General features: G+C 44.6%; 3 protein-coding genes across 12 annotated transcripts in view; 2 read left to right on the top strand and 1 right to left on the bottom strand.

The window, feature by feature from the left end:
• Nucleotides 1-11,847: 11,847 nt before the first annotated feature.
• Nucleotides 11,848-31,966, bottom strand: Cdc7 (cell division cycle 7). 6 transcript variants are annotated; one of them, XM_017599279.3, is made up of 12 exons: nt 31,460-31,924; nt 31,176-31,360; nt 26,584-26,667; nt 26,229-26,364; nt 23,278-23,371; nt 23,052-23,194; nt 22,095-22,344; nt 21,440-21,535; nt 20,496-20,671; nt 19,590-19,672; nt 17,567-17,716; nt 11,848-13,264 (listed from the first exon to the last, which is right to left on the bottom strand). In XM_017599279.3, exons 2-12 carry the CDS (start codon nt 31,270-31,272, stop codon nt 12,876-12,878), a joined length of 1,698 nt encoding a protein of 565 aa, XP_017454768.1. In that variant the 5' UTR covers nt 31,273-31,360; nt 31,460-31,924; the 3' UTR covers nt 11,848-12,875. The 6 variants fall into 6 exon arrangements, 5 of the variants coding, with proteins under 5 accessions (XP_017454768.1, XP_017454769.1, XP_063129390.1 ...); NM_001108352.1 differs by having other exon boundaries at nt 11,849-13,264; nt 31,863-31,966; XR_010057384.1 differs by having other exon boundaries at nt 13,127-13,264; nt 17,567-17,670; nt 31,460-31,839.
• A 348-nt stretch (nt 31,967-32,314) lies between these two features.
• On the top strand, nt 32,315-33,273 carry Tmem258l3 (transmembrane protein 258 like 3). The gene has a single exon (XM_039092632.2). It carries the CDS (start codon nt 32,432-32,434, stop codon nt 32,744-32,746), a length of 315 nt encoding a protein of 104 aa, XP_038948560.1. The 5' UTR covers nt 32,315-32,431; the 3' UTR covers nt 32,747-33,273.
• A 31,139-nt stretch (nt 33,274-64,412) lies between these two features.
• The window catches only part of Hfm1 (helicase for meiosis 1), a 106,465-nt gene continuing 99,114 nt past the window's right edge, over nt 64,413-71,763 (top strand). For 3 of the 5 annotated variants that reach the window (XM_017599385.3, XM_063273649.1, XM_008769948.4), the window contains exons 1-3: nt 64,413-64,964; nt 67,427-67,524; nt 71,554-71,666. In XM_017599385.3, the coding sequence (XP_017454874.1) occupies nt 67,454-67,524; nt 71,554-71,666 (184 nt within the window). In that variant the 5' untranslated portion in view covers nt 64,413-64,964; nt 67,427-67,453. The remainder of the gene's footprint in view (nt 64,965-67,426; nt 67,525-71,553; nt 71,667-71,763) is intronic. The other 2 variants (XM_063273650.1, NM_001412564.1) reach the window with 2 other exon arrangements.

The following is a 71,763-nucleotide window of genomic DNA, read 5'->3' on the forward strand; positions in this document are numbered from 1 at the left end:
TTAAGAAGCTATGTTCCTAAAGGACAAAGTACTAAGGCTTTCTGACCACAGACATTAAGCCGAAATGGTATGGGGTGCCTCTAACCACAGTGGGAATAGAAGGCTGGGAGACAGCTCAGTCTGCAGCCCATGCCCTGATCCCTAGAACCCATGGAAGAAAGGCTGAGTGTAAACCAGCCGTGGCAGCACAGACCTCTAATCCCAGGATTCAGACGGAGACAGAAACACACAGATCTCGGTGGGTTTGAAGTCAGCCTGGTCTACGGGGTGAGTTCTAGCCCAACCAGAGCCACATGGTAAAACCCTGCTCCCCCTGCCCTCAAATCAATAAATGCATTTCCATTTGCCAGGTGTGGTGGTGCACACCAGCACTCCCAGCACTTGGAAGGCAGAGGCAAGACCTTTGTGTTCAAGACCAGTCTGGTCTACAGAGAGCATTATAGGTCAGCCAACACTCTACAGTGATACTGTCTAAAAAGCAATAAATGGGTAAATAAATTGGTAATAGCACCAATAGAAAGATTGATTATAGATAGGTAAATAGACGACAGACAGACAGACAGATATAGTGAGTGCCTTGTAATCTCAGCACTGGGGAACAGAGACAAGCAGTTACCTTGCCAGTCATCCTAACCCACTCAGCCAATTCAAAGTCAATGACAGACCCTACCTCTAAAGGGGGGAAGGGAATGCCCCTGGAGGCCTAAGATTGTCTGACTTCTCCTTATACATGTACACGAGTATGTGCACAAAGAACAGGGAAAATGAAATTCTCCAAAATTTATACTCAGAGAAAACTAAAAAGGTAAAGGCCAACTTCATCATATGCTGGGAAATACACACACACACACACACACACATGAGTGCACATGCACACACATGCGTGCGCGCACACACACACGAGTGCACGTGCACATACACACGTGCACATGCACACACTCTCTCACACGCACACACATGCTTACACATGGAAGGGACGCAGTGTTCTCACTGCCATCTACTGCATGCATCCCAACTGCCAGTTCTAACATCTACCATCCCTTAAATGTGCCACAGAGCATCAGGCTTGAGGGTTCCCGAAATATTGCTAAGCCTCTATTGGACCAAAAGTACAAATGGTCTCTGAGGAGAGAAGTCACCACAGCATCCTTACATCATCACATATTATGAACACTACAGATGCCGACTAGGCAGAAACTTCTGAAAGTCCATGTGGACAAGGAGAAAGTTCTCCAGATTTCTCAATGGCAGGGCTAAGGCCAGAGTTCTTGGCTGATAACATTGCTATACAAGGAAAGTTTGCTGCAACGTTTCTCAGCTTAAGAGTGCAGGCCTGTGGCCACGCTCTTACAACATAGTTGGATTCATCTCACATTGTGGTGAGGAGAGAGTGGGAGGAATTTAAACATTCTTAGCTTTGCTTGGATTACCAAAACAATCCCTCTTTATTGAGTGCACCAAGGTGTATCTCGTGATCTGTCCGGGGCAAAAGGCAGGTTGGGATCTGATGGGGGAGGCAGTGGTTTTTGTCCCTTATTTCACAGGGGCTGGGGCAGAGGTTGGGGTGAAGATGTACAGAAAGGGGAGGCTGAAGAAGGGAATTAGGAAGGAAGCAGATGGCAGAGAGGAAAGACCCTGGGGATGCTTTGAACGTCCTTGCTGGAGTTTACCATGGAAATACAGTCAGCCATGCCACCGGCCACTAACAGGACGGTGGGCATATTGGAGGGAGAGAATGAGCCTGACAAACTTCAGGAGCAGCTTTCCTCCTTCCAGCTCCGAAGGTGGGGGCAGGGAAGCGGCCAGCATTTCTGCTCACACCCAAAGACTTAGAAAGATTTGCAAGGCGTCTCACTACCCTTAACACACAGCTTCGTTTCCAGAAGTCAGCTGTCTCTTAGCTTAATGATTGGCCTCCACTGCTGGGTTAGAGAGCTTAGAACCCTCTATTTAGAGGCCGAGAAGGACAGGCGTGCACGGGCATACACACACACATTTACAGTCAAACTGGACAGGGGTCCCTTGACCAGGTCCTTATAATCATCAAGGGCAGGACATCCGATATAATCTCGCACTCATTTACAAATGGGCTGTCCTAGACGGAAGAGCTGAGGATGTATCTTTTGAAGGGTTTCTCTTGGTCAAGTCTGTTGTGCTCAGCTTTGTTTGTTTCTCATAGCTAACGGTCTAGACCAACATGGGTGTGGGGCATATTTTATTTCACACAAACATCTTCCTACAGCTTCCATAAATTCCTGCTTTGCAGGTGATGTTTAACCTCCTACAAAATCTGTGATTAATCCTCCATTCAGTCACTGAAAATCTAAGCCAGCATCAAGCCTATTAGGCAACCCCTATTGCATCTTACCTGACTGAGCATATATTCTATGGTAGTATGCTGTGTACTTAGCCTCAGCGACACAAAGGCATGCACATTAGATACATACAGCCTGGTTATCCATCAGGCCACAGTCTTAGACAATAGACAGGAGGGACTGGTAATACAGACCTGAATGAAGTCCTTCTCCTATTGTGGGAGCAAAGCCATCCCTTCCTCTGGGGTTCTGTGTCTTGTGCCAAAGGAGAGACGATAAGTAAGCCAGGATGTTTGAGAAGGCAGTGTTTGAACAGGGCACAGTGTGTTCACAAGCGGGGGACTGGGCAGGAAAGGTGGTACCACTTTGGTGATACCCGAAGGATGAAGTCAGGTGCCGTGCCGTCTTACTGGCAGCCAGCCAGGCGCAGGCGGCTGAGGGGAAGTGCTACAAATAGGGATCTGCAAACGCCCAGAGAAGGAACAGAGGTGAGTAGAGCACGGTTAAACCACCAGGAGCTCGGTTCGCCTGTGAGAGCCCATGTTTTGTTTTTATGCCTTCCAAGTCTTACTGATACCCAAGCGTCCCAGGCAGCCGCCTCACGGAACATGCCGAAGGAACGTCTGCCATCTGGTGGCCAGAGGCGATGTCACAGCGCACAGCTCCAGGGTCATAGCATCCGGGTTCTGTTACTCAGTGAGTTAAGAAGTCTGATACAGCTGGCTCTGGTGGCCCACACCTACAACCTCTGCTCCAGGGAGGCAGAGAGAGGATCAGGAGTTCCAGGCCGGTTTCGGTTACGCGAGCTCCCGTGTAAACTTAAACGAACAACAAGGGGGCTTGGACAGTGAACCAGAAGTTGAGCTTGCTCTTGCAGAGGTCGTGGGTTTCATTCTCAGCATCCACATCCGAGCTCAAGCCATACTTAACTCCAGTTCCAGGTAGTCTGACACCTTCTGCAGGAAACTGGCGTGCACACAGTGAACAGGCATGCAGGCAAAATATCCATACATGTAAAATTTAAAAAGAAAAAAAAAGAAAGAAAAAAGAAAGAAAAAATCCAACTATAAACAGAATACCCTGATGTGCGTTATTCTTTTGTTATCATTGCTACTGATTTATTTTACTTTTAATTATGTGTTTGGGTATCTGCATGTGACTTCAGGTGCCCGTGGAGGTGCCTAGCGTGGGTGCTGGGAACTGAATTTGAATCCTCTGCAAAAGCATTGACTGTTCTTAACTGCTGAGCCACTCCCCTCTCCCCGCCAGCCCCTCAGATGTACTTCACAGAAAAGTTCAGGAAAAATATGCAGGAATGTTCTCAAGAAATACAATCACGTCTGAAAGAAGACATGGAGGAAGGGGAGGGGAGGGGAGAGGGGGCCCACTGCATCTCTGTTCTGATGCTGTATTTAGGGGCCACCTTTACCCCTCCAGACTGCAGGCACATAAACCCCGCTTTGCAGCTGAGACTCCTTTCGGTCTTGGCTCACCCCCCTTACTTCATGCTCCTCCAGTCAAAGTTTCTTTTACAGCTGATGAAGGGTAAGCAAGGAGGCACTAAAACGTTCCCTGGTTGTGCTGTTCATACTTTTAAATGTGAATATCTGAGGCCCCCACTCAATGCCCAGACGCTCAGAGATACCCCTCCCTCAGTCCCCAGCACAGAGGGACTTAGAAGCTCGTGTTCCGAGGGACGTACTTTTAAAATTAAGAAGCCGGAATGCATTTCTAACAACTTATATTGCTCCTGGTTGATGGATACAATTTTATAAATGCAATTTGGACACAGCAATGTTGGGCTTCTCAGAACAAACAAGTTTTGGGAACTGACGTGATACTTTTAGAATTGGAGCTATCTTTAACCCCCTACCCCACTCCACCCCCCGAAAAAAGAAACTCAAAAGCCTCCAGAAGTAGGGTCCTTCCTGCATGTATATGTCAAGCGGGGACATTTTTGCCTTTCTGTGGTATTTTATAGGCACTGGCATTTTTTTTTTAAATGCTGTGACATTTGACACATGAGCAAGAGCTGAAAAATGAGACTATAGGAGAATTATGAAAACTGTGCTCACTGGTCTCTTGCACAAGGCTTCGAAGGGTTACTGTGGATAAACTGTCCACCAGCTGTTTCTCCTCTGCTGAGGTCAATGTTCTGGGAACAAAGTGCCAGTGGCTTGGGGGGGAGAGATTAGTACCAAGATGGATGGGACCTCGGGGGAGCTGGGAGGCCTCAGGACAGACAGTTCACGACAGGCAAACAGTATAACCCTTTAGATGTCTAAGAATTAAAGAGACTATCTTTAGACTGGGATCGTTCTGGTGGGTCTTGGAAATCCCTTCACGGGGTCAAGTTCCCAGGCAACTCTAAAGTTTCGGCTGACGACTGGTGTCTCTTTAGTGGTAAGAAATGTAAAGAAATGAAAGTGTAGTCTCCTCCTCCAAGAGACCTATACTTCACTGCAGGTCCCCGAGGAAGTCACAGACGTCCCCGGGGAATAGAAACTTCGTAGTCCCTTTGGCCTATCCTGAACTGAAGCACCATGCTGGAGTCCTGCCTCCATTCCAGTTGCGTTTTTTATGAGTTGGGGATGGGGCTGCGGGGAGACTCTTAGAAAGTTATGCAGGAGCCTTTTCGTCTTTCTGTCCTTCTAGTTTCTTGTCTAAATCATTGGGTTGTCTGCAGAAAAGCTAGAGGCGATGCACACAAAGCGTGGATGTGTCCTTATAAAGCAAGCACTGTGAGCATGGTGGCACAGCCTGTAACCCCAGCCCTTGGAAAGAGGAGGCAGCTCAAGGGTATCCTTGGTTACATGGAAGACTAAAGGCCAACCTGGGCTACACGAGACTGTTTTAAAAACAAATCTAAGCAGAAAACAAAACAGACACTCTTGTTTGGAGAGGTTTCTGACTGATTGAGCAGATTATATGTATCAAACAATTTTAAAATGTCCATGAATTTGAAGGAGAGCAAGGAGGTGTATATGGGAGGTCTTGGAGAGAGGAAAAGGAAGGGAGAAATTAGGAAATTTTATTATAATCTCAAAAAATGAAAAATAATTTTTAGGAAATAAAGAGGTTAGTTTTCAGTCTGGTAATATTGCCAAGAACGTAAATAAATTAACAAGTGAACATTCTTTCATGTTGTTTGTCAAGCTTCTAACTCCACCTGCAGCAGGCACCTGTCTTCTCCATGTAACTCCACCTGCAGCAGGCACCTGCCTTCTCCATGTAACTCCACCTGCAGCAGGCACCTGTCTTCTCTGTGTAACTCCACCTGCAGCAGGCACCTGTCTTCTCCGTGTAACTCCACCTGCAGCAGGCACCTGTCTTCTCCGTGTAACTCCACCTGCAGCAGGCACCTGTCTTCTCCGTGTAACTCCACCTGCAGCAGGCACCTGTCTTCTCCGTGTAACTCCACCTGCAGCAGGCACCTGTCTTCTCCGTGTAACTCCACCTGCAGCAGGCACCTGTCTTCTCCGTGTAACTCCACCTGCAGCAGGCACCTGTCTTCTCTGTGTAACTCCACCTGTAGCAGGCACCTGTCTTCTCCATGTAACTCCACCTGCAGCAGGCACCTGTCTTCTCCATGTAACTCCACCTGCAGCAGGCACCTGTCTTCTCCGTGTAACTCCACCTGCAGCAGGCACCTGTCTTCTCCGTGTAACTCCACCTGCAGCAGGCACCTGTCTTCTCCGTGTAACTCCACCTGCAGCAGGCACCTGTCTTCTCCATGTAACTCCACCTGCAGCAGGCACCTGTCTTCTCCATGTAACTCCACCTGCAGCAGGCACCTGTCTTCTCCATGTAACTCCACCTGCAGCAGGCACCTGTCTTCTCTGTGTAACTCCACCTGCAGCAGGCACCTGCCTTCTCTGTGTAACTCCACCTGTAGCAGGCACCTGTCTTCTCTGTGTAACTCCACCTGCAGCAGGCACCTGTCTTCTCCGTGTTTGGGACAAATGAAGGGATGCTTTCTCAGCAGGAGGTGTAGAATGTTAGTGTTCTTAATTTTAACATAAACTTATGTTTCCTTTCTATGAATAAGCATCTGATATGAATATTTAATTATGGGATTTTTTTTTTAAATAAAATGAAAAAAGAAAGTGCTGTGGCTCAAGGGTTAAGGCAGTGGTGTCCATGACTGATATTCAGTTTCCAGAACTCAACTGCTGAAGATTGTCCTCTGTCACACACAGAACCATATAAGTAAATACATGCAAATAAATAAGTACATATAAAAATAATTATTTTTTAAAGGTAAGTATCGGACAGACCGCTCAGTAATTTAACAGTGTACTACATGCCTTTAATCCCAGCACTCGGGAGGCAGAGGCAGGTAGATCTCTCAATTTGAGGCCAGCCTGGTCCAAAGAGTAAACTCCAGGACAGCCAGGGCTATACAGAGAAACCCTGTCTTGAAAAAAAAACAAAAAACAAAAAACAAAAAAAAAAACAAAAAATAAAATTAAAAAAAAAAATGCGCCACTGGTCCAGAGGACCTGGGTTCATGACCAGCCCCCACGGTGAGTGGTCCTATAACTGCCTGCAGCTTCAGGCCCAGGGTTTCCAATGACCTCTCTTTGACTCTGCAGCTCACCCATGCTCTAGACACACACACAGAGGCTGGGTGAAGTGACACACTCCTTTAATCCCAGCACTGTGGAGGGAGAGTCAGGGACAGTCTCTAGGAGTTGGGGGCCAGTCTGGTCAAGAAAGTGAGTTTCAGAACATCCAGGGATATGTAGAAACCCTGTCTCAAAAACAAACAAACAAACAACTCTCCCCTACGCACACATATACACACAGGTACCAGTAAAACACCAGGCATTTATTTCACTCCTCTTAGAGAACAGTGTATGTTAAGGAAACATTGGTAATACTGACCACTCATACACCTCCACACACAGCATGACTAGTTTTGTTTTGTTTTTGTTGTTGTTTTGTTTTGTTTTTTATCTTTATTAACTTGAGTATTTCTTATTTACATTTCGATTGTTATTCCCCTTCCCGGTTTCTGGGCCAACATCCCCCAACCCCTCCCCCCTTTCTATATGGGCTTCCCCTCCCCATCCTCCCCCCATTACCACCCTCCCCCCAACAATCACGTTCACTGGGGACTCAGTCTTGGCAGGACCAAGGGCTTTCCCTTCCACTGGTGCTCTTACTAGGCTGTTCATTGCTACCTATGAGGTTGGAGCCCAGGGTCAGTCCATGTATAGTCTTTGGGTAGTGGCTTAGTCCCTGGAAGCTCTGGTTGGTTGGCATTGTTGTTCATATGGGGTCTCGAGCCCCTTCAAGCTCTTCCAGTCCTTTCTCTGATTCCTTCAATGGGGGTCTCGTTCTCAGTTCAGTGGTTTGCTGCTGGCATTCGCCTATGTATTTGCTGTATTCTGGCTGTGTCTCTCAGAAGAGATCTACATCCGGTTCCTGTCGGCCTGCACTTCTTTGCTTCATCCATCTTATCTAATTGGGTGGCTGTATATGTATGGGCCACATGTGGGGCAGGCTCTGAGTGGGTGTTCCTTCTGCCTCTGTTCTAAACTTTGCCTCCCTATTCCCTGCCAAGGGTATTCTTGTTCCCCTTTTAAAGAAGGAGTGAAGCATTAGAGTTTCATGTGTTCTGTGCATCTAGGGTAATTCAAGCATTTGGGCTAATAGCCACTTATCAATGAGTGCATGCCATGTGTGTTTTTCTGTGACTAGGTTACCTCACTCAGACTAGTTTTATTTTTTAAGCAGAACGTTTGGTTATAGGAAGATGGGAACCAGCAACACACCATGAGAAGTAAGGGAACCGCCTTTTAGTATATGGTGTCTAGAGCTGTGTGGAGGTGCTGGGGAAGGGGGTAGAGGGAAGGTCTGGGGAGCCATCTTGAAGACTGAGTTAAAGCCACGCACAGCATGGGGCGGTGGAGCCATCTAGCTGCTTGTAAGTCACTTCCTTGGTCTTGTCCAGTTGTCATCTCTACAGCACGTGCCGTAGTCTTCAGTGAATTCACAGAAGGAATCTACACTAAGGGCAAACACGTAATTAGAGGCACGCAGAAGCACAGCACAGTGACCTCGTGACGCAGTGAGCATGCGCACCACTTCAGATTAGAAAGAAGCCGACCAGCACAGCACAGTGACCTCGTGACGCAGTGATCATGCCCACCACTTCCGATTAGAAAGAAGCCAACCGGCAGTCCTTGCGCCTTCCAGTTTGTGCTCCTCACCCACAGCTTACGATATCTAGCGTGTACTCTTTGGTTCCGGGGTGTTCCATCTTCTCGGTTTCCTGCTAGTGACTGGCATTGTCTGATCTACCAACAGAGGACAAGGTTATTAATTTTCTATGTTCTTTCACGTGTTGGGATTAAATTTTCTTTTAAATACTATTAAATGTATGTGAGTACACTGCAGCTGTCTTCAGACACACCGGAAGATGGCATCCGATCCCATTACAGAGGGTTGTGAGCCACCATGTGGTTGCTGGGAATTAAACTCATAACCTCTTAACCACTGAGCCATCTCTCCAGCACGGGATTAAATTTCCTAGTGGAAGACTATTAAATTCTTGTTTTAATAATTTTTTATGTGTGAGAGATCTGCCTGCATGCCTGTAGGTGCACACGTGTTTCTGGTGTGCACCATACAGACAGAGGAGGTATTAGATCCCCTGGGACTGGAGTTAGGGATGGCTATAAACCATGCGTGTGATCCTGGGTCCTCTGCAAGGGCAACCAATGTTCTTACCCACTGAGCCATCTCTGTAGCCATCGTTTTTCTTAAAGCACTGCCTCAGTGGAGTCTGAGGTGGAATCTGCTGTGGCCAAGATCGGTGGTGTCACCCTGGAAAGGTTACTCTGCTCACAGGGCATGCTTAAAAAGAAGTGCAGAACCATCCCTGTCGTCGTTTTTACCTCACGAAGGTTAGGAAATACTTTTCAAACAGGTTTGACTGCTAATCATCCTTTTAAACTCTTTCCTGTCAGGTGTCAATGCCTAAAGCACTAAAAACAGAGTTCCAGGTCAATTTTACCTGTTTAACTAATTTTCCTTCCTCTGGAAACACAAGGTCATATCAAGCTAATGTTCCCACACACAGGGTCTGCAGCTTTCCTGGTCCCGTACAGATTGTCAGTCTGCATTTGCTAAGGACACATGCTTCCCTTGAGGCGTCTAGGGTCGTTCTGATGACGACCTCACTGTGTAGTGTCGTGCATCAGCTACTTCTGATGGCTCGTCCGGAACCGGCAGCCTACCCTTCAAGGAGAGGTGGCAGTTCAGACACACACACACACACGCACGCACGCACGCACGCACGCACGCACGCACGCACGCACTGACAAAGGCAGCAAACAGCCACGTCGACTTTAAGAAGACGGGAAAGTTCTTGAAACAAGACTTGACACAACTGTCTGGAGGAGAGCTCTTTAAAGACCACAGAGGACAAGCACCCGCATGGGTGGAAGCAACCCATCTGCAGACACGGGCAGACAGTTAGACCCGCCAAGTTTGGCCACTTTTTTTTTTTTTAAGACAAATAACTTTACAGTGACATGTCGGGTTGCAATTTCATAAACAACAGAAAATACTAAGACCTAAGCCTACAAGCTTTGTGGGTTTCAAGACCTTACGCAAGCAATCGTCTGACATCTGTAACACAAATTCATTCCTACAGTGCTGACACCAGAAACTAAGGGATTACTTGATGAGTTTTGTTAGAATTTTGAAACAAACTCAGTTGGATTCTTTAGGATAACAATCCTCGGGCCACTGTTTTCTATTTGGGTCTTTTAAGGAAAGATACTCTTCTCCTTATTAGGGAAAGCCTCATTAGAAAGGCTGAGGCACAGCCTGCCTCAAAACCACTACTTGTAGCTTATGTTAATAGTTCTAAACAAAGGCCTAGTAAACGAAAACCTCAGCCATCTCTAGTTTCAGCAGTAAGGGTTTTTAAAAAGCTAACCAGGAAGAGTTGTCAAACATTGCAGAAACTTTTAGAATTGGAGAACAACATGGTGCTTGGAGACAGTCTTGTTTATGAAACCCGGGCTACGCTTGAGGTCCTAAGTCCTGCGTTACTATGCCCAACATAACCTTCATCTTTCTCTAGAAATGCCTATTTTGCCTCATTATTGCAGGGAAGTATCTACCATTATAAAATGACTTAGGTAAAGCATTTGCCACTTAAGCTGGAGGAATTGAGTTCTGATCCTGAGGGCCCACATATAAAACTGGGATCTGTTGTGTCAGTACTGGGAAGGGAGAGGCAAGCAAATCCCTGGGGCTTGCCGGGCAGCCAGTGGCCTAGCTGTGTTGGTGAGCTCAAGGCTCAATGAGAGACCCTGTCACAGAAGTTAAAGCTGTTGAGGAAGACACCTGATGGCTCCTCCTACCCGACCCCTGTGTGTGTGTGTGTGTGTGTGTGTGTGTGTGTGTGTGTGTGTGTGTGTGAGAGAGAGAGAGAGAGAGAGAGAGAGAGAGAGAGAGAAACTGATACAAACGGATTCCTTATTAATTTCAATTAACATGGTGAGGACGTTTCCCCAAAACTGATGCAACATTCTCTAAAGGGACTAAAATTTCCTGAAAACCAACTTATAATACTGGCTAACTTTGTTAACATTACCTTTATCTTCAACTCCTGCATATCAATCAAGTCCTGACCGAAAGGATCTTAAAACAAGTGTGAATTCTAAATTTCCCGAGGCTGTTGCTGTCTTGGTAAATTCTTTTACCCTCTTCCTCTCCTGATAGTCAACTTCTGAGTCAACACTTGTAGCTGCATTAAGATTTCTGATACTGTGTGTGTGGGTGTACGGTGTGTGGGTGTACAGTGTGTGTGGGTGTACGGTGTGGGTGTACAGTGTGTGTGGGTGTACGGTGGGATTATACGGTGTGAGTGCATTGTATGTGTGGGTACAGTGTGGGGTGTATGGTGTGTATGGGTGTATGGTGTGTGTGGGTATACATTGTGTGTGGGTGTACTGTGTGTGGGTGTACTGTGTGTTGGTATATGGTGTGTGTGGGTGTACGGTGTGTGGGTGTACAGTGTGTGTGTACTGTGTATGGGGTATACGGTGTGTGTGGGTGTACAGTGTGTGGGTATACAGTGTGTGTGTGTGTACGGTGTGTGGGTATACAGTGTGTGTGGGTGTACGGTGTGTGCAGGTGTACAGTATATGTGGGTGTTCATCCTCCCTAGCTCAGCTCAGCCAGGTCTCTGCTTGAGCAGCTACTGTCCTGTGTAAGTGGAGGAGGGCCACTCAGTAGTCTCAGGGGGAGTCCAACTAATTTTAATTTATTTATAAACAAGGTCTCACTATAGCCCTCAATGGCCTGCCTTTGCCTGCTGAGAAGAAAGGTGTGCACCACCACATCTGGCTGAAAAAAACAAAACAAAAAAGGAAGTAAAAAGCTGTATTTTGTTCTCTTCCCCTCTTCTTTGGCTCTTCATGCTCCATGGTTCGAGTACCAGCAGACTATAAGCACAGGCCATGTGCGCCTGGCTGAAGTTATTATTCTTTAAATAAGGATTCTGACATAAGAGTCTAAAAGTTTTATTATTAAATACATATCCTGAAACACTGAAGTTTTAAAAAATTACAGCATAAGACAAAGCATGTATACACACAAATATACACGTCAAATAGATCCATGAGACACATTTATCTACCCACATTCACAGCAGTAACGTGAACACTCAGAGACCGCTCCCTATAGTCTGTGACCCCTGGGAAGCCTGGTACGCTATCCTTGACACAGAGTTTAGAACATAAGTAAAGCACAAATCGCTGTACCAAGCCTTTTGTGCTTTGTCACTTAGTGTCTTTTTCTCAACTACCTAAGACCCATTCCTCCTGACCAAATCAACTTAAACAGAAATGCAGATGCTCCTGGCAGACAGACAGACAGACAAGACAGACAGACACACACACACACATACACACACACACACCAGTAATGTTCCAGTTCTACACTCACTTTTCTTTGTGTCCATTACCTAATTAAGCAAATGAAGGTGGTGTGAGGAAAAAAAATACTATGAGAAAAAGAAGCATTTCTGTCTTATCAACCATACACACATTATTAGGCTCCAAATATAAATACTTGTAGCACTTAGTGAAGCATCCAGAAACTCTGTAGTAAGCACCGTGTAATTTACAATGACTATGTTAGGCAGTGACAAACATTTCTGCAATAATTGTTCACTTGCACACCTGTCCGCCACCAACAGCCAATTCCCACGTGCACACGGTGTAGAGCACACACTGCCTTGGAAACTGTTTTCACTCACTTCTCCCTGTCACATTGTTAGCTGTCTGACCTGGACCCCTATATCAGGCTAAGTGGGTTACTCCTGAGGCAGGGAAAACCAGGACACTAAGCCACAGAGTCAACTTGGTGGTTTCACTCCAAGATCTTGCTAAGGATCCCCCAGGATCTTCAGAATTCTTAATCTGTTTACAATCTGACAACTTACTCTTTCTACCCTGGACTCCGACACAAACAACCCGTGGTTATCTACCCCACATCACACCGCACGGCGACAACAGTGAGTGGGAAGCCACATCAGCACACATCTTTAAAGAACGGATGGACCAAGGCCGCTTCTGCTGTTATCCTGGAGGCTGGGTTTAAGTCCAGAAGTTTATCGAGCAGGTCATAGGCGTCATCAGGCACCGAGTCCCAGCCCTCTGGGTTGGCAGTTCGATCTCTGGGATGTCTCCGACCACCGCCGCTGCCCCTTTTATACAGGGAATCCTCCGAGTGCTGTGCCGGAGAGGCCGGTGCATGGGGCGCTTTATGGTCAGTGCTCTCCGAAGCAGCAGGGTGGTGGCCAGTATTCCCTGGAGGATCAACAGCAGACTTGGGATTGGCAGAGTCCGGACCCCGTAGTCTCTCACAGAGCGTCCTCAAGTCTTGTGCTGGGACTTCTTTGCTACACAAAATTGATTTGCCTTAAAGAAAGAAAATATTCAATATATCAGAAGCAATTCATGAAAACCAGGTAAGCCCAGCCATGTGCCATGACTGTTCCATTGTCTCTGAGAATGAGATAGGGAGCCGTGTGCCAGTCTCAGCTGTACTCGACCCACACAGTAGGAAGCCAGACAGCCAGCAGGGAGAGGAGGGGGAGCAGGGACTGCTGTGCTTGGCCAGGCTTTACCTGACTGCAGCTCCACCCTTCCTCCTCCCACCCCGCCACCTCGGGGGCTCATGTCTCTTAGGATGATGCCCCAGTGTGGCAGGATGTGCCTATCTAGCTTCTTGAGATATTTGTGAGGCCTGTGTTCCAAAAGCAGGACTGAATCTTTACTTTCACTGTCATAACTAATAAAACATGTCTGTCTCACCTATAAGTCTGTGAGCTCTTTGAAGATTAAGATATTTTGAACTCTTCAAACCTATACATTTCCCAGATGCAGTTAATGTCTGTTATCCTAGAACTCCAAAACCCCCTACTTACTTGAATAATCTAGATGCTGCTCTAGAACAACGTGTCCTAAATAAGAGCTAAACCCTCTTCATATCCTTCCTTCCTTCCTTGTTCAACACCATTCACTCTAGCAGCAAATACTTTTCTCAACTAGGATTTTAGCTCTGTGATGATAAATAGAGTCCGGTCCCCATCCCAGGCAGGGTTGTGAATCAACCAAAAATAAAAACGTCAGGCTGGGCTAGGTCGGTGCATAAAGCTCGTGTTACATCTGAGGATGAGTTCCAGTCCCCGCAGCCTACACAAATGCCTGCTGCGTGTGGGGAAGCACAGCTTTAACTATGGTGCTCAGAAGGCAGAGACAGGAGGCCCTCTGAGGAAGCCGGCTTGTACGACTAGCCGAATCAGCAAGCTATGCCCCAGTGAATAAGGAGAGCAAGGAGGAAGGCTCCTGAGCAACTTCAGGCCTCCACAAGCACGCACACAGGGGCACACTACACACATCTTAAAAAAAAAAAAAGTGTTTTTATTTATTTTTTTTCTTTTCTTTTTTTCAGAGCTGGGGACCGAACCCAGGGCCTTAAGCGCTCTACCACTGAGCTAAATCCCCAACCCAAAAACAGTGTTTTTTTGTTTTGTTTTGTTTTTTTTAAAGATTTATTTATTTATTTTATGTATATGAGTACACTGTAGCTGTCTTCAGACACACCAGAAGAGGGCATCAGATCTTATTACAGATGGTTGTGAGCCACCATGTGGTTGCTGGGATTTGAACTCAGGACCTCTGGGAGAGCAGTCAGTGCTCTTAACCACTGAGCCATCTCTCCAGCCCCCCAAAACAGTGTTTTTAAAATCACTGACATCATGGGGCTGGGGATTTACCTCAGTGGTAGAGCGCTTACCTAGGAAGCACAAGGCCCTGGGTTCGGTCCCCAGCTCCGAAAAAAAGAACCAAAAAAAATAAAATAAAATAAAATAAAATAAAATAAAATAAAATAAAATAAAATCACTGACATCAACTTTCTATCAAAGTGAGCAAGGTAAGGACAGAAACAGATAATCATATACTGTATACTTCCCTATATACAGGTAATCATATAGGGTATACTTCCTTATATGGAGGTAATCATATAGGGTATACTTCCTTATATACAGGTAATCATATAGGGTATACTTCCTTATATACAGGTATTCATATACTGTATACTTCCCTATATGCAGATAATCATATAGGGTATACGTCCTTATATACAGGTAATCATATACTGTATACTTCCCTATATGCAGGTAATCATATAGGGTACACTTCCCTATATGCAGGTAATCATATACTGTATACTTCCTTATATACAGGTAATCATATACTGTATACTTTCCTATTAGACATGTGGCTTAAACAGTGAGCTGCATACATAGATTCCTTGAAGGAACATGCAGCATGCCAATAAAGTAATCTGAGTAATAAAAGCTGCCTTCACGTTTTTTAATATAATTACCAGATGGGAAAGAGAGAGGTAGGCAGGACCGGAGAAAGCAATGGAGACAAACAAAGACAAACTAAGTCACGAGGGTGCAGATCAATCCACTTTTACTTTGAGAACTCTCTCTTCTTCTTTGCTAGAAAGTTCTAGCCAGAGGATGACAGCAGTACAGTTTATCCCTTAATTTATCAGCCTGCTCTGACATCAAGAGACAAAGTTCTGCAAGTCCCAGGCCATATATACACAGGGATTTTAGCACTTGACCAAGAGTGCATTTAAAGTTTTGAGGGAACAACTTAGCGAACACATTTGGCGAGGATATGTTGTGTAAGGCAGTTATTTCAGCTCCAACTTAAAGCTGTTAACTGGGAGGTGGGGAGTTGTAGGTGGCTGAGAACATATGTGAGCATGCTACATTCTTTGAGAACATATGTGAGCATGCTACATTCTTTGAGAACACATGTAAGCATGCTACATTCTTTGAAAACACATGTGAGCATGCTGCATTCTTTGAGAACATATGTGAGCATGCTGCATTCTTTGAGAACATATGTGAGCATGCTGCATTCTTTGAGAACATATGTAAGCATGCTGCATTCTTTGAGAACATGTAAGCATGCTGCATTCTTTGAGAACATATGTAAGCATGCTGCATTCTTTGAGAACATGTAAGCATGCTACATTCTTTGAAAACACATGTGAGCATGCTGCATTCTTTGAGAACACATGTGAGCATGCTGCATTCTTTGAGAACACATGTGAGCATGCTGCATTCTTTGAGAACACATGTGAGCATGCTGCATTCTTTGAGAACACATGTGAGCATGCTGCATTCTTTGAGAACATATGTGAGCATGCTGCATTCTTTGAGAACACATGTGAGCATGCTGCATTCTTTGAGAACATATGTAAGCATGCTGCATTCTTTGAGAACATATGTGAGCATGCTGCATTCTTTGAGAACACATGTGAGCATGCTGCATTCTTTGAGAACATATGTGAGCATGCTGCATTCTTTGAGAACACATGTGAGCATGCTGCATTCTTTGAGAACATAGGTGAGCATGCTGCATTCTTTGAGATGGAATACTAATTTCAAGACACCTATGTCACACCTCCCCTGCGTGCATCATTCAGCCTATTAACCTCAAACAAAGTGCTTACACTAGGTAACAGGCACACACTGCAGTCAGTGCTGCCCACACTTCCTGGTTATGAGCCTCTCCTGAAGTCTGCACACAGGGTCCTGGCACATCAGACCTTGGAGCTCCAAAGCAAGGGCATTTCACAGCCATTCTAAGCACAAGGAGTCCTAACAAGTATTCCCATTTTCTACATTGTATTTTCCATGAGTGAGTAGGGTAGGGGCCGATATATGCAGTTCTTAACACTCATTAGTTAGTTCTGATATGTATTCCTGGTTAAGAACTGCTGGCCCTGGGGCTGGGCACACAGTGGCTTAGTTACTGCTGGGGTAGGCCAACTGAGAGTCTGTCCACACCACCCACTGACTGAAGCACACCCAAACCTTTGGGAAGTAGCAACTATAATGCTACCTGGAGAACAGACACACACATCGTGGTCATTTGAGTTTGGGCTACCAGAGCGAGGCTGAAGTGACTCTCGGCACCCTGTAGACTGTGCCGCTGCAGTCTTAACCTGTGCTGCTAATATTTATGCTCATGAGCTGAGTGTGGTCCACACATCTGCAATACAGGCACTGCAGAGAAAGGCAGGAGGAGCCCTGTGTGCTCCAGATGGGCCACAGGTACAGTGAGACCCTGTCTCAAAACTAAAGAAATCCCTTGTCATGTGTGCATGCATGTGTGCACACATGACAGTATGCCATGATATTTCTTCTCGGCCACCCTGACCACACAGACACCAAGGGCTAGTAATACACATTTCTGTTACCTTCCTGCACAGAATCCTTACTTCAGGGCCAAGTACAATGCTTAATATACAACAGACTTAAACTTACTATAAAAATGTACAGAATAAAAGCTAATTACAATGGAAGACACAGATTACAAAGCTGACAAAGAAAAAGGAATGTAAAGTTCAGCCTTAAACACTAGTGTACACACACAGCACTCTGTAGTGTACAGACTGTCTACTCTTACACACCAGTCACTAGTGCTGTGTGTGCTGGCACACGGCACTCTACTGTAAACAATAACTGTTTAAACAAAGTAACTGTTTTCAAGCAAGTGAATGATTTCCTAAGGGTACATACATGAATACTGAGTAAGCTTACTTGTAAGGGGAATTTTGTAACATTTATTTAGCAATTTATAGGCGACAATCAAAAGCATCTGCTTGTTCTAGGATTTAAAACTTACCAAAAGCTTTAGCAGCCTGGATAGTTTCCCTGGATCCTCGAATTGTCATGATTTGGGCCAAAGCAGTTAAGTCATCGCTGGCCTTGTAAAACGGGTACCGCCCACTGAGCAAGGAAAGGAATATGACACCTGCAGACCACATGTCAATCGCTGTGACAGAAAACATACTTTAAAAACTAGCCCGAAGTTCTCAATGTATGATCACCTAAACCAGTAGCTGCAGGACTTGACTGAGAGCTAACAGCATCTGAGAAGCCCAAGTTAAGACACCCAGGCTCAATCCATCAGAACTCCCTCAAATACTTATGGAATAGATACTGAAGGTTCTTGGGAGACTCTAAAGTGCGACCACAACCCTAGCTCAACACTCTTTCTGCAGAGCAGTTTTCTCTCTTGAGCACGCTGCTGGATTAGAAATAGCTCATCATTAGAGAACTGAAAGTAAATGTACATTTTATAGGGTCAAAACAAATTCAACAAGAGCTATATGTGAAGAAGTCTGGATGTTCTTCAAGATGGTGACTTGGTAGATACATATCTTCCATTCAGTGAGACACACTGAGCATTGACAACAGCACAGCTACAAGCCTGGCTTTGAGCCCTAGCACCTGAGCAGAAACAAAGCCAGGCTGACCTGACCTTTCTCCTAACACCCTAGTGTTACGTGCTTGGAGTTCTCCTGGCCACTCAGCACTGCCCTCTCTTAGTTTCATTTGAATCACTGTCTGCTCAGTCAGAGCTGAGGCTCCTCAGAGTCCAATCTCTTCGCCATGCATTCTCCCGTCTACTTCCCTCCTTTACCCATGCTAGACTGTGTTTCTTCCCGGGCTCCTTCCCTGGGCTCCACACTGACCTCTTGCTCTGTAGGACAATCCATCTGGATGTGCCACAGATCTCAACCCAGCCACGGCTCAGTGCAGTTCTACCTCTGCTCTGACCAGGCTCTTGGTCATCCTGTCTTGTTTCTGGGCACACGCCCATGTCCCTCAAGCCAGTACTGTGAACATTCCGAGAGCTTTCCCTTCAGCCCACCATGAGTGTCCACACGCAGCACCTTCTTGGCTTGTCTGCCATCTGCTCACCTTCATTTTCATTCTTATTACAAACGTGTGCACCCAGGCCCTCCTCACCTCAGCTGGACCCCGGCAGGATACTAGCCTGCAGAATCTACTCTCCCTGCACTGGCCTCCTAGGACGCAGCCATTCTCTCTCCCCCTGAACAGCAGCTATGGCACACAGTCCCAGCAGTCACTCGGTGCACATCGAACGTCTCCTGACTCCCCTTTGTACTAACAACACTACTCATGGCCTCCCCCTCAGAGATGCTGTTTCTTGAGGCTCTTGGGCCCTGCTCAATGCCAATCTCTGACTGGATAGGCTTTCCTCAGGTGCCTTTTCTATCGCACGACCTTCCTTTCACAACCCTTGGGGTGACAGACGCTCCTCAATGCCCTAAGAGCGTCAGCACGTTTGACAGGTCATTTTGTGCTCATGAGCATGTGTGTCCTAACGAGAATGGGGACAGCTGTGCTCATTCTACAGCATGACAGCAAGGCAGGTGCACAGTGGAGCCAAGGACCCGCAGGAGCCGCTGCTCATTTAACTCAGAGTCTCCTAGGCTCTATAGCTTTTTGGACTCTAGTAACCTTTTACCCTTTTCAAAATATGTTAACTGCTATTATATTATTTTCATGGAAGAAAAAAAAGGAAAAAGAAAAACTCCACCTATACCACAGAGAATTTCCAAAGTACTAAGTAAACAGGTGAGCACTGCGATTCTAACCCTGACCAAAAACTAAAAGAAAAAAGAAAAAGACTGAATATACAGTGTCCCTGACAGCTGACAGCAAGAATTCTCTGTGAAATTATCTTTCAGATAGTCTGAACAAATATAATCTATAGGGTGGAGTGGGGTGGGGGTTATTTTTAAAAAGCAGCATTAAGATCAGAAGTTGCATAAAGAAACACATCGTCTGAGAAGCCCTCTGCAGGGTGAGAGCAGGGCCCTTCTCCAGCTCTGTACCTGTAGTCTGGTCAGGACACTTTGTCAGGACCTCTGGCGCTCTGAATCCTGGTGTGCCTGCCCTAGGGGCAACCTGCTGCCGCCTTAAGAGGAAGAAATAAGACAGCCAGTTATGCTGAAGTTGGACTTGGAAGACAGAGGCTAGCCTCGCCTACATAAATAGTTCTGGGACAGCCAGGGCTACTTAGAGACCCTGTTTCAAACACACACACACACACACACACACACACACACACACACACACACACACACAGAGAGAGAGAGAGAGAGAGAGAGAGAGAGAGAGAGAGAGAACAAAAATCCCTATGTAAGCTATTAATTTAGTTCACACAAAATCCTGTCCTGGTAGCAGTATAAATAAAATTCCTATAAGCAATGAAAACTTAATGTGATAAACATTTATTCCCCAACCTCCACACCCTGGCCTAATCCTTATGCCCTGGCCTTGTCCCAGACAGATTTCAACACAATTTCCAAGTATAAAAACAGATGGCAGATAATAAAAAACATAATAGAAAAATATAACTTGACAGGAATTCATATAAAAACTCTTGTTTGGAGTCCTGAGTTACTGATATACTCATTCACGTGTAGATTTTAGTTAATCAGGAAAGATCTGTGAAAACAACGTCTGAAGAGACGCATCCTTGTCCTGGTTACTGAGTGCAGGCAGGGTGGAGAGGGCAGAAACAATGCCATCTGCAAACAAAGGTCTCCAGGGGTCCTACCCATCCAGCTGCACTCAGCAACTGTGATTTCCAGAGAAAGTGGTTTCGCCCATTGAGTACGTGCCAAGCTGTCTGCTCACTGCACTGCCGTGACTAGGGCCTCTGTCACTCCCTCTCACTCACAAACCAGTATCCCAGTCATTTGCCATGACTCTCCAGCATGGCAGGAGCATGTTACCTCGACAGGCAAACGCTGCACACTCTATCTGTTCCATAGCAGTCGCACGTGAGGGCAGCTGGGCAGGACCTGGCAGAGTCCCTCATCGAGCTATTCACAGCCTTTGTAGAAACGGCCATCTTTTTTGTTGCTAGCTTTCTTGACATTATGTCCACAGTCTTCGATTGCTTGATGAGCTACAAAAGAAGTTGTGACACTCAACACGATGCCTTCCAGTGTGAGCACATTACAAGCAGCGTCAGAAGCATGAGCTTCACTCAGAACTGCTGAGGGTACTACCAGATTGCAAGTCTAAACACATTTTAAGGCCACTGAACATGGTTCTACATGGTTAATAACAGCACAACTAGGGAGGCTGAGGCAGGAGGATTCCAAGTTTGATGACAGTTTAAGCTATGTAAAAAAAAAACCCTGTGTCTCAAAAAAAAAAAATGTGTAAAAACTTTTTTGGGTTTTCTGACAAATAATATTAAAAATTACTATTATATTGGCAAACATTTAACACTGTAGTAGAACACTTCCCGATACAGCAGGAAACACTGTACCAGTACTAACAGTTACTAATCACTGAGGTCTGACTCCATGTCACAACCGTCGCCTGCAGTTACACTGCCCACACCAGCCTGCTGCTCATCACAGGTGCCTTCGCCAACTGGAAACCATCCGACCTGAGGGCACTGACTGTGGGAACTGGGAGGCCTGGGAGCTCACGTGGGAAGCCCAACCTTGTTCTGACTGTTCTCTAGAGAAAGAATGGTAATAGATAATCAAAATAAAAAACTCCACCCAAAGGAGTCTGTGAAAGACTGAAGACTGAATTCTGAGTAAACGTGTGAAGTAGCAGTGCCTCTGCCAAAGCCAAACAGGCGCTACCCCAGTGGACTCGCTGACTGAGCGGTCCGTGCGGCTGACTGACAGCTGGGCTAGGAAGCTACATTACTTACTTTCTCTGCAGGGCTCTCATGTGAAATGGAGCTGTGTATATTGAAATTTCTTTCTCCAAAAACAGAGCGCTGGACAGAAAGGCCTACAGACCCCTCCTACAATACCAACAGAGACAAGGAGAGTTAAGGGTTAGATCTGTAACACTTTCTGCCAGCTGTCCTCTGCCACAGTTTTGAAAGACTAAAGACATCCCAGGCACTCGGGCACAGAGAGGAGACACAGTCTAGGCAAAGCTCGGCACCCACACCACGTCACCACAGTGCACACCCACGACACTAAGAACTTTAAGGCCACCCGCACAGGCGCTTCATCTTCCTGGACAGCCAAAATGGAGACAGACATTTCAGAATTTCCCCTGTAATAATGCTCTTTAAAGAGAGAGGGGAGACATCTAATTTAAATTCTATAACATGAATTTTTGTTTTATCATATAATGTAATCTATAACTGCAAACCATAAGCTGATAGAGTAGAACATTTCAGTTTAAACAAAGGATATTGATTCAGTAACACTCAGTACTAACCAACTAAAACATGTAATGTAGGTTTGCAAAGGCTTCTTAACCCTAAGTGCTCTCCTAGTATTAGGTCTCCCTCTGTTGGTTGATGGGAAACATTCCTAAATCGTTCTTATTGAAAATGTAAAAGGTAGAACCTTTCCGTCTTTTCCTTGCTTAATGTGAATCTGTGCGTTTGCATAGGATCTTTTGACAGAAGTTTTTGTGGTGATGTGCTGATCCACATTTTTAGGTGCTGGGCGACTCAGTGGGCCCTTGTGTCCAATGACTCCATGACATTTGTTTCGTGAACAATCTTCCTGCTGAGCTTCAGACTGGACAAACTTGAGCAGCTCTATCTTTGTGTCACGGGTTCCTTGGGCCAAACCGAAGTCCACCAAGGCATACCTTAGAAGCAAATCGAGTATTATCACCCTCCTAGAGAGATTCAATCTTAATAACATTGTGATGTTGTCAAATCACATCCAAAACTATACTTCATTCTAGAACAATTAAGAATGTATAATATTCTTTAAAAAAAGAAAAACTAAAAATTCCCAAGAACTTAATAGCTAAGGCTGGACATTAAAGCTGTGTCCTTGAACCAACCGGCCGAGTGCTGTCTGCTGCTCCCTGGCCTGCACCAAGACGAGGCAGAAGAGGACTTAGCAGAAGAGGACTCAGCAGAGACAAACGACAGAACCCTGCCTTGTAGCAGGGAAGATGGCGCAACAGCAGAAAATTTCTAACTAAACAAGGGCCAGTGAATACTTTTAAGTCCTTACCATACCTAAGTATGATATTTATAAGGTCGTGTCCATATAGAATCAACAAAAATACTCATGTAATAACTTTGGTTTTCACACAGAAAATGGATTATGTGATCCAACATTCTCATTAAAACAAAAATAAAAACAAGGTCAAAGGTCAAAACAGGCCAGGCTCCAATTCCTTCCACCTAAGTTCGTCTCTCAGGATGCGCATCATGTTCCTAACACAATCTCACTTTCTTCATTCCATTCCCCCTCCCCAGTCACACTGAGAACACTGCGTCTCAGAGATGGGCTCCGCAGCGTGAACCCGATGCCAGCGCTTCCTGGACTCTTGGCACTCACTTTTTCAGGCGTCTATTGTATAAAAAGTTACTGGGCTTCACATCACGGTGAACAATGCCAAACTGGTGAATCCGCTTCAGAGCTACGAAAAGGTTGAACATATATTCTCGAACTTCTTGAAAGGAAAGAGAATTCAAAATGTCCTAAAAGAGAGTTATGAACCACATCACAAATTGTTTCAATTTAACCATTTAGCTGATTAAAGTTAAAAACGATTAAAACCTACCAGAAAAGACTCATGTTCCAGGTAGGGCATAGCAATCACCACATGGTCGTTCTTCCTGAAGCAGTACTTCACTCCCATGACATTGTCCTGCCCCCTGGTGGAAAATGCACATGAACCTTAGAGGGAAGGTCGAACGCACCGTAACTTTATGCCTTAAAAAGAATTAGTTGTGCAATGTACATGTACTCACTACTAGAAGACGCAAAATCACATTCATGAATATAAGCATTTAACTGACATATAAAAGATAAAATTTTCAAACTAAAATAGCACCAGCTACAAGGCCACTCTAACAATGCAAACATGAAATATCTGCAGATAACACGAGTTATCAGCAGATGCGATACGCCTAGTAACACCCCCTGACCATCTCCATGACCAGCCAAGCTTTGGTCTAAGCATTTTACACCTATTAATACTCAGCCTGACATCCTCAAACCTCTTCTGTCAGCCCAGAGAGCTATACGGAAGAGCAGAAAATTTAAGAGCCAGAGGGGATGGATGACTCCAAGAAAACAGACTCTTCCAGATATAATACTGAAACATGCATAAATTCACAGAAGCTGGGGCAGCACACACAAGTCCAAACCAGATGGGGTCCAGCACTGCGGGGTAAGATATGGGCTCCCACCCCTAACGAGGAGACTCTCCTGCAACTGGCACCTGCTTGCAAAGGAAATTAGCCTTCCCCAACGGAGTCTCACAGGTATACTAACCACATGCAACCAACCGAGTCTCCGGGGTACTGACCACAGGGAAGGCAGGCCCTACCCAGCAGCAGACGGCCAACACAACAGCACAACAACAAAGGCTTCACTCATTTTTATAGACACACATTGTTTTGTTTGGGTTTTGTTCTGTTTTGTTCTTAATAGTCTTTGCCCTGTGTGCTATGGTTTCTGACCGTGTGTGTGTGTGTGTGTGTGTGTGTGTGTGTGTGTGTGTGTGTGTGTGTGTGTGTATTTTGTGCGTTTATTTTGTTTTTTGAGACAGGGTCTCTCAATGTAGTTCTGGCTGTTCTGGAACTCACTGTATACCAGTCTGGTCTAGAACTCAGACACCTGTCTCTAACTCCCAACTCCTGAGATTAAAGGCGTATGTCACCATACCTGGTCTTCTTTTGCCTGTCTGTTTTCTAAAGGGAGAAAGGGTGTAGAGTGGGTACACAGAACAGTTCACAAAAGTATGGTGTAGGGGTTGGGGATTTAGCTCAGTGGTAGAGCACTTGCCTAGCAAATGCAAGGCCCTGGGTTCGGTCCTCAGCTCTGGGAGGGAAGTATGAGGGGTGGGAGGGGAAGGGGGGTGGGAGTTATGGTGTATATGCAGGAGTTTCCTCTAGACATACATCTTACTCAAAGTGCTGGACCTATGTGTAAAAGAAAGGATTTTACAAGGAAGGAACATGGATATCAATAAAGTAGGAAAACCAGACAAGGAAGCATCTAAAAGCACGAAGACCTCAGCCCTTTCCTTTTCCTGTTCACATAATGGAAACCAAACAAAACTAACAAAGTAACCTAAGGAGAAAGCGTCTACTCTGGTGCCCAGTTCCATCAAGGCTGCAGCACTGGGGCAGCGGTCACATCACATCCACACAGGGAGCAGAAACCTTCTCCTGTTTACATAGTCCAGGACCCCTCCAGGGAATGATCCTGCCCAGTTAAAATGGGTCTTCTCTCACCAAATAACCTAACCAAGATAATCCCTCAAAGCCTCAGAAACTATCTAGAATCTAAATAATCCCTCACAGCCTTGTCTCTAGATTATTCCAGATCCTGTCCAGTTAAAAACACATTAACCATGACATTTTTCAAAGTGTGAAACCAACTTGCAGGGGAAAAAAGATATTTTGGGTTTGTTTTACTTGTTTGTTTTTTGTCCATAATCTCACTATAGCTCAGTCTGGTCTAAAAACTCATGCAATCCTCCTGCCTTGGCCTCCCAGCTGTTGGAATTAGAGGCAAGCCAGATTTGGATAAATTTTTATGTACTTGATGACAGGCACCATTTAGGAGTAAAATGAAGATGTGGAGGACAATAAATACATGTATGAAGGATGATACATTCGTGTCTGGATGATATGACATATCCATGTTTGGCTTGAGCAACTGAGGAGATAAATGGTGGTATCTTTTGCACACGGGCAGACAAGAACATTTACTGGGATGGTTATCTTCTGGCCAGAGAAGGCAGACTAAAATTAAGTAGTGTATGTGCACATCCATGTATGGGAGAAATACATAGACAAGGTTGGAAGACAGTCATGGAAATACGCTGGTCACGAGTGACAAGACCTCATGCTCCGCTACATAGCGGAGTGGCAGAGTTCACAACTGACTGATATGTCATCCGCAGGACTGACACACACAGAAGAGATAAATCTTTATAGAGACAACAATTACTAGTGACTCTGATTTGACCATTATACATGATCTGCAAGTATAAAATCACTGATCATAATCTGAAAATGGCACACTGAGTAACTTTTAAGAGCACTGTTCATTAAAGAGAGCACAGGACCAATAGAAGACTAGAAGAGGGGACAAGTCAGCACAGGAGCAGGCCACCATGTCCACGGGTGACAGGAGTTACCTAGCAGAGAGAAACTCGTATGCCGAATGACTCTGCCCTAAGAAGACACAGGAGACAAGGCCTCAGAACTGAGGTGTCAAACAGTTCTTCACACCAAGAACAAGCCCGGACCATGACCCGCACCTGAGTATTGGAAGGAAGGAAGGTTACAAATACAGAGTAAGAACAGGATGCCAGGCTGGGCCTCAAGAAAAATGCTCTCTAAAAGGACTGACAGCAAGTTAAGCATCACAAGTACAGGGCAAAGCCTAGCCGAGAGCAACGTTAGCTGAAAACTGATTCAGACACACGCGCATCACCGCTACTGTAATTATGTAACCACACGCAACCCGTCCCACTGAACGCCTGTCAAGGCCTACCCTGCGACGGTCAGACACTGAAGCTCGGCCGCAATCCTCACAGGATGGCTTGTGGGAATTAAGTGTTTCAGCGCAATCTTCTCTTCACGTCCTTCTTGCAGCTGCGCTGTGGCCAAATAAACAGAGCTGAAGGTGCCTATGAAGCAATGGGGTGAAAACCCACGTTAGCTTGAAAATGCTAACAGAGGCGACTCCATTAAGACAGTTCAGTGTCTTAATGCATGCTAAGTTAGGACTAATTTATCCTAAAGATTTACTACTTCCATTCTGTCTAGAGAAGAAAACCTGTTGCCTAGTTACTAACATTATTAAGGTTTTAACAGTTTAACACTAGTGGAACATACCTTTAACTTACCTTCTCCGATTTTGTCCTTAATTTTGAACACACTGACAAGCTGTGGTACGGCTTCGCAAAGCTCCTCAATATCTCTTTTAATACCTGTGAAGGAAGTTAGGGTTTGCAGCTGAATCGCTGAGGTACAGCCAGGGTCTTGCTGTTCCTGTTGTTTGGGTCTTCTTACGGCCCAGGCTGGCCAAGGCGTAGGATCCCCCACCTCTGCCTCCTGAGCTCTATTATAGGAACGTGACACCATGACCTAGCTTATAATTCCTTAGGTTAAAAAATAAAACCATGGATTATATTTTAAAATAATTAACCACAAAATGATAAACATCAAAACTCCATAGAGTTGCTAAGAAATTGCAAGTTGCAAAATTTTAACTAGCAGGAAAAATACAAAGCTGGAAAATTAAACAGGGCAACTGCGTTCTGTACAGGAGGCCACACACTAAGTCAGTACATCTCTGGCCTTTAAGATGAAAATGCTAAGTTTAAAGCAAAAAAGACTAAAGTTTCTCAAAGAGGTGTGGCAGTCCCACCCACTCAGGAGACCAGGCAGGAAGAGCACTTGAGCCACGGAGGCTTAAGCCCAGCAGGCATCTCTGAGTTTGAGGGCAGGCTGGTCTACATACCAAGTTTAAGACACTGGGACACACAAAGTGAGACTCTCAAAAAAAAAAAAAATGGATTTTTTTTTCAGATATGGACACCTAATCAGAGAGATTAATCATCTGCTCAGCCTCGGAGAGGTGCTACTGATGCTCACCGGTACTCTCTCGGCCACTACCTTTAAAAATAAGTCGTTTTAGGCATCAGAGTCTAAATGAACAAGCTGGTGCAGAGGGATTTCTCCAGGAGCTGAGTGTGGGGAAGTGTTGCTGTAAAATTGAAATAAATGCTTTCTTCTATCCCGCACTAGATCTGGCACCTTAGTGCCCCGAGGCATCTGGTAGATCTCTTCGTCTCAGTGAGCAAAGCGTCTCACCCGCTCTGCTCCATCCCATATCACACTGCTGATGGCTACCCTCTGAGCCTGGCAGCCATCTCTCTACCCTAGTTCCCGAGGCAGGCTGCCACCATGCCAGACACACACATCCCAACTCCACGGTGGCCCAGTGTCTCCAGCCACCACACAATCTTGAATTCTATTAAATCGCCACATGAAAGAACACACAACACAATGACCTCTGATCCAATTGATAAGATATAATTGTCCACCTAGACACACAAAGCCCTGTACACATCCATCCCTTAAGAATATTCATAACAACCTGTAAATGTGCAGAGAGGAGTCTTAACATCCACCTCCATGTTCTCTTGGCTGTACTCCTCCCTCACTCCAATCTCCTCCTCCTCTCTAAAACTTTTCTTCCTCTATGCAGTCCTGGATGTCCTGGAGTCAGAGATCCTCCTGTCTCTGCATCCCTAGTGTGTGAAGGCATGTGTCACTACTTCTGGCTACAGTCAGCTTGAGAACATTAATTTATGCTCTGATTGTTGACTATCTCTAATACCTGCTTATAACAGACATGTGGTAAGTACCTCTTAGAGAAGGTTTTCAGTCTCATCATGGAGTAATAGTATAGGAGTATGTTGTGTTTATTTTGGGACTTTATACGCTGACTTAAATTTCCTATACTTAGGGCATCATATATTTTCATACAGGCTAGAGTACTCTGAAGAGTAAAGAGAGAGCATTAATCATTATTTGGTAACAGGAGGTATAAACTGAATCTGTCCCACACAAGCCAAGATGGCTCCTGAAACTCACTGTGGAAACAGGCACCACGTGGGTGTTAAGACCTCTAGTATGACACCTCATTGGAGACACTCAGCATATAAGTTAAACTTCATTCTTTCATCAAATAGATGTTTGTCATTAAACTGGGAATATACAACTTGAAAGCCATGCTTGTTGAAACAACAATAAACACTCAACCCAACCCTGTGCCAGGTTCTTCTGCACTGAAGCATTTTCAACAGGGAAGAACTGAAAATGATTGTAAAAGGCAAGGACAACGTATTTAGGCAATGGCACTTAAACTGAGCTGTGGAGCAGTTAAGTACATAAGACATTTCCAAGACAATACAGAGGAGCTGGGGGTGTTGCTCAGTGGTGGGGTACTTGCCTAACAACACAAAACTCTGGATCTAATTCCTACCACTGAGGGGAAACAACATTAGAAGTAAGTTGACTATGATCCCAATGAGTGTTTAAAATATGTATCCTAGGCCTGGGAAGATGGCTCCGCTGTTAAATGCTTGCCTTGAAAGCATGGGAATTGAGTCTGATCCCAAAACCCATGTAAAAAATCAGGCATGGGAGCACACACCAGCGATCCAGTGAGTGCCGAGCAGCAGACACTTGGGGCACACTTGCCAGCTAGCTTAGCTAAACGGGTGAGCTTTAGGCCAAAGAGACCCTGTTTAAAGAACCAGAACGGTGGGCAGTACTTGAGAAATGATATACAAGATTGTCCTCTGGCCTCTACATGCATGTATATGCGTGTTCTATTTCCATAGACACAGACACATACACACACACACACACACACACCACAGACACGAACACACACAGACATAAACACCCACATACACAATACTAAAGGACTAGACAGTGGAAAATACTTTAGCTTTCAAAATTTCCCAAATTTTCTTCAATAATCATCAATAATTTGTTATATTACAAAACTCAACAATACTACTAAACAAGGGCTTTGCTACACCAAGTATTTATTTAATACCATCAAGCCCCTACTGTGTGCTGAATCTTCTTTGGTTCTACATATGCAAAGACAGACAAAAAGTTCCAAAACTCCTACCAAAAACCCAGCAAAACTTCAATAAGGAGTTAGACAAAGTCTAACCTCATGTACAGTATGTACAGTATGTACAGTATATGCAGACCTCATCAGTGTTATGTTTCCAATACAGCGAGTCACATTAGGAGCTGGAGAGATGGCTCAGTGGTTAAGAGCACTGACTGCTCTTCCAGAGGTCCTGCGTTCAATTCCCAGCAACCACATGGTGGCTCACAACCATCTGTAATGAGACCTGGTGCCTCTTCTGGTGAGTCTGAAGACAGATACAGTGTACTCGGAACATAAAATCAATGTTTCAAAAGCATCACATTAAAGAATCCCATGGATAAAAGTTCAGCATGCTTTATAAATTACGTAATTTGTAGTTCTACCACAAATTTGTAATGTCCTGTTCACATTACATAAGTTACAAAAGTTGTCAAATGGGACATAAAATTCACCCTATTAATCCACCAGGTTTTCAAGATATTAGAAAGAGGAGTACTCCTTGAGAATCCCTCTAGAACTAGCTCAGATCCACGAATGCGACCCCTCTAGTTAACGAACAATGCCAACCTGAATACGGGGTAAAGGAGAGGGGAACCAGGCGAGAGCAGTATTTCAAGGTTAATCTAAAGGCACATGAGGTGGGTTGGGCCGCAGAGTAATAGGAGCAGACGGTTTAGGTTAAGGAAGTTAGTGGTACTTCTGCAAAGAACCAGCCCGTGTGGTAGACACGGACCGGGACAAGCAGTGATATACATGGCCTTTAACATGCAGAGAGCTGGAGGACTGCCACAGGGGCAGCACAAGGGCAGACGGAAGGGGACTCCCAAGTCTTTAAGTTCTGAAGTAATAGTGTTGTTCATCACCAGGAAGAGGACCGTTGGGAAAAGCACTTGTTCTAACAATCACGAACAGTTTAGTTTTAGCCAGAAGTCAAAAATATGTGACGTTACGCTTTTTTAAACAGGGTTAAAGCTTTTGGGGGTATATAACGTGCATATCATAAATTAAAAGTCAAAATGAGTATCTTTTTGGACAAGCCTAAATTTTCTTAGGGCCAAGACAATGGCTACATTTTAGGACAGAATACGGCCAAACGGAATTTTGTTTAAAAACATGTTATGTGATCACCTACACATGGGCACTGTGCACAGTTCGTGGGAAGAGACACCCTGTTTCTCGGGTGGGGCTGAGGCAGGGTTGAACTCCTGATCCTCCACCTCCACCTGGGTCTACAGATGTTTACCACCATAACCCGCTGAAGGTACACAGTATGGGAACTTTCAATCACCTTCTAAAGCTGGAGTCTGTGGTAGAACTGCATCTCACTTCGTGAAGATCAGGGACATGGTACTGTGTCAGCTACAAACATTCCATTCGTTTCTGCCTGTGAATTCTGTTTATGGATCCTTAATCCCTTCCCCATCAATTCCTAAAACCAAGCTTTACACAGTCTGGAAGAAAAGTTTGGCGTCGACAAGCATGTTTCCCTAAAAAAAGCCACTAATACTTGGACCTAACCAACATCCTATAAAAGGACAAGGCTGGATTCCAGCTCTCTTAAAATACGACCCAATTCTAAATCTAGACCTCAAGCTATTCCGTGGACATGTGAAATCCTACATAAACATACAACTCAGTTTATGAGTCAGGTGTGTGTGGTTTTCTGTTTATTTCTGGGGGTGTAATTTAATTACGTCTCTTCCTTCCCCTCTCCTCCCAGTTTTTAAAGAATTAGAAGATGCAGACTGGCGGCCCGTGCGACTTCAGAACTGTACAGCCGGGGCATTAAACACATACCTGAAAGTTTAACACTCTGCTCATATTTTTTTAAAGAGTCATCAGCCGGACACCTGTCACAGCCACGCAGGGGAGAAAACGCCATTGGCTCCTCCATCTGAGTCCCCAAAGAGGCTTCCACCACGCACGACTGGGATGCAGAGAGCAGTGGGCTACCGAGTCATGCGCACAAGCGAGAGCAGCAGCTGTGAAAATCACAACACGGTGAGAAGGGCGAAGTCGCTCACCCAAGCAGGCACGCACCAAACCACCTGCCCTTCAGGAGATAACACTGAAACCCGCACCATATGTCCAAGTCCCAACCGGGGAGGCGTCGCTGCCACTGGCCTGCGGCGAGCACTCCCGCGGGGACGGGGTGGAGCGGGCCACAGCGGGCTGGGACCCCCGGGGACTGCGAGGGAGGGTTGGCGGTTTGCTCCGGAGGAAGTCGCTCGCCAGGGCGTGGCCCTCTGCCCGACTTGAGCCAACCGAGGGCGGCTAGGTGCTAACGGAAGGATGAATGAATGGGCAGCCCTGGGCGAGCGCGCAGGGCAGAGCGTCCGCCAGCGCCAACGGGAAGCACAGTGCGCAGGCCCAACTCTTCCCGCCGCGGGATGCTCGTAGGGAGACACCATCTAAGTCGCGATCAGGAACTCGTCCCCGGTCCCTCGCAGTCCACGGCTGTGGGACAAACTGTCAGAAACTCACGGTTCACGGAAGTTTGGACGTCCGCGGTCGCTGCCTCCCGGAGCGTCCCACTGAGCCGGCCCGCCAAACGCGCAGGCGCGATTCTTCCCGCGCTGCTTTGAATTGCTCATGCGCACTCCGAAGCCCTCTGCGCCTGCGCAAGAGGCGTGGTCTGTCAAGGCCAGGCGGTCGGGGAGACCGTAGCAGTAGCTCAGTAGTCCTCTGCTAAGCTAGGGAGCCCAGGGTTAAAGAAAGCGTCGGAGAGAGCTCGCCCTGCTCGCCCTGCTCGCTCGCCCTGTCCTTGGGGTCCTGTTTCCGCATCACACTGATCACAACTGGACACTTGGTTGAAAAGGCACATGGTTGAGTCGGGTTTTACTTTTCTCCACTGAAAACGAAAAGTGTAACTAACCGCTGGTTCTTGAGGATCTTAGAGACGAGCAGCTGTGTATGTTGATCATTTATCTAGCTGTGATATAGACCACAGCAGTCAAAAAGCTATCCCAATTTCGCTTCTTTTTTTTTTTTCTTTTTTAAATAACCCACTAAGTTCATATTGCATGGGTGTGTGGTGATCCACTGGATTATGCATGGGACTCTTATCACTGATCGCATCTCCAAAAAGAATGATCCTAGGATCGGTGGTTTATCCTTTGCGGGGCAAAATGGAGCTCGAGGTCATGAGTAGGTATACCAGCCCAGTGAACCCGGCTGTCTTCCCTCACCTGACTGTGGTACTTCTGGCCATCGGCACGTTCTTCATCGCCCGGTTCTTCATTTATGAGCTCACCTCTACCAAGTACACACGCGGTATTTACAAAGAGCTCCTCATCTCCTTGGTGGCCTCACTCTTCATGGGCTTTGGAATCCTCTTCCTCCTGCTCTGGGTTGGCACCTACGTATGAGTCTCCAAGGGTACCTTTTGTAAATTAATTTTTTTTTTTTACCATTGCTATGTGTCCCACCTGCTGTTTACAATAAAGGCAGATGTGTGACCAAAAAAAAAAAAAAAAAAAAAAATCCTCCTGGCCTGGCAATTACCACTGCCTCGGTAAGGGATGGGGCCAGGAAATCACCTACCCCTTCTAGGCTGGAATTTTGGCCGGTCTTGTTCAGATAACTGCACCCACTGAGAGCCATGCCATAGCCAGACCTTCACCACCCCCCAGCTCTGACATTCTTAGATGACAGCCCACTCCCACTAGAGCAGCCTAGCCCAGAACAGAGAGACTGCCCAGCTGCAGGCTGTAGGCATCTTTCTTCAATCAGTAGTTTTTGCTAGCTCCTGGAATATCAGAATTGTGATTTTCATGCTACCATCAGTTTACATGGCATACAGGTGTGTATGTGTGCATAAATGCGTACATAGTAAAAGAATTTCTAAGGAATTAGTATTATTATTGCCATGCATTAAATCAGTTAATACAGTGAAAGGACACAAATACTTATTTTTTTACTTTAGCATTGAGAGTAAAGAATTAGAGTAGTGTTTTCTCATAGCTCCCCCCCAACTCCCCACTCCCCCTACGCCCCTACCCCCAACCCCCATTGGACACTCCTGGGTCCCCTACAGTGTTTGACCCCTGCCGAAGCCCTGCTCATGCATGTAGAAGCCTTTTGTTCCTAACCAAGGAATGCCCTGGCTCTGTAGTGACACACCTGGGTGGTACACCTGGTCAAGAATCTGTTCCTGTCAGGGTTGGGGATTTAGCTCAGTGGTAGAGCACTTGCCTAGCGAGCGCAAGGCCCTGGGCTCCGTCCCCAGCTCCGGAAAAAAAAAGAACCAAAAAAAAAAAAAAATCTGTTCCTGTCTTTTGGTCTTTGGTCTTTGTTCCTGAGGGCTTAAGCCGGTTTTCCCGCTGTGCTTCCTGGAATTTTCCACCTGGTGAACTTGGGGTATATATTCGGTGAATAAAGCAAAAGATTTGGCATTCTTGTGAATGACCCGAGTATGTGTTTTTTCTTAAACCCTGCAGGCTTACACCCGGCTCTCAGTAAGGTGTCAGTGTGGGCAACAACATGCCCCTATTTTTTTTCAAGAAAGCCCCAATACACCTTTGGCGCATGAAAAGTACATTTACCTCATGATCTTCCACAAGGTGGAGATGGAGGAAATATGACAGAACTATATGTTGATTTTACTAGTCAGGGTTCTCTTAAAGGAACAGAATTGACAGAATGAATATGCCTATGTGTGTGTGTATATGTAGTATGTATGTATGTATATCTGCATGTGTGTATGTAAGTATGTGTATATATGTATGTGTATATGTATATGTGTGTGTATATGTGCATGTGTATGTATGTGTGTGTATGTATGTATGTATGTATGTATGCATGTGCCATCTCTCAGAATGGCATGCATGCTATGGTCCAGGTTGTCCAACAATGGCTGTCTCCTGCTGAAAAGGCAAAGAATCTGGTATCTTTGCTGGATGTCTCAGCAGTCCCAGTCTGCTGCTGGTGTCCCAGGGAATTCTTAGCAAGCTTCTGGTCTTCAGTTTACGTTGGATTCCCAAAGAAGTGGTTCTAACACCAGTGACAGAGTGCCTCAGCGTCAGGGTAGATGGACTTGCCAGGGAGAAGGAGGGAAGCAGGTAAAGATCAAAGCGTCCTTCTGTTATTTCCAATTGTGTGGGCTGCCAGAGCAGCTGTAGCTCAGATTCAAGGTGGATCTTCTAATCTCAGATGATCTGGATTTGGAGTGGCTCTTTCACCTCAAATAAACAAACCAAGAAAAATCCCTCACAGGAGTGCCCAGATACCTGGGTTTTAGTTAATTCCAGATGATCTCATGCTGAGAATCAAGGTTAGTCACCGTGTTCTTGTCTTTGTTAAAAGCATGGCTGGAGGGCTGAAGAAATGGCTTAGTCATTAAGAGCATTGGTTACTCTTCCAAAGAACCCAGGTTTAAATTCTAATACCCACATGGCGGTTCACAGCTGTCTGTAATTCCAGTTCCAGGTGATCTGACATCCATACTGGCAGAACACCAATGTAAATAAATGTTTAAAGTTTTGTTTTGTTTTTTTGTTTTTTGTTTTTTTGTCCCCAGCATGACTGGTCAGTGAGTCTGATGATAAGAAGGAAGGGAAGAAACTAGAAATGATGGTCATGTTGTAATTTCAGTCCTTGGGAAGATGAGGCAGGAGGATCACTACAAACTCGAAGACAACCACGGCTACATTAAAGAGACCCTATTTCAAAAACTAAAAAGATAAAAAATAAAAAGGTAAGGAAGAGCTGTCATAGGTATGAGTCAATGGTAGAGCTCTTCACTCTAAACTACAAGGCCCTGAGTTCAATCCCTAGTACCAACACTGAACACACAGACACAATCAGTCACACACACACACACACACACACACACACACACAGAGGCACACATACACACAGACACACACACTCCACACACAAGACACACATACAGACACAGTCAGTCACACACACACACACACATTCACATACATACACGTAGACACTCACAGAGACACACACAGACATAATCACATACACACACAATACACATACAGAGACACACACTCACATACACATACACAGATACACATACAGACATAATCACATACACACACAGAGACACAAACTCATACACACACACACACACACACACACACACACACACACACACTCAACACATATACAGTTTATCCCCAGCTCTCATTCAGTGCTGGAAATACCTCCCTAAGACTCTTCCCCCAAAGCAAGGATGTTGATCTCAGAGATATAGGGAGCCAGTAGGGATCAAAGTCTTTTCAACATCTTGAGTTATATACTTTGTACGTGAGTGTATGCACGTGTGTGGGAGGCTGCACGTGTTTGTGTGTGCAGGTGGGTGGAGAACAGGGGACATCCTCAGGTTTCATCATCTCTCAGGTGCTGTCAATATTTTGTTTTCTTGAGATGGGGTCTTTATTTGACCTCGAACTCTCCAACTAGGCTAGGCAGGCTAGCCAACAATCTACAAGGATCCACCCACCTCTACCTTCTGGTGTTGGGATCACAAGTTCACCCACAAGCCTCACACTTTTTACAATATGGGTTCTTGGGATCCAGTTCTGGCAGGTCGAGGGCTTTACCAATGGATCGATCTCTCCAGCCCAAGCTATACACTTTAAGAATATAGAGCTCCCATCTCTCATGGTCATTGCATAGCTAAAGAAGTAGGTGAATGTGGGGACCAAATATCAGAAGAGAAAACAAAGATCCGCAAACGAGAATCGTTAGTGCCTTCTTAGATACAACATAAAAGAGGACCTCTGAAATATCAGCCTTAAAGTTAGGAGTAGAAGCCAGTATACCTTCTGGTATTTGATCCTAGAAAGAGACAAAGATCATCTAAACACTCTTCTACCTGACAGAAATCACATCTCCAGGACGGTGTTAGGCTTCAGTAATCGGAATTTCTGGTCCCATGAATCACATCTGGAACTTGTCAAAGCAGGTTAACTTTACAAGACAGCTCCTTGTGGTAGCACCCCTGGCCAGGGTGCTCCTTCTGTCGAATTCCCACCGTCCTTTCCCCTTGAATGGTCACTGTGATTATAAAAACAAGGGGAACATTCCCTTAGACCTCAGGTTGTTCTTGGGGGGAAAGTGGGGAAGAAAACAAAGTTACCATAAAAATAATTAACAATCGGTGTTCTGAACGTTCTTCTTTTTTAAGCAAACCTTGAGCGGGCAGTTAATGGAAGTGAATGTGGCTATCCTTTTATATTTGTGCTTCTACAGTATGAGATTAGGAAACCCTTTCAGCAAAAGTAATAGAAGGACTATTCAGTTGCAAGGCCTGCAGATCCGTCACCATATTCTATCAGAATCCAGAGTCTGAGTCTATGTGACTAGGCCCGTCGGTCCCAGTGTGGGTGCAGTCAGTAACTCACCAGAATGTTACCTCTGCCTTATGAATCAAGCAATGTGCTGTAGTTCACAGCCCTTTCTGCCATAGTGTTCTAGCACGTACCATTAGCAGAGAGTGAAGCATAGGGCGACAATTTGTAACAGGGCAGGTCCAGGAGGGTGCACCCCATGCATTCCAAGAAAGCACCCAGCAATGTGAGAAGGGAAGAGCTGTAACCAGGCTCAACCTCTGGTTTGTGTTTATTCAGTAGTATCAAAGCCCTCAAGGTCATAGATCCTAACACGGAGCCCCCTAAGGTAAAGGGGCGGGAGCTCCTGGGTATCCTGATGCCGGTCGTCTTATAACAGCAAGCACTGGTAATAATAGAGCCAGGAAATAGGATGCTCTAGACTTGTGGCCTCCGAGGAGGTGAACTTAGTCCTCATTGTGTAATGTAACCATTCCTTAACCCCCTCGCTCTGTGTCATGCGTGCTCTTAGGATCTCTGGGTGTCAACTTCATTAGTCTTTCAAATGAAACATTGGCTTGATCAGTAATTTGCACACACAGTGCCTTGCCATTTAATCTTCAGGCCCCACCTCCCACTATCCACATGGCATTCTTCATAAAGACGAATCTAAGACACAGGGCTAGGAGTTGCCTACTTGCTAGGATGCACCTTTCTGTGTGTAGATGTACGTGTGGTAACATCTGGTGTAGACACATCTTTCAAAACTTACTTTATTAAGGGTTCTCAAATGCTTCGACCTCCCTTCTAGGGCAATGTCTAACCCAAGATAGTGGAGAGTAGGTGGTAAATAAGACAAGGGGATGGGGACCTTTTTAGAAGTAGCTCTTTGGGAGAGATTCCAAAGGCTTGTGCATCTTTAGAAAATCCGCAAAGGTGAGAGAGCCTAGTTAAGGTTTGTTCCCTTCTCACATTGCCAAGTGGTTTCTTAGAATGCATTTGGGGTGCACCCTCCTGGGCCTGACCTGTTACAAATTGTTATTCTGTGCTTCACTATCTTGGTCAGGATACCAGCTGTTTAGTTCAGTGGTATCAGGATGTCAAGCATAAATCAGCAATGGTGGCATGATGCAGCAGAAACTGCTAGGCCTCCACCTAATCAGCATGAGTGACCAGAAACAGCTGGAATGCCAGGACTTCTCTGTTGTGCCTCTCTCAACAAAGTGAAGATCAGTAAAGATGCAAAACCAACAAAGTGTGGGAGACCAATGAAGTGTTGCACAGCTATTTACACTCTCTCCAAACATCATGTGTCCTCTGGTCTTGCCTCACTTGCATCACTGGTCTTGCCTCAGCAAAATACCATGTGAGTCTACACCACATGACACAACCAGAAACTTTCACTTCAATCTGATCTTGGTGTATTCGTGCTGATGTACACTGAGAGATAAACCCAGTCGGTGCACATGTGGTAACATCTGGGTCTTGGGGTATGCATGTTAATGTACACTGCTCCTGGCCAGCAGCCCATGTAAGACCCTGTGAGTCATTCTTCATGAGTTCATGGCAGGCACCCCAACAAGGGCCTCTGTAGGTTGCTTCTGGGAGCCAGCCTCAGTGATGGCCAGGTCCCTCAGAGCAGGTAAAGAATCTGCAATCAGCATACTTCTTTATTAGTATAGAACTCAGTAGACAGGGATAGTCATGTTGGTCCAAAACATAGATCATATCATTTTGTCCCCAGACACGCATTTTAACTTCCTCTTGGTCATATATTTAGTCATCATTGATAAACCATAGCAGAGCGGAGTTGTCTTTTATGATCATTTTCCCTCACTGACCCCATAACCTGACATTTAAGAATCTTACACTTCCAAGGGCGCCAGACAGAAAGAAATTCTCCAAGCCAGCCTGGACAGACTGCCAAGTATTGCAGTGCATTATTAACTCTTTTTTTTTTTCTTTTTTCTTTTTTTTCGGAGCTGGGGACCGAACCCAGGGCCTTGCGCTTGCTAGGCAAGTGCTCTACCACTGAGCTAAATCCCCAACCGCATTATTAACTCTTAATGGTCATAGTGTTGATTGTCATTAGAAATAAGAAAAATCTTCAGGTCAAAGCTGCTACAGTGATTATTCAATTTCTGCCACAATAAAATGTTTATATCCATGTAGAATTTATTCATATGTCTAATCTTGGTATATTTTTGATCTTTGGTTGTACAACACAGTAGTGGGCCTGCACAAGCTAACTTTCTAAGTGAGGGGGTCTTAATACTTCATTCTTTTATCATTTATCCACACCATTCTGTATCAATATAAGCCCCTGTGTAGGGCAGAGATAACTCTGGTCAATCTAACTTTGTTGCTGTATATGTGGCCCCAATCATATATGCCATGTAATCACCTGAGCCTATAGTAGGAAAAGACTTCAAGTCAATCTGCTGCCAAATCCTTTATCTCTCTGAATTTTGTTTGCCTTTTAAAGTTTACTTTGTTCTGATCATCTTGTTCCTGGGTAAGTACAGGGGGCAGATGTTCCAAGAGTATCTTGGAGCTAGAGCGTCCTAAGATCTTTAGTGTCTTTATGTGAGTCACAGCCTAGGGAGCAAGAAAGATCTTCAAGTAGGCCAGATAAGGATATTTCTCCTAAAATCGGGAGGTGTTTGCTAAGGACCTGGGGAAGCTTAGAAGTAGTACTTTTCAGAGAAGGCATAAATAATTCGTAAGAAATTTCCCACCAATCCAATATCCCCAAGTTGCACAACTATTAAAAGCACCCCTCCCCAAGCATGTAGCACATGTCAATGAAGAAAAGAAGTAAAGGACAGAATGACAGCAATTGCATTATACAATGCAATTGTATATATAGCTCGGCTATGCTGGATCTTTGTCAAGTGTCCATGCTGGCTTCATGACTTCTGCTGTTGCCATTGGACATCTGTCCCGTATAACATCTATTCTGCTATATTTCTGGACACATTTTACCCAGACTCCTCTGACATTGTGGAGAGCAGGTGCACTCAGCAAGCTTGTTAGTTTAAACACCACAGGACTAATTCCGCTCCTCCCTTGCCCTAGAACTGCCTTTGGGGAAGGAGTCTGTAAGCTGTGAGCCTGTACTGGTCTGCGAACCAGTTTGCACTGCGTTTTTCTCGTTGCCTCCCCTTACTATTTTCTTGGCTTTAGGGAAAGGATTGTTGAACCCCATCTCCAGACCTGATTTACATTTATAACTCTTCTGATATTCTTCCCCCTCTTCCCGATGCTAGGGTGACCTCGATACCCACTGACGGCCTTTTAATCTCTTAATTTACACACCAGAGGCATGCAGTATAGTGGACAAGCACCAGATTCTGGGACCACCTGTACCTGGCCTCTCTGTAACCAGCTCCCTGACCTCAGGAAGTGAACGTAGTCACTTCTGCTCCAGTTTTACTTCATGCAAAACAACATTATGAGCATCCTCACCAGTTTTTTATTGCTGTGATATTAATTTACCACAAACACAGTGACTGACACACACCAGATCCATTGCCTAGAAGTCCTGAGGAGATGATGAAATCTGCTTTTTTTGTTTCCTTTCATATTCGACATTCGAGCTTAGCCAAGGGGCCACCAAATGATATCTTTTTCTTCTCTTGAGACCACCTGAATTTCACAGGTTCCTCTGCATTCGAGCTGCTTTCTCTCCGGGCACCTCTGCTTCTTTCCGCATTACAAAATCAGCTTCCCTGATTTTGTTGGAGTCCAGCCTGGATAACCTAGGTTAGTTTCCTCATCTTAAACATCTTAAATTAATCATATTGCATGCTTGCTTTTGATCCATAAGATTACAAACATCTGCCACAGTTTGGGGGATTAGGAGATGGGCAATCCTGGCGTGAGGCATTGTTCTGTCCCCCTACCGTCTAACAGGATTATTGTGAGGAATGAGGTGAAGAATGCAGGTCCATACATGCTCCAGAACAAGCACCTAAGTGCCTAGACCAGTGGTTCTCAACATGTGGGTCATGACCCCTCTGGGAGTTAAATGACCTTTCACTGGGGTCACACATCAGATATCCTGCACATCATATATTTACATTGTTATTCATAACTGTGGTGAGATTATAGTTACGGAGTTAACAATGAAATAACTTTATGGCTGGGGGTTACCACATGGTGAAGAACTGAATTAAAGCATCACAGAGTTAGGAAGGTTGAGAAATAATCATCTAGATGCTGTCTTCCAAGAACGAGCTTGCCTGAGGTCTCCTCTTGGCTTTTCTGTCTACCTTGAGTTTCTCTTGTCCTTTCTTCCTTATTCAAATCCCAAGAAGTCATGTAAATCCTCAGAGGGACAGTACAGTCTGAGTTTAGTGCAGTGCACAGTCGCATCCTGAGAAACAGAGCCCCATCCCAGGAAAGGAAGAATGCTTTATAATATTCCTGAGTTACAGAGCATACGTAGCAAGGTGCCAGTGGAAAGAGGCTAGAACTTGACACTGAACTGAGGTAGTCTTGCTTGGTTCCTCTGAAGAGAACCAGCTGCTCTTCCACAGTCCTCAAGAGCTATGCTTGCTGGACCAAGCCAAGGCAAGACTGCAAACCATCAACGGTCACATGACAAAAAATGGACAGCCCTGAGATCCGAAGGCCAGGAAGGAAATTCCTCTTCAATCCTGGGAAAAATATAAGAATGTGTATTCTCTAAAGCAGGGTCAGGAAGTCCCCAGAGGGAAGCTCTGTGTCTCGTTCAATATTCTAGAAATCAGCAGCCTGGGCCTTGTGGGAACTGAGGGGCTGTTTTAAAGAAAAGAAAGAGCACTAAAGACAGAAGCTGTGGGGAAAGGAGAAAATGCATTCATTTAATATTCAGAGCAGCTGCAGTATATCTAGGCCAACAGAGATGTCTGGTCAGAAGACACAATGACCTCCGGCACTTAACGCAGATCAGTAAGGCTCGCCAATTTCTGAGTTATTGACATATTCAGGACCAGATGCTTGGGACTTAACTGTTCATCTTGGTTTTTTTTTTGTTGTTGTTGTTGTTTATTGTTTTTATTCATTTGATTATGTTTTAAGTAGGTTTCTCTAGGAACTCGTGGTGATTCCACCCCAGCTAGCCTGTGTCACCATGCTGGCTTTATTTTATCTTTGTCAAAGCAAACTGTTAGGACACTGTTTTATTCTACATGGGGCACTTCAGCTGAGGTGAAGGATCATATTGTCTTACAATATTTCTGGGAGAACAGAGTTTGATAGTATATGCTGACAGGCTTGGTATTTAGAAGATGTTCTGCCACCCCCAAAACACAACATTAGAACGCTTACAGCCTAAAGAACCCGGCTTACAGAAAACACTAATCAGGTGATATTTTTAAATTAGAACTTAATGTTACATACTTTTGAACAGGACACTTCTTATAAAGGGTATTTCTAAAACCAGAATGGGCATTATATGATTATTTTTGTACTGGGGATAAGTCTACTCTTTTGTTTCTTTTTGTTTTAACAGAGTCACACCAATATAGGAGTAAGCTACCATACCCAATTTAAATGTACTCAGAAAAAATAGTCGGAGGCTTGGTCATGGAGTGCTCACCATGAGTGAACATGGTCTTCATTGCTATTCCCAGCACCAAAGAAAAAAATAAAAGGAGAATGAAGAATGGTAATTGGGAAAAGAGATGGAGAGAGATGGGGCAGGGGAATCTGGTTCGACTGTCTTGGAAATTGGCCTATGAGGTAGCATCAGAGAGGCAGACAGGACATGAAATCTTACTAGCACAGTTTTAAGATTACATTTTTATACCAAACGTGCAAAGGACCCATTGAAAGACATTGAAATTCTTCCTCTGTTCAGATTTTCAGATTAAAAACACTGGAACAGTGTGGAGGGAAGAGACACAGTGCTCGGTATAAGGAGAGTCAGGAGACAATAACCCCATGTCTTGGCTTTCCTTTTTCTTTCTTTCTTTTTTTTTTTTTGAGCTGAGGACTGAACCCAGGGCCTTGCACTTGCTAGGCAAGCGCTCTCCCACTGAGCTAAAGCTCCAACCCCATGTCTTGGCTTTCTTAGCTGTGCAATCAAAGTAAAAATATTACAGACCTCATAGACCCAGTGCAATTTGACAAAAGAGTTGTCTGTAAATAAATGCAATACAGAACAATACATCATTGCAGCACCGGCTGTATCATGAGGCCAAACATGTTATCTTATTGTCTGTGGATGAGAAATGACAAGTATCTGGGATAAGGCAGTGACAATTGGGAAGGAGGGAAAGGTATCAAGCAAGTGGAACCGAAAGGACTTATCCTGAGATGTTTAAGGTGGCTTTAAATGGAATGGAGAGTCAGGCCTGGTGATTCAAGCCTATGACTCCAGCCTCCGGAGAGCCTGAGGCAGAAGGATCCCAAGGCCTTCTTTAATTACAGGACTTCCTGGCTACAGGTGGAGTTCAAATATGACACTTTGTCTTAAAATAATTAAAATAAAAACTTGGGAGACTGAAGAGATTAATCAGCAGTGAAGAACATTTGTTGACCCTGCAGAGAACCTGGATTTGAATCCCAGCACCTACCTGGTGGTTCACAGCCACACATAATTCCAGTTCCAGGGGATCCAACATTTCTTCTGACTACTACAGGCCCCAGGTATTTACACTGTGTACATACATGCATGTATGCAGACATTTATACACATAAAAATAAGATAAATGAATCTAAAGATGTTTAAAAGGAATTATTTCATATGTCGAGTCCTGCATGGCCATGAGGAAGGGACAGCTAACATAGTTCCCAACCCTGGAGCAGAACCAGCAGGGCACGGGCCTCCACGAGTGTTGAGAGTTGTGTGGGCTAGGGGTTTGCTTGTATAATAATGTATATAATTTACTCCATATTCCTCCTTCAGGAAATTTTCTCCCTATCAAAGTTAACAGGGAACATTCTCCTTGCCAAGGTTAATATTTCTATGATAATTAGAAGCAACTTGAGTCTGGGAGGCCAGGGTGTGTCTAATGTCCTTAGCAAAATGATAAACACTATGACCTTCAGGACAGCCCTTAAGGCTGTGGGAAAGAATTCTGAAAACATGAGTTCAAGAATGTATAGTTTCTCAACTATGCAAAATATAAGGATGCAATATGCATTTATATGAGGGGTTTCATAAACGTAAAAGAACATAGACAGCTGCACTGTGAACCAGCTTATCAGCAAGATATTAAGGAAAGAGATAAAAAGATTTAGGGAGTAGTATTTGAAGGGCAAGATCCCACCTAGTTAAGTTTATTGTTTGTGCTTAAAAAGGCAGGCAGATTCCTGAGTTCAAGATCAGCCTGGGATGAGCTAATTTAGGCCCAGGTGGGGTGCGAATGGTGATCTCAGAGCTGGATTCCACCCAACTACCCTATTATCTGTTCCTACCAAGTCAGGCAGATCTCTGAATTCATTGCTATGTCAACAAATGTATTTGCTGTCTTTTCTGAGAGTCAAGGAGCTAAGGTTATAAAATGCTAATTCATGGGATAATCAAAAGGGAACCTGGAGTGGATGATTAATTTGATAAGCAAATAAAAGGGTAGGCTTTGGTCTGCAAGAGCTGAGCTGTCTAGAGACCTCTGGAGAGCAGAATACAAACTGCCAGCTTGTATCCACCATTGTCTGTGAGTCATTCTTTCGATGTCCCAAACACAAACACCCTTTCCTCAGAACCCCTCTCCAAGCCTGGGCTGGTCCTTGGCACTGATATATTGAACACATGAGAAGGGAAGGACAGCTCAGTTTTTGGATCATATTAGACAAGATCTGGCATGGAGGCACATACCGGACATCTTAGCATTAGGACTCAGAGGCAGAAGGTTCTAGAGTTTGAGGTCAGCTTGGATTATGTAGGGAGACCCTGTGAATAAGGACATAAAAAGGAAGGGAAGGGTAGGAGAGGGGAGGTAAAGGATAAAAAGAGAGGGGAGGGGAAGGAAAGGGAGAGGAGAGGAGGAGGACAGTAGGCTCAGGGAGCTATTCCAATTCACTGGGAAAATGTGGAAATCTGTACTCCAACTTCCTGGTTTACAGTCTTCTCTAAACTTCCTTTGAATAGGTCATGCAGTGACTGTCATCTTCCTTGACTTTTCTGAGCATCCCATTCATAAGTGTGCACAGAATAGAAACTCTTTCTCTAGCTAAGATTTGTGTGTTGTTGTTATTATTTATAACCTTTGTTTTGGGTGGAATGTTAGTCAGGATTCCCTAGAGGAACAGAACTGATGGAATGAATATCTATATTAAAAGGGAATGATTTATTAGAATGGCTTATAGGCTATGGTTTGAATAGTCCAGCAATGAGTGTCTCCTGATGGGAAGACATAGTGTCCAACACTTGTTAGTCCACAAAAATTGGTTATCATAGCTGGCCTTCAGTATGTTGGAAACACACACAGACACACACACACACACCACACACATCATAACACACACACACACACACACACCACACACATCATAACACACACACACACCACACATAATACCACACACACACACACATACACACATACACACATACACACACACACACACACACACACACTCTCACACACACATTCTAACATTGGTGAAGGAATGCCTCAGCGGCACAGCATGTGAACTGCCAGTGAATATGAGGGCGACCAGACAAAGAACAGAAGCCTCCTTTCTCATGTCCTTTACGTGGGCTGCCACCAGAAAGTGGGGCCTGGATTTAGGGTTGGACTTCCCTAAATGGATGGTCCAGTCAAGAAAAAGCTCTCACAGATGTGCCCGACTGGTTGGGTCTTAGTTGATTCCATAGGTGGCCATGCTGACAACCAGGGTCAGCCATCACAGGAGGCAACAACATCATCCCAGGTCAGCACCAGCATCTTCTTTTTTCCTCATGTGCCCTAGGGTTAGAGCCATCTCAAACCCTCACCAGTTATATAATCACTCTGCTTCAAAAGTCCCCATTTGAGGAGGTTCAAGAAATGATTCAGTCAGTGAAATGTTTGTCTTGCAAGCATCAGGACCTGGGTCCAGAACCCCAGCACCCACAAAATGTGTTGTGTAAGCTGACACGTGTCTTTACCCCAATACTGGGAGGCAGAGACACACATATTCCTGGAGATTACTGGCTAGTCAGGCCAGGCAAATCAGTGATCAGTGAGTGCCAGATTCAGAGAGGGCGGTGTCTCAGAAAACAAGGTGGAGCTCAAATGGGGAGAACACCCATTGTCAACCTCTGACCTACACACACACACACACACACACACACACACAGAGAGAGAGAGAGAGAGGGGGGGGTGTTTATACAGAGATAATAAATACCCTTACCCCAATACTTGCCTGAAAACCCAAAAAGACTTATTTTGCTAAGAATTCTTTCCCCACATTGAGTGAAATAAAAAAATATTAGGGAAGATCTCTATATAAGTCAACTATATAAACAATAATTTCAGTACAAACAAATATGCATTCCATTTAGCCCTTTCTCTCTTACATCATCATTTCTTCTCCCCTTCCCCCCCTCTTCCTCTTCCTCTTCCCCACCTCCTCCTTCCTTTTTTGACACAAGGTCTCATGATGTAGTCCTGACTTACTTAGAACTTGCTACGTAGAGGAAACTGGCCTGAAGCTCAGAGCTCGTCCTACCTCTGCCTCCCGAGTGTGGTTTTAGAAGATGTGCCATCATTCCCACTTGCTTTGCTGTGGTTTAAAACTTCTTCACTGCTCCTGTAACTCAACAAGGAGACGCTCAATCGTCTACTGCTGCAGGCTCATTCTTTCATTTTGGAATTCTGATTGTCTGGGATAAAGTGGAAACACACACGTGGAAACACACAGTTCCTTGATAAAAGTTGTTTCTTTCCACCATTGATGTGGTCGCCCACTAACACAGTCTCTAGGAAAACGACCAAATTTCTATTTGTCAGATGTAGGTTTGTACATGTGTATGTGTGTGGACCTGCAGGTGCTGTGTCTGGTCATAACCCAACTCCCTGATTCCAACACGACACCTTCCTACTATATTTTTGGGGAGAAGATGAGTGTTGTACCCTCATATGGTGAGGACTGGGAAGGCAAAGGGGAATGATAGAAATCCCAGTCTCATCCTGCATGAACGTTATTACATTCCAGATTAAATTTCAGCACGAGTTTCGTTGGCTGACCTCCTTAGAAATCTCTAATTTTATGTACAGAATGCTATTTTCGGATGTGCTCTGAGGAAATATGATTCCTTCTCTCTTTTCTAATGTTCTTTTGCAGAACTGAGCCATCACCTGTGGGATAGGAGCAAGGTTGGAGGGCAGACGGGGCAGGCTTGCTGCTTTTGTCACAACTATCTCCAAGTGTCTAAGGGGCACACGAAGAATACCCAGCTCACTCCATTCCCGTGGTCCGAGCTCTTTTTATTTGCCTATTATTTATATATGTATTTATTTATTTATAAAATTCCAAGGCAGGGTTTCTCTGTATAGCCCTGGCTCCTAGAACTCAATCTGTAAATCAGGCTGACTTAGAATGCAGAGATCATCCTGCCTCTGCCTCTCAAAGGTGAGATCAAAGGTGTGCACTGCCACCACCACCCAGGTGTGGTCCAAACTCTAAAAGGTGCTCCTACCTTTCAATAGCACCACCCCGAGAACAAGTCTTCTATTACAGTGGATCACGAGGGGGCACAGACTGTACTCACGTCAGTCCGTCAGAGGGGAGAGGGGGCTGTTCTTTTGAGTATTTAGGGGGAAATGCATGAAGGCAAAGAAAGGTGGAACTTTATGCTTACAAGGACACACTGGAAGCGGGTTCTGGGTTCCTCAGGCATTCACAAGTTCTGACTGTTCCTCTTCGGAACTTGAAATTCTCTTCCCTCTGCCTCTAAGACCACATATATTCCAAATTCCCTTTCAGAGTGATTTTCTGGTTCTTAGGTTTGATTTTCTTCATGTTGTTGTTTTGTCTTGTTTTTTTTTTTTTTTTTTTTTTGTATTTTGTATGGTTTCACGTAGCCCAAACCATCCTTGAATTCCCTATGTAGCTGAGGCTTCTCGAAAGCTCCTGCCCCTCTTGGTTCCACCTCCTATGTGCTGGGATTACAATATGTACCACCTATGCGATCTCTCTCTCTCTCTCTCTCTCTCTCTCTCTCTCTCTCTCCCCCTACTTTTGCATCCTCATCCTCTTTCCATCTCTTTTTTACTCTCTTCTTTATTCTGTCTCCTTATTTCTATTATTTCTAATTTAACTTCTCCAACATTCTCTTAACAAATGTTTCCCCACTTTTATTAGATGATACTGTGTTAAGTAATGGAAATGCAAATCTGTCCCCAAAGTACATCTAGTATGGAAAACATATCAGTCATTAATTATGGGATGGGATGTATAGTAGGACCTGTGAAAGGGAGGCTCAGAGTGGGCTGGACAAAACAAAAGTCAGTGTATGAAAGGGTGTGTGTATGTGTGTGTGTGTGTGTGTGTGTGTGTGTGTGTGTGTGTGCAGTGTGTGTATGTATTTGTGTGTGTGTGGTGTGTATGGTGTGTGTGGTGTGTATGTGTGGTGTGAGTGGTGTGTGTGGTATGTGTGTGTGGCATGTGTGGTGTGTGGTGTATGTGGTGTGCGTGGTGTGTGTGTGGTATGTGGTATGAGTGGTATGTGGTGTGTGTGTGTGTGTGTGTGTGTGTGTGTGGTGTGTGTGTGTGGCATGTGTGGTGTGTGGTGTATGTGGTATGTGTGGTGTGTGATGTATGTGGTGTGTGTGGTGTGTGTGTGGTATGTGGTATGAGTGGTGTGGGGGGGTGTGGTGTGTGTTTTAAAATAAGTTAGAAACTAAGGGAACCTTAGAGAATGTTCTTTTGCTGAATTTTTCAAAGAAGCTTGGGAGGATAAAGGAAGGACTGTAGTGAAAGAAGCTGAATAGCACTCACAGAGCAGCACTCTCTGAGGCGAAGCAGCATGCATTCCCTGTGGCTGTCAGCCATTTGCTGAACTAGGTAGTACCTGGAGATTCACAGGCCACAAACAAACAAAAGAGCTTTGCAGAGTTTCTTCAGATAAGGCTAGCAGCCTAAGTAAATTACAGAAGAGGGCAGACCGTGACAAACCAGAGAAAACACCCACAGTCCAAACAGGCAACTGCCGGTCATTCCACCCATTCTGCCACTGGGAATGCAGGCCCCCAAACGGACAGATTCTTTTGTTGTTTTCCAAGAGAAGTCTAAAACTGCAGGTTTTCCCCCAATCGTTAAAGAATCATGGGACCAGACAGAACACATCTGCTCACAACCTCTGAGTCAAGTCATGAGGACCCTTTTCTGTGGGGATAGCGACAACATGCCTCCTGAACACATCCAGGAGGCCATCACTGGACATTTGGATGTGGGATTGACATCTCGTACTTATGTTCTGCAAAGGTTACAGCGTGCTTGTAGAGGACAGGTTGGGGAGAGATTAGAAAACAATTACTTGCTACAAGCTTGTGGTAGGAAACCAAAAAGAGCAGTGAGAGAAGATATTGTGGCAGTGGGTGGGGTAGAAGGGAGACTGCAGATGCAAGGTCAGAGCAAGAGCTGCAGTGGGGCAAGGGGGTCTCAATACATAGACAATATAAGGGAGGGAAGATCCAGAATCCCCTGCTTTCTGCATATAGTAGTTTGTAGAAGCCCATGGACAGTTCTTTTGGAAGAATTCTGCAGCTAAGACAGGAAATAGAAAAAATACACACACACACACACACACACACACACACACACACACACACACACGAAATAGCAAAATATCTTAGGAAATTGAGTCAGGGTTTGTTTGGTAAAATAACTAAATATAGCATTTGTGAGTGCTTTATGAACCCTCTCCACTCTGGGCCTAGTGTCCATTCAGCATAGAAGCTAGTTATAACTGTGGAGTTAGGAGTCAGTTAATTTCCACTTCGAATTTCCTTTCTGAGTGTTTCTGTTATAATTTCATTTCTGTTGTTGTAACAATGGTTAAAGTCTTTCATTGATGGTTAAAGTCTTTCATTGATAGGGAAATCAAGGTAGAAACTCAAACCAGTTAGTCACATTGTATCCACAGTCAAGAGCAGAGAGAAGCATATGAACTCCTGCTGACTGCTTGCTTGCTTTCTTGTCAGGTAGCTTTCTCTACTCTTATATAGTCCAAGACCTTCTGCCTAGGGAATGATGCTGCCCACAATGGGCTCAGCCTCCCTTTGTAAATTAACAATCAAGGCAGTCTCCCATAGATATGTCTACAGGCCAGCCAGATGTAGGTACCTCATTAAAACTCTTTCCTAGGTGACTCTAGGTCCTGTCAAGTTGACAGTTAAACTGAAGACTATAATATCTTTCAAAATTTTCTCTTATTTATTTTAGCTGTGCTAGGGATTGAGTCCAAAGCCTCACATGTGCTAGACAAGCACTCTATCACCGAGCTACACCCCAGTCAGAATGTGTTTTTCATACAGCTACTGATTTAGTTCATATTCTTAGGCTCTGGTTATGACAATGGCTACCTCATTAGTCTTCCTGACTTTTAGTCTCCATTCTTTAACTAGTCTTCAATATAAAACTTCTTTCTGACATATCAAAATTAAACTCCCTTTTCCCCCCTTGGTTTTTGAGGCCTTCCAAAATCTAGCATTGACTGGTCTATGAATTAGGTTTCTAACTCTTTCTTCAAAGTGCTCTCTTGACTATGGCCACGTTCTTCACAGGCTAGTCTCACCAAAGCCTGGTTTTGTCTTTATGACCTAACTTTTTGGTCTCTTCTCCCAGTGATGGTTTGTATATGCTCTGCCCAGGGAGTGGCCCTATTGGAGTACGTGTGGGCTGTAAGACCCTCACCCTAGCTGCCTGGAAGTCAGTGTTCTGCTAGCAGCCTTCAGATGAAGATGTAGAACTCTCAGCTCCTCCTGCACCATGCCTGCCTGGATGTTGCCATGCTCCTGCCTTGATGGTAATGGGCTGAACCTCTGGACCTGTAAGCCAGCCCCAATTAAATGTTGTCCTTATAAGAGTTGCCTTGGTCATGGTGTCTGTCATAGCAGTAAAACCCTAACTAAGACACTCCCATTGTTTTCAAAGTCTGGTCTTCCTCCTGGAAATCTCCAGTGATTTTCTCCTCACAGCTCCTGCCATTTCCTAAGGCAGTCTGCGACCTCTGCTGAATGAGTTTCGAGAAAGGACGTGTTAAAAATGCCTATCACGTGTGGGGACTGGCCAAGCTCTTTTTTCCTATGCACCCTGTATTTATTTTAGTAGATGGAATTCCCTGACCCCAACTTAATATTATCGCCACAGCTGGACTAGATGTATTTGGGCTAAGCTGCCTACGAGGTGGTTTGTCATGACCCTGACCCCATCGTGGCCTGTCCTCATTTAGGAAAGGATAAAACACTGGGAAAATGGCTTACTGTGACAAATACAACATTCCTGGTTCTCTATGCAGCCACCCCATCTACCCCTACCCAAGGAGCCCCAAACCCAGGTGCTCTGCCTGGCTGGAGAAGCAGGTCCTTGTGGCTCTCCAGGTTCCCACATATTTTTGTTAATAATCTCTATCCTACTGCAATAAGTTGGTGCACGTCTTTTATTCAAGTTGAGAAGGCTTCCCCCCCACCCCCCGCCTCCAGAAATACTTCAAATGGATAGCACATGGGTAACTCAGGCAAGACTGTTGGCTACCTTTCAAGAGACTCCACAAGATGAATTACCTTGGTAGATTTATCACAGCCTACGCTCTGGTTCTCAGCCTATAGATTTAGAAACTGGGTTTTATCAGCATAACACAGATCTATTTCTCATCACTGGTACACAATAATCAACTCACAAAGACTTGGGAAAAGCCAGTATAACTATATATTAGTAGCTGTCCTAAAGACTGGAATACTTTATAGGACATCATATTCAGCAAGGATTAGAGTGAGGAGGAGGGTCCGTGTGTGATAGCATCCATGGAGGGAGGTGTGTGGAATTAACTCCAGGAACTGCACATAACGGTCAGCTGGTATTACTGCTGGGGAAGCTGGCAGCAAACTACTATCTCAGGTGGGTTTGTTCCAGATGTGACGGTCTTTCTTCAGTTCAGTATTTGTCGGTGGACCATCTGGGATGGGTTATCCATTCCAGGGAAAAGGTCTTTCATCTGTGCCCAAGGACGACGACAATTATAAATCATACTTAAGAGGTTGACTCAATAATTGGGTCTGGAAGAGGGAGGTCGAAATAGGAATTAGAGATGCCCCTCCCAGTTACTTGATTCAAATATGCGGCTACATAACAGCCATTTTATTTATGTAGAGATAAGACCGTGGGTTCAGTTTTGGACGTAGAGTGATGTGGGGATGACTTCCAGACTGAACTGCACTGTAGGGAGTTACCTATGCAGACCTGTTACTCAGGAGTGGGAACTGTGCCAGAGACATAAATTTGGGATTCGTCAGCCCATATATGACTGAAGCCATGTGAGTTGATTTAGGAGCCCATGATGTTGCTCTCAGGGAAACACCCAGAGAACAAAGAGTACACGGCCTGGAGCAGGATTCTGATCTCACCAAAGTTTAGCTGTTGGGTAGAAAATGAGAAACAGACTTACAGACTAAGAAAGAGTAGACAATGAATCTTGCTTACATGGAAATGGAGGCATAAGACTATTTACACAAAGCCGTGTTTCTCAAACAGGACATAAGTTCTGATACAAAATGGCACCCGCACTTCCAAGAGTGAAGTGAATTGTCTTGAATGTTGCAGACCAGACACTACTGCCCCTGAATTCACTATCCCCCACTCCCGGGGAAGGACTTCAAGGAGACTTAGTAAAGTCCCCTGAACCATGATGCATCCGCCCTCTACGATGGAGGCTTCTTCATTTATTTGCTACATAAGTAAGATGAGAAACTTAGCAGGATTAGCAACAAAAGAAGAACAGAAAGAGATGTCCTCCTCGATGCCCTCTCAAGAAGTCATATCAGGGGTACTATGGGCTAGTGGGGGTGAAATGACAGTAAGCCGAGGCTTGCCCAGGAGAAAGAAGCACAGGTGTGAGTGTGTGTGAGTGTGTGTGTGTATGAGAGAGAGATAGACAGAGCATGTGTGCATGCATGTGTGAGAGACAGAGACAGAGTATGTGTGAGTGTGTGTGTGTGTGTGAGAGAGAGATAGACAGAGCATGTGTGAGTGTGTGTGAGAGACAGAGAGAGTAAGCATGTGAGTTGTGTGTATGTGTGAGAGAGACAGACAGACAGACCAACAGTGTGTATGTATGTGTGAGAGAGAGAGACAGAGACAGATAGACACAGACAAACAGACACAGACAGGGACTCGGAGTCATATAATGTTACTAAAAACTAGGGGAGGAACCAAATCACGGTATCGCAAAGCAGATTTTTGAGGGGTGGATATTAGTATGGGAGGGTCTTGGCATGTAGCCTAGGCTGGCCTAGAGCTACATAGATCAGGCAGCCCCTGAACTTACAACCCTTCCTCTGATTGCCTCCTCGATCCTAGGTTTACAGGTGTGCACCATTATGACGGACTCAAAAAACTCTTAAATATATTACCAAATAATATAATTTATTTATGTTTTGTGTGTGTCTGTGTCGTATGTGCTTTTGTATTGTGTGTGGTGTGTGGTGTGTGGTGTGCGGGTGTCAGTTGAGTAAACGTGTGAGTGTGCTTGTAGAAACTGGGGGTGTCTTCCAGAATCACTCCTCACCCTGCAGTTTGAGACAAGATCTCTCACTGAGCCCAGAACTCACCAGCTGGCTAAACTGGCCTGCTAACACACCCCAGAGACCCGCCTGTCCCGACCCACGCTGATGCCTGGCCTTTTACAGAGGTCTAAGAGATCACTTAGGTTGTAAAGTGTGGGTTACGGGCGCTTTACCAAATGAAACCCCCTCTATGCCATCAAAACAACCTGTACAAAGTTACTTTTTGATTTAGCCACAGACACTCTGTGCTACTATGTAAAATGGAATTTGGTCTTTAGAGCAATGGACCGTTAATCACTCTAAAAATTAAGTCTAGAAAGGCTTGAGTGCTTCCTGAACTATTTGACGTTCCAGGAAAACGACTTGAAGCAATGACGGCAGGGGGATGGGGAGACTCGAGTAACCGCATCTTGGCTGTCCTGGTTAAGCTAAGGTCAAAGGTTAAAACTGGGCAATTCTGAGCACACACTTAAGATGGCATTTGACCGCTTCTGTCTATAGCATGGAACCCCAACAAAATTAAGGACCACTCGCCACCCTCAGCGCATGCTCCTCTCCCCCTTCTATCCAGACCCAGCCTTCTGGGCTTAAAGAGGCAAACAGGGATGCAGCCTTCATGGATACATGTGCAGATAATAGGAAGTAGAAAGTAAGTTCTGCCCTAACCTCAGTCTAGCTCGGTAAGACCCTGCCACCAATAACAAACAAACAAAACCAACATTGTGAGTGTCTGGTCTGTTGCTCAGCAACAAGGCCCTGAGTTACATCCCTCACAACACCACACACACACACACACACACACACACACACACACACACACACACACACAGGGACTTTACGTAGTATACACTGTATATTAGAGTTTCTTCAATCAAACTAAATGTAAATTGCTTTATAAGTTTTAGTGTAACAGATTTCAAATTTCGACTTACACATACCGGCTGAAAAAATATATTTCCAAACAACCGAGATTTATTAATTAACTGTTGATCAAATACTGTTAAACACTGGTTCCTCTGTGCTGGGTACAGAAATATAAGCACTTAATGAAGACTCTAAACCCACTGGGGAATAGACACGAGGTGGTTTTATTTTCCTTTCTCCCTTAATTCTCAGAAGCATCCACAACAGAGGCATAGGTTTCTGGTACCACGAAATCAGCCTTGCCATCCTAAACACCAGTCTCACCCTTTTCGATTGTAAAGTCTCGGCTTGCTTGTGACTCAAGAACATGGTCAGGGAAGCAGGGGCCTCGTCACCACCACCATCTGCTCCCTCATCCTTCCCGAGCTTTCTGGGCTTGAGGGCGGGGAGGAGAAGTGGAGCAGAAAAGGTAATATTCTTTTTCCTTGGTTGAGCCCATTGGTGGAAATCCTGTGCATGACTGCATCTCTCAGAAAAGGGTCCTGGGCACCTATCTGTGCCTGCCCTGTGGCGGGTTTCTAATGGCCGGTGTCTGTGGAACCCTGTGGGGTCCTTTAGAGGAATTCCTTCCTCTAGACCCTCATGGGAATTACACTGCCTCTTAGTGCTGGCACCTCTTCAGCCAGCAGAATCTAGCAGGGGTGCAGGGGTGCGGGGGTGCAGGGGTGCGGGGGTGCAGGGGTGCAGGGATGCAGGGGTGCAGGGGTGCGGGGGTGGAGGGGTGCAGGGGTGCATGGATGCAGGGATGCCAGGGTGCGGGGATGCAGAGGTGCAGGGATGCAGGGATTTGGGGGTACAGGGATACAGGGGTGCATGGATGCAAGGATGCAGGGATACGGGGATGCAGAGGTGCAGGGGTGCAGGGATGCAGGGATACGGGGATGCAGAGGTGCAGGGGTGCAGGGATGCAGGGATGCAGGGATTCAGGGATGCGGGGGCACAGGGGGGCAGGGACGCAGGGAAGCAGGAATGCAGGGGTGTGGGGTGCAGGGTGCAGAGGTGTGGAGGTGCAGGACTGCAGGGTGCAGGGATTCAGGGATGCAGAATAAAGGGGTGCAGGGATGCAGGGATGCAGGAGTGTGGGGATGCAGGGGTACAGGGGTACAGGATGCGGGGATGCGGGATGCAGGGGTGGAGGGGTGCGGGGATGCAGGGGTACAGGATGCAGGGATGCAGAGAAGCCAGGAATCCCCATGGCATCGCTCTTGTTCCTCTGTGCTCTAAGATTTCATCCATGGGAACATGTATTCTTACAGTGCCTACGTGAACAACCTTCTCTCTGCCCCCACCCATGGACTCCTGGTTGCACACTGGGCTAATGAGATCACTGCCTGGGCTAATGAGATCATCTACCCGAAGAGTGAGGTTCTTGTGTTATGAGCACCTCTCAGCTCTTTCGTGGTACTCCATGGCTTGGGCGGTGTATGCACCATGAGAGTTTCTGGATCCCAGTGCAGGGAGGCTGGGCTAAGGCGAGGCTAAGGTGGAATCTGGACCAATGTCTGAGTTGAGAAATGAGAATGAAGTTACGCTTCATTTAAAAGAGTTTCGGGGGGGGGGGTTTGGGGATTTAGCTCAGTGGTAGAGCGCTTGCCTAGCAAGCGCAAGGCCCTGGGTTCAGTCCCCAGCTCTGAAAAAAAAGAAAAAAAAAAAATAAAAAAAGAGTCTCAGAGAGAAATGACATGGTTTGGTCGAGGGGCAAGAAAGAGATCAGGGAGAAGAGAGAGAGGAGAGGGGCGAGATCCAGAGATGAGTGAAGGCTCCTTTCAAGTGTCCAGCTGTATACGGATCAATAGTCATGGCAGAAAGATACGCATTTGCCACGGTTTGATTGTGAGACCCTGACTCAATGAATACTGTGGAAGAGCGATAGAGGAGGACTCCCAATATCAATGTCAGGCCTCCGTGTGCATATGTGCACACACATGTTCCCACACCTATGCACATGTGAATAATAACACGCTCACGGAAATGGAAAGATAACACAACAGCGTCCTCATGTTCACATCACACCTAGAAACAATTCCTTTAGTACACATAAGAGGCAAGCCTTTAAATAGTGAAGACTGTTTTCACTGTTAACACATAACACTTCAAATATTTGATAATAGTTGCTGTGCTAGGCTCCAACTGCATAATCCCGGTTCTCCATCAGACCGTGAGGTGGGCACCTCTTCTTCTGTTTCATGGGTGAGGAAACTGGAGTACAATGTCTTTTAGGAGCACTGAGCTCAAACACAGTCAAAGACAGAGGCCTAGGGAATGCCAACGCCCACACTCTTAGTCACACCCTATGCTTCTTCCCGCAGCCCTTCTCCTAATAACAAACGCAGTGATAATTAGACCAAACCATTGTTTGTTGAGCATAATTACTCCAAATCTGTAGGAGTTTAAAGGGTAACTTTGCCACAGTGATTCTTTTATGAACAGTGAGAACTTTAATCTCAGAAGGGGGTTTATTAACATGACTTATCTAAGCAGCTAGCACGTGCAAATTTTGGAGAACATCACTTAAGACAGTAAGTTCTCCATAATAGCATTTGGTCAACTTAACTTTCTTCTGTAAGAAATTGAAGTCTAGGGGTTGGGGATTTAGCTCAGTGGTAGAGCGCTTGCATAGAAAGTGCAAGGCCCTGGGTTCAGTCCCCAGCTCTGAAAAAAAAGAAAAAAAAAAAAAAGAAATCGAAGTCTATGAACTTTTCCGTCATAAAGATTATAGATTTCAAAAGATCTATCGTACCGCTTAGGTCAAAAGTAAAGTATAGTAAGATAGGTGCTTGCTTCTCAACCACTGCCGAATATCAAACAATGGTCTGAGGACTTATAAAAAATGATTTTAAACCATGGGATGAAACAAAGAAGCACACTGAGAGAAAACTAAGTCCAAGAGCTTGACAGAAGTGCGCATACGCCCAGCAGCAAGTAGAAATGTTCTGTGAACCCAGCAGCCAATGAGCTGAGACCCCGGGACCGAAAGCAGTGCATCAAAGCAGAATCACCCAGAGAGAGCAGAGTAACCCACCCACCTCCTAAGGGGCTGAGCTTAAAATATTAAAGCTGAGATCGCAATGCTTTAGCAAGGACGCTGCAGCTGTGGTGAGAGGAGACTTTGCTCCGGGACTCCGGTTTAGCGCACTGAGGCAGCTGGTTCCCCGAAGGGGTTTCAGTGTATCCCGTCCCTCTGTTCTGGGAACGCTATGATTAAAGAGCTGCAGAATCACAGAGAACTCGGGCTTTGCTGATTCCCGCTCCAATATCTCTCAGAGTTGTGTGAGATGCGTTTTAGAATAAAAAAGACTTGTTGCGGTCACGAGTTTTAAAAGGTAATGAGCTCGAAAAAGATTAGATAGGAACGACTATCACTTCATGACCTTTTGGCTCAGATCAAGTGTAGAAGCTATCAATACATTGTTTGACATTAGCTGTATTTCAGATGTACTGTTGTTTGTTTTCATTATGATTCTCTTATACGAGAGTTGTATTTTCCTGTTCATGATTATAGAATAAATGACCAACTGGACATTCCTTCTTCTCTGTGTTGGAGACTATACTGTGCACAGGGCACAGCCTTGAGGACTCTGTTATACCTGTCAGATTTAGGAGACTTTCCCTCCTCTGTAACCCTGTACACTGTTCTGGTCAAGCTTGGGCCACCCATATTGTTACATGCATATTTGTGTATCTTTCCCCAGAAGACATTGTTTCCCTCTGCCTAGGCACGCAGGATCACTGTAGGATCCAGCTTGTGGAAACCAGCCACATTTGAATGTCTGAGTCAGACCAGCACCGCTGCTGTCATTAGATTTTATTGGCAAGAGCTCACGCACAGTGGAGCTCCTTGGTTCCTGCATTCAGTCGCATGTGGAGTTAGTCATCCTATCCCTAGCATGGTGAGCCCAGTCATAGCTTCATTCCTATGGAAGATAAGAAAATGGATTTTAGTGAATATTTGGTAATATTCACCTAGAGAGAAAGCGGGGATAACAACACTGTTGATTATTTTGCATATATTATTAAAAGCAATATATAGCCACTGGGGGTATAATATAGTATAGTATAGTATAGTATAGTATAGTATAGGGGATATAGTATAGTTCCACAGTAGCAAACTCCGCAAAGTCCTGGGTTCAATCTCCAGTATGTACACACACACACACACACACACACACACACACACACACACACACGACACACTGAGGTGAACTTTATTTATACCAGAGGAGCATCCATCATTTGCCATAAAACAGTCTCAAAATTTGAAATTACAATCTGAAACTAGTAATGTATTTTACAAATTCAGGAAAATTTTATTCTGAATTCCTATTTATTTTTAAATAGCCAGAATTTACAACTATATATCTTTAATTTCCTGTCTCATCCTTTTCTAAATCATATCATTTAGATAAACTGGCAAACATTTTGAATTTTGCAAGAGCTGTAGCTAATATAAAGAGAATAACGTTGAGTGTGGTGACACACTTGCAATGCCAGTGTCTGGGAGGCTAAGGCCCAAGGATGCCAGGAATCTGAGCCAGCCTGGGCAACAGTGAGTTCAAATCCAACCTTGGTTACATAGTGAGCTTGAGGCAGCCTGGGATATTCAGGAATGCCCTGTATCAAAAAGAAAGAGAAAGTATAGGGGAATTCCACTGCCTACTAAGAAAGTCTAAGGTCACAAAGCAGACCCCCCAATGGCAGGGTTGCTGACAGTGTCGTAAAGTGACAGCCCAGGCCTGACCAGGGTGGATTTTTACCTGATAAACATATTTTTAAAAATTAATTATTTTATTTTATGAGAGTTTTGCCTTATCTGTGTACCATGTGCATGAAATTCCCGAAGAGCCCAGAAGAGGGCATCGGATTCCCTGGGACTGCAGTCATAGCCCATTGTGAACTGGTGGGAGAGCAAGCACCTTCTGTGATAGTCGTGGTGGGCCTTGGAGCTGATCCAGGCTGTTCTGCTTGGTTGGGAACTAGATTCACTTTGCCTGACGTAGCTGACCGTGGGGGATCACAGGGAAGCAGTGGCTTTCTTGACAAACAGAAATCCGCATCACTAGATTTCTGAGGAACGCTGCTTAGGTGTGTTTGGGGGCTGGGTCGATGGCTCAGTGCACTAGCTGTTGTTCTATTAACCCTGCAGAGGATGCAGGCTTGATTCCCAGTGCCCATACGCAGGTCACAACTGGCTAAACCCCAGACTCAGTTCTCACCTGAGACAAAACTGACACATTCAGGATACAGCAACAATGTTTCAGACGCCAAAGACTTCTTGTCATAACACTGTGTTAGTTACGGTTACTATCGCTGAGTTAAAGCACAATGGCCAAAGGCAACTTAGGGAGGAGGGGGTTATCATAGTCCATCACTGAAGGGAGTCAGAGCAGGAACTCAGACAAGGCAGGAACCTGGACGCAGGAGCTCAAGCAGAGGCCATGGAAGGTGCTGCTTACTGGCTTATACCCCATGGCTTGTTCAGCCTGCTTTCTTACAGAGCCCAGGAGCACAGCCCAGGGATGTCAACCCTCCCACATCGATCAGTAATTAAGGAAATGCCTTATAGGCTTGCCTGTAGTCCAATCTTATGAAGGCGTTTTCTCAGTTGAGGTTCCCTCCTCTCGGGTGACTCTAGCGTGTGTCAAGTTGATATAAGGCTAATCAGCATTCCCAGCTCCAAAAAAAGAAACAAAATCTAACTGAGAACTCTGTATCCAGGGAAAACACCTTGGACTCGGAGACAGAATTACAGTGAACTCAAGGAGAGCTACAGACAGACACTGTCTCAAGACAAAACAACAACCACACAGTAACAATGGTTCAAAAAGAAGGTAGATTAAGGGGAAGGGTCTCTTAGATGAAGAACCTCAAGGAAAATTCTCCTCATCCTACCCACGGTACAAGAACTATAAAAGGAATCTTCAAGTTGAAGAATATCAGCTCGAAACTTTACTGTGAGGGAAGAAATGGGGAACAGGAGAAATGCTAAATATATGAGAAAAATTAGAAAACTAAGTTTTCTACAAAACTTAAAACATACAATTTTTGACAAGCAAAAACGAAAACATTGCATAAAGGGTTTTAAGATATATTTTAAAAGGGGATGGTGCTGCGTGCCTTTAATTAAAGCACTTGAGAGGTGGAGGCAGGTGGATCTCTGTGAGTTAGAGCCCAGCCTGGTCTACATAGCTAGCTCCAGGCCAGGCCAGCCAAGGCTACACATAGTGAGGCCCTGCCTAGGGCTGTGGAGATGGTTTAGTAATCACCGTGCTTGCTCTACCAGTGTGAGAATATAACCTTCAGATCCCACGTACATGCTGGGTATCTCGTCTATTATTCAAGCCTTGGAAGTCAGAGACAGAAATGTCCAAGTCAGGGGGCTAGCGAGCTAGTCACCTCCATGGAAGGATGATCAAGGAGGGATCCACAGTCAACCCCAGACCTTCACATGCACTGCACTCCAGCGCTTGAGCATCCACATACACATGCATGCTACATACGCTTGACAATGGAAACATGGAAGGAGCAAGACAACAACTGTAATGTGAAGAATGGTGGAGGTAAAGGGGTTTAAGGGGCTACAAGTTTCTATATTAATACTAAACAAACCATGTAAAATTTAGGAGTGCATATCAAAATACCTAAAGCAACTACTAAAGTAATCATTAAAGAGCTAATTTATTAATTAAAACCCCAAGTCTGGGGTTGGGGATTTAGCTCAGGGGTAGAGCGCTTGCCTAGGAAGCGCAAGGCCCTGGGTTCGGTCCCCAGCTCCGAAAAAAAGAACCAAAAATAACCCCCCAAGTCTAAGGTTTCTTATTTTGAAAGAAACACAGAAACAAGCATTTGAGGTGGCATATAGAAACTAACAAAGCAGTAGACATGACATAACCACACTGATTGTTACATTAAGTGTAAATGGATTAGATACTCCAACAAAGAAATGAAGATAATCACAAGAGGTTAAAAAGCAGAACTAGTCATCAGTTGAGTATAAGAATACTTTAACTGCAAAAATGTATTTTGCATTGGGTGTAAGATAAATGTATAGATAACAGTAATAGAATTAGGTCCCCAGACTGAACCACTAATAGCCTATTTATTTTCAACAAAGTTTCTCCAGAAATTTGACAGGGAAAGGAAATAAGCACTTAGAAAGGAAATAAGCACTTCTAGAAACTTGGGCTATTTGTATGAAAACAACAATAAAGACCATCTACTTTTACTTCACAACAAGCATAAAATTAACTCAAACATGTGCAAGAACGAAAAATAAACTCGAACATATAAACCTGCCAGAAAATAATGTAGAAAACATCTTTGCCAACTTGTGACTGGGAAAAAAAAACACATATCACAAATTTAAACAATCATGAACTGAACTTGCCCCAAGTAAAATATTTTCTGCTTTAAAAAGGAAAAGGAAGAAGCCACAGTGTGGGTGAAAATATTCTCTACTATAGTCCTATATCAAAGGACTGACTGCCTGAGAAGACCCAACAAGGTCACAGCTCACTAGATGCTCGTAAGGGTATGTCTAGTTAATGATCTTTAATTCCATTAATTGCCTGAGACATAAAAAGATGCCATTTCAACCATTAGAAGGGGCAAGAGGAGAAATCCTGACACTAAGAAGTGTTTTCAGTTTGTCTTAGTCACTTTCCATTGCTGTAAAGAGACACCACGACCAAGGCAACTCTTATAAAAGAAAGCATTTATTTGGGAGCATGTTTATTGCTTCAGAGGGCTAGTCCGCTATCATTTCGTCAGAGAGCACGGTGGCCTGTAGGCAGAAAGGCATGGTGTTGGAGCATTAACTGGGAGCTTTATATCTGGATCCATCGGCAGTAGGCTTAGCATCACGAGGCTGAGTGAAAGAGACCAGACCTAAGACACAGATTCCATCGATGTAAGTGTTCTTACAGCTAAAGAGCAGATCAGCCTTTACCTGGAGCCGAGGGCAGACCAGGCAACTGACTAAAGGAAAGTCGGATCTCAGGGTGGTGTGGTGAGGGCTGGTGGAGTGGGTGGGGTTGGGTGGGGAGTGGGGAGGATTTGGGGGCTGGGGTGTCCTGGAAATGTCCTGTGCCGTTTTCTATTACAGTGATAACTTCTTGAATATATACACATATGTGTATATATATGTATATGTGTATATATAACTCATTGAGTTGTATATTTTAATCGGATACAGTTTGGGGTATGTAAATTACTTATCCATAGATTTTATGATTAAAAAAATTAGGAAGGCCCTGTTCATTACTTTTCCTGGCTGTAGTCTCTGCTTATTCAGCAGAGGTTTTGACCCTGACTCTGGAGAGCACAGCCAAAGAGTAATTTACACTGCCCAAGAGTCCCTTAAAGATTTGAAAGGAGCCAGCTATTTCCTGAGCCCTTCCTTCTCTTCGTTATATACTGCTGGGTTCCTCCCCCCACCCCCCAGCCTGCCTTCTTAAACATGCTTTAAGCCTTAAACTCCCTGGCTTTCTTATTTCCCCCAAGTGGTTTGTCACCGGTCCTTATAGCATGACTCACCCAAAATGGACGGCATTACCTGCCCAGTTTTGCTCACAGGAAGCAGCAGGAGGAGTAGGAGCAGACGAATCCTCTGGCCCTGCCCAGGCCCACTCTCTCATTTTATTATTTTATGTCATGGGCTCTCTGCCTACACGTATGTCCCTGCATCATGTGCAGAGACCAGAAGAGGGCACCAGATTCTCTGAAGTGGAGTCACAGACAGTTATGAGCCATTGCATGAGCACTCTGGAAGAGCAGCCAGTGCTCCTAACTACTGAGCCATCTCTCCAGGTTCTGATTTTTTTTTAACCTTAAGAAAGTTAACTATTATAGAACTCGAAGTATAATAAAAGAGTTTAAATTATTTACTTGGCTGAGGACTTTACTCTATTGCAGAACCCAGAAGTGAAAATAGGTAAGAAAGTTCTGAGGACTCTTCTTATTTAGGAAGTAAAATTCACCAGAGATGAGCTGTGTACAAGTGAGGCTCAAACACTAGTTTTGTGGCTTGAAGGGGTTATTTAGCTCTGTGCTTGCTCAGTGTACAGAGGTGAGCACATTGACATCATAATTCCTACCTCTGGGGCTAGACATCCCTGCACCACCCAGAGCTTAGCGCTGTCAGAGGCCAAGAAGCTAGAACCTGTGGTGTGCCAGGCAATCTCCATGGAAGGGAAAATTCAGAGCCTATGGTGGCTTGGATGCTCAGTTGTGGGAAATAAAACATTAACTGCTCCGAGGCTGCTGTGTTTTATGCTATCCGTGCGGGTGACTTGTATGGCGGCCAAAGCTGCCACTTGAGAGTGAAGTCAATAGAAAAAAAGCACTTTGTATACTTCTTTTTATATCTACGCTAAATAACAATAGATTGTTTCAAATACAGCGGAGATCTTTATAAAGTTTTTAAACATGCACTTCTAACTGTACCGTTAGACAACCGAACACAATGTCAGGGTCTGCTTAAGGGAAATAGAGTGTAGGAAGAAGAGCTGGGGGCCAGGCACGGGCACGCTCTGGAAATACCGTGATATTCGATATCAAGTATTTATAGCAGATGTATTTCCTGACCTGGATAAAATGCTTAAACTCAGTCGTGTCGCTTACCAGTGACCTAATGGGTGCCATTTTAAGTAAGACAATGAGTAAATGGAGGTAATAAGAAAATGGAGGGCCCCAGGGCTGCAGCCTAGCTAATTCCGGGCGGTAGAGGAGCTCCCGGGTACCCCTGACCCCCAAGGGTAAGATATTTATTTAATGATTAGCGAGGCGCTGTTCAAAACCAACCACACATCTTTGAAGGAAACTGTTGGCAGGGAAGGGGACTGGGGGCTGCTGATCCATTCCTAGGCGTTTGACTAAGTCAGGCTTGGGGGGCGTTCGAAGGGCCGGGGAATCGGCGCTCGACTCAGCGACCCGGGCCAGGTGGCTGCGGCCTGGGCCAGACGCACGCCCCTCGCGTGGGCGCGTCGGGGGCTCGGTGGGCATTGGCGGGGCCGGGAGGAGGAGGGCGCGTGCGCGAAGGGAGGTGTGAGGTGGGGGGAGTGGCGCGCGTGAGGTGAGGGAGGCGTGAGGTGAGTGAGGAGTGGGCACATGGGGGGAGCGTGAGGGAGGAGCGCCGGGGGAGGGGCGCGGGGGGAGAGGGGCACGTGAGTGGAGGGGGCGCGTCGGGGGAGGGACATGTTGGAGGGAGGGGTCGCGTGGACGGACCACCGGGCGGGGCAGCTGGGCCTCCGGCGCCCCCTGCGGGCGGGCTAGCGGGCGAGCGGCTCCACGCATTCCTGTCAGGTTGCTTGGCCTGAGGCTAGCCGAGCTGGTGCTGGGGGGAGGGGCTGCCGTGGTGAGGGTGTGCGTGCGCGGCGTCTCTGTCCCGGAGCGCGGCCTGTCCGACCCTCACCTCAGGGCGTGCATGCCGTGCGGCCTGTTCTCCAGGCCTCTGTCCTTCCCTCGCGCTCCTTTGGGTGCGTGGTCCCGCAGGGTCTTCACGGAGGAAAGGTTTCTGTCTAGTCAGTTATGCGTGAACGTCTGCGCTTCTGAAATAAGTATTCATTGTTTGTTTGCAACAGGGTCCGGCTCTGTAGACCAGGCTATCCCTGCCTGGCTTCCGTCTTCCACCTCTCAAGTGTAGGGATTACTGTTGGGAGCCACTGGCGTCTGACTAAGTATGTTTTCACATGTAGAAAAATTACAAGGAACCCGCAATCCCATACTTTCATACAACGAGTAAAAATCACAGAGAATGTGGTACTAAATACGGTCAGAATTACAGAAAGGTGTGTTATTACTTCTACAAGCAATAAGCTGTACTCACAAAACAGGTTTCACTGTGGACTCCAAAAAGTACTTGAGGTGATATTCTTTAGTGAATTTTGCACTGTATTTCTGTATTACACAGTGAAACATGTTTTTTGTGGTTGTAGCCCAACCTGACCTCAGCTGAGACTGGCCTTAAATTGATCCTCCTGCTTCCACCATCCCAGGGCAGAACCACGGGACTCTGAAATAAGAACTTTGTGAGAATATCTAAACCTAAAACTTTAAAAATGTATTACCTTACATTAAAATGTAACAAGGTTTATTTTAGGGACTATTTTTTTAAGTGATTTATTTACATCATGAAAGTTCCAAACTCACCATCCTTTAGAATCTTCATGGCATGACTGACTACATGAATCTTCAGCTAGAAAAAAATAAAAATAAAAAATTTAAACTTAACAACCCGGGGAAATCAGTTGACTCAAATTGTCTTAATTTAGAATTATTTTATACCTTGATTGCTAGTGCATTCATGCATAATGAATTTTTATTCATCATCTTCTCTATGCCAGGAACTGTCCCAGGTTATTGAAACACAGTAAGAAGGAAAAAAAATAATTTTTTTTGCTTTCCAGGGAGAAAGATAAACGACTAAACACACAGTAACAATTACAGAGAAGTGTTGTAAAGAATACAAGACTGGGAAATGCACAATTTTAGATAAAGTTTTTCCCCCCATTGGAGTACATCAGAATTAAAATATCTGATAGTTTTATTCCGAACTAAAGTTACACCAACTTTTGTACAAGAAAGAGAAAAAAAATATTCTTGTTACTGTGTGTATAGGTCTTTTTTGTATGGTGTAACATTTAAACTTAATTTTAATTTGTTGTTTCATGCCTTTTTTCTACTTTCCTTTAGAAAGGAGAATTAGATCATACATGTTAGTGTTAAGATCCACTTACATTCTGAGGCAGCAGAGCTATAAAAACATGGTTTGATGACTTTTATTTTATTAATCTTTTGTTGATTAAAATGTTCCCAATCTAGACAGAAAACATTTTGCAACTTCCTGGACAATAAACACAATATTGATTAGCATGTTTCAGATAACTTTTCAAATCCTGAAATTGTTTGAGTAAATAGGTGTAAAGTTCTGCTCGTGTATTCCTGAATGATTCCTGCTTACCTTCTGCTCTGTTTTTCTTGGCTTTTGTTTATCGTGTAGTCAAATTATTTTAGACATTTATAGATTCTTCACTTGCTTTAAATTTTGCTATTTCTTTTTGTTGGTGACTGAGTGGTTAAGAAATTAAGAACAACAACAGTATCAACTAACCAGACCCCCTCAGAGCCCCAGGGACTAAGCCACCAACCAAAGAGCATAGGTGGGCTGATCCACGGCCCCGATACGTACATAGCAGAGGGTTGCCTTGCTTGGCATCAGTGTGAGGGAGGCACTTGGTCCTGGGGAGGCTAGAGGGGTGAGGTGGGAGTGGGTGGGTGGTTGAGGAACACACTCATAGAGGCAAAGGGGAGGAGGGATAAAGAGGTGCTTGTGGATGGGGGATGGGGGAATTAGAAAGGAAGGAAGAAAGAAAAGAAATTGAGACGAGAAAAATAAATAAATATGGGGTGGTAAACCAACTAACTAAAACAATGAAGAACCTGCAATATCCTGGTTCATAAGAAACATTCCAAAGTCCAGACAGGACTTATCCTCCTGTGCAGTTTACCAAGAGGTGCACTTGAAGTATCCTTCCTACCCAGCTCACTCCTGCATGTGGTTTTGGTCTTTATTAGAGAAGTCTCTAACACTGGCGGCACAGTCTACCTTGGTAATGGGCTCTTTGCCATGAGATGGTGCTCTTGTAGTTTTAAAATTTTAAATTTCTGTCCTGGGGACAAATTTCCAGTGTCATCCGTCGTATAAGAAATGGAAGTGATGATTTGTCCATCTGATCTCATTGACCTACAGAACACTCATTATGTTTCAGAATTTAGAAAAATAAGGTAATAGTTGTAATGTATAGTGGGGTTGGATAATTGATGAAAAAGGAGCAAGGTATGCCTTTAACATGGTGACACACACTGAAGGACGTAGTAGAATTTGCTAGGTGTGGAAGGGAAGTACATTCTAAGCATCGGCGCAGTTGTAAGAAGGACACGTGGGAAAACGCATGAATGAACAGAGCATAGTGTGCTCCCTTGTTAAGGCGTTTAGGAATTTACAGAAGACAGTTCAGAGAATTGTTGGTGATTATATTTAAGAAAGCATTCTAGGAAATTAATGATTCTGATAGACTTGTCCAGAAATTGTTTTAGATTCCTATAAATGAACATAAACCACCTGTTTTGTATCTTATAGATTTCAGACAAAGTCTGTTTTTCAGCAATGCTGGAATCAAACGATTGCATTTTATCCATGGATTCTTTGTTTTTCAGTAGCCCAGGTGAAACTGAAAGGTAAGTAAGTGTGCCTTAACGAAAGCTTATCTCATGTATCATTTTCAGTTTTATAATTTTAGGGACTTTCAATTTTTCACTCTGATCACTAAATAAGAAGTGAGCTGATTGATATCTCAGTTTTATGTTTAGAAAACATAGAATTCAGATATAATGGAGTAACTAAAGTTTATAATTTAAAATGTTATAGTTTGAAAACAGATTTCCTACCTGATTTGTCAGATTAAGGCCAAGATAAGTACTAGAAGTAATGATGATAAGTACTAGAAGAAATAGCTCAAGATGAGAAGGGAGACAGAATGGGCCAACAGAGTGCTGGAGGCTGGGTGTGACACACTCAGTGCAGGCAGGAAGCAGAGGTAGGAATAAAGGCTGATGCTAAAGGCCACAGCCGGAAGTGCCAATCAGTCAGACGTTTCTTATTCTCTCTCTCTCCCTCTCCCTCTCCCTCTCCCTCTCCCTCTCCCTCTCCCTCTCCCTCTCCCTCTCCCTCTCCCTCTCCCTCTCCCTCTCCCTCCCTCTCCCTCTCTCTCTCTCTCTCTCTCTCTCTCTCTCTCTGTGTGTGTGTGTGTGTTTGTATTATTCTGTCTTGTTGAAACTTGTTTTTACTTACTCCAATATTAAATATTGTTTGGGTACTGAAAAGGTTAGGAAAAGACTGAAAAGCCCATTTACTTAAACTATTTAAGCTACGGTTGAGATTGAATACACACGTAAGAAAAAGCCACCGGTTAATAATGTGAGTAATTCACTATTCAACCGGGACACCATGAGAGTGAAAGAGTGTATTCAGCGGGGCAAAAGGAGGGAATGGCTGAGGCAAACACTTATATTCATCCTTCTAAGGATACAAAGTCAAAACATGTTCAAGGGAAATGGCGACAGTCGTATATCCATGCAGTGAACTGTCAGACGTGGGTGATCACCTAGGCTTCTCACATTAAGGTAGAGTTTTAGATGCTTTCAGGGAATTCTACTGTTCTCTCAGCAGTAAGAGAGTAAGTGTTGATGCCAGATATTACAGAAAACTGGAAAGGATGGAGATAGGCAGGCGGAGTACTTGTAGGGGACAGTATATAGAGATTTCCTGGACTATTAGATTTATAAAGCAGAAACAGTGAGATATAATCAGAAAAGTTAATTGTGGGTAGAACGTTTTGTATGTTAAATGTTTGAATAAGAATATTGGGTGTGGGGGTTGGGGATTTAGCTCAGTGGTAGAGTGCTTGCCTAGCAAGCACAAGGCCCTGGGTTCGGTCCTCAGCTCCAGAAAAAAAAAAAAAGAATATTGGGTGTGTTTAAATTTAAAAACTAAAGAATTAAATTACGTAGCATTTCTTAAAGCACATATTTAAGTATGTGAAGCATTGTGCTCCGTCCTGCCAATTTCAGCAGAAATGAAGCCTATAGGTGTTTACACTCAAGATTGATTATCAGGTTTATCTATTTCTGTTTCTCTCCTTGTTTTTATCTATTATCTGTCTACATATGCATATCTGTGACAAAAGCCATGAGAAATATTATGGAGTCTGTACAAAGAAAGAAGACAACCTTTGATAACCTGTGAAAATATCTTAGAAAGTGTAGGATTCGTTCTGGGTGATGAATGAATGTAAAGCCTATAGCCTGAAACAGCACCTGGTGTATGGTATCAATAAAGAGTATGAATTGATTGATGAATGAATAGTAAAGCCTCCCTGTGTGGACAGGGAGCGAGGCAGGACAAAGTTCCAAGCAAACCAAAGGAAATATCTTTGAACAGAAAGAGGAGGCACAGAATGTATCCTCTATTTACATCCATCAGTGTTGGAAAACACCTCAGGCAATGATTTGTAAAACTGAGAGAGAGATTTGGCCCGCAGCTGGAAGCTGTGGTCTATTGATCTACTGCTTTAGGACTTTCGGAAAGATAGTATGTCCTGGTGGGATGATAGAGTAAACTTCACCTTGTGACAGAGGAAGAGGCCAGCATCTCAGTATTTCTTCAGATCCACACCTGAGTGAGCTAACTTACACCTGTGGACTCTTACCTATGGAAGTTTCACATTCTCCCACCCAAAACCTTTAACATGTGGGCCTCTGTGCACATTGGACTGATTAGTGTTGTCAACTTGACACAGTTTTGAATAGTCTGAGAATGGATTAGATTGGTCTGTGAGGATGCCTTCACGGAATTTTCATAAGACTTAGTTGAGGTACGAAGACCCACCTTGAATGAGGGCAACATCATGTCTTGGGCTGGGACCTGGACTGACTGAAAAGAGACTTTGATTAGAACAGTAACAGTAGAAATGTAAAGAAGTGATTAAGAATTATTATAAGGAAGGATTGGGAAGACCGATGTGTTTCTGTATGTAGTAAGTGGGAAATAGTGCACTGTTGTTTAGTGATTGAGAACTATTGTAAGGAAGAGTTGGGAAGACCGATGTGTTTCTGTTTATAGTAAGTGGGAAATAGTGCACTGTTGTTTAGGTTTTGCTGATTAGGAGACGGTGCCTCTAGGAAAAAATCGTAAGGGTAATTTAGTTTTGTGAGGAGACTGAGTAGTAGAGCTAGATGTCTGCCTGTAACTCATTAACTTCTTAGATTTTTCTGAAATAGTTCCTGTGTAAAAAGAGTTAACATAGGGGCACTATGCTTACAAAGGTCTACCTGCAGGATTTGGGACCAGAGTCTAAGAACTTAGCCTTCATGAAGTTCTGCACCATTAACTATAATAGTGGCTCACTGTGCATAAAGTGTTTATGCACAGTAATATGACTTAGACTGAAAACCTTCTTCTCTTCTGGAAATCTGGAATTCATGTGTCAGTTAGTGGTACTTATGTGATTAGGCTTCAATCAAAACCCTATGCACTAAATCCCTAATGAACTTTATTCCTTGGTAACACTTCATGTATCTTCTTTCAGGCCATGACTTAGGGAATTCAGTGTGCCTGAGGGACTCTAGTAGGAGAGGACCTTTGGAAACGAGTGTATGGGCTCCTCAGAAGTTGATCCTGTACCTACAAGTAGGACTATGTACTCAATTTTATGACTCATTCCGGCCTCTATTCCTGAGAGCCTTTGATCTCATCCTTACTTTCAAGTGTTCTGCCTATTGTTAGGCAGTTTGTCAGACATAGATAATGTACCATAGCTTCTTATGGGAAATGTGGGCAGAGTAGGGATGTGCTAGGTTATGAGAGGTAGAAAAGTAGCATTGCCACCTCAGAAAGCCTAACCTCCTAAGAAGAAGAGGAGGGAGAGGAGGAGGAGGGAGAGGAGGTGGAGGGAGAGGAGGAGGAAGAAGAGGAGGAAGAGGGAGAGGAGGAGGAGGGAGAGGAGGAGGGAGAGGAGGAGGAGGAGGAGACGGGCAGCGATGGCAGCACCACCAACACTGGGACTGGGCAGTAATGTTTTATGGTGCTCTTTCTTCTCAGTTACATTTCCTGTCACCCTACATCTTTTGTTGTAGTTGTAAAAGAAAGGACACTTTGATTGGAACAAAAAACTTTAATCAGTATCCTTTAACAGGGTCACAGCTAAAGGACATGGAAGGAAAAGGTGTCAACTTGGGGTAACAAATTATTGAAGCTTTTAAGAAATTGCCAGTCAATTCTGTAATTGTCCTGGATTTTCTTTGATTTATGGATAGTTCTAGACCAAAAATATTTCTGTTATAGCATGAATTTTAATAGTTAAAGGAATAATGTGGAACATAATAGTGCTGACATTTACATGTTAATGGTTATAAGTGAGGTATGTCGCAAGTAATCTGTTTTATATAGCATTTTAAATCTCCAGTTTGAGAAGAGGATGAAGAGGAGTTGTAGCCGTCGTTTAGGTAGTATCCCTCCACAGCAGTGTCATCCGTCCTGTGACACATGGGGACACATTGAGAGCACTGACACAGACAAAGCAAAACCACCACAGAAAGTTTTATCTATGGGATGTTTGTAAGAGTTTGTATTTCAGTAGTGTTTAACAAATAAATGGTTTGTGATACCCCTTCCTTATAACGTATACCCACATTTTGTGTTTTATATAGCTTTCCAGTTGAGGAAAAATCACTGGATTGGTTTCTCCCTCCAGCTCCACTGATCTCAGAAATTCCAGATATTCAAGAGTTAGAGGAAGAAATTGAAAATTATAAGCTATTAGGTAAATTGTCGTGTTTCTTGTGAAGCCAAACTCATGCAGTTTATGTCAGCATAAAAAAATCCAACACATTAAACTATTAATTCCTTTTTTAAAAGAG

This window comes from Rattus norvegicus, chromosome 14 (genome assembly GCF_036323735.1).
Source record: "Rattus norvegicus strain BN/NHsdMcwi chromosome 14, GRCr8, whole genome shotgun sequence".
NCBI lineage: Eukaryota > Metazoa > Chordata > Mammalia > Rodentia > Muridae > Rattus > Rattus norvegicus.

What these genes read in the sequence shown, in the direction of transcription:
- Cdc7 (XM_017599279.3), bottom strand. Translation starts at nt 31,272, where the DNA reads ATGGAGGAGCCAATGGCGTTTTCTCCCCTGCGTGGCTGTGACAGGTGT. An exon ending in TGGAACATGAGTCTTTTCTG is followed by an intron (nt 23,195 to 23,277) that starts GTAGGTTTTAAT and finishes ACTCTCTTTTAG; the next exon opens with GACATTTTGAATTCTCTTTC. An exon ending in ATGAGAGCCCTGCAGAGAAA is followed by an intron (nt 20,672 to 21,439) that starts GTAAGTAATGTA and finishes CTTCTTTTGTAG; the next exon opens with CTCATCAAGCAATCGAAGAC.
- Tmem258l3 (XM_039092632.2), top strand. Translation starts at nt 32,432, where the DNA reads ATGGGACTCTTATCACTGATCGCATCTCCAAAAAGAATGATCCTAGGA.